The 72,089-nt window shown below is 41.7% G+C and overlaps 2 protein-coding genes across 2 annotated transcripts; both read right to left on the reverse strand.

The window, feature by feature from the left end:
• Nucleotides 1–20,975: 20,975 nt before the first annotated feature.
• On the reverse strand, nucleotides 20,976–24,610 carry LOC131307358 (receptor-like protein kinase HSL1). The gene is made up of 2 exons (XM_058333829.1): nucleotides 21,871–24,610; nucleotides 20,976–21,748 (listed from the first exon to the last, which is right to left on the reverse strand). The coding sequence occupies exons 1-2, from the start codon at nucleotides 24,485–24,487 to the stop codon at nucleotides 21,306–21,308; spliced, it is 3,060 nt and encodes a 1,019-aa protein (XP_058189812.1). The 5' UTR covers nucleotides 24,488–24,610; the 3' UTR covers nucleotides 20,976–21,305.
• Nucleotides 24,611–64,836: 40,226 nt separating this feature from the next.
• LOC131307359 (uncharacterized) lies at nucleotides 64,837–66,478 on the reverse strand. Its single transcript, XM_058333830.1, has 4 exons — nucleotides 66,218–66,478; nucleotides 66,006–66,122; nucleotides 65,156–65,392; nucleotides 64,837–65,062 (listed from the first exon to the last, which is right to left on the reverse strand). Exons 1-4 carry the CDS (start codon nucleotides 66,257–66,259, stop codon nucleotides 65,033–65,035), a joined length of 426 nt encoding a protein of 141 aa, XP_058189813.1. The 5' UTR covers nucleotides 66,260–66,478; the 3' UTR covers nucleotides 64,837–65,032.
• Nucleotides 66,479–72,089: the final 5,611 nt, after the last annotated feature.

Raw genomic sequence — 72,089 nt, forward strand, 5'->3', positions numbered from 1 at the left:
ACTCGAAGAAGGGGGTTGTTGGACTACAGTAGTAGTTTGGTTGAGAGGTTCTCCAGTCTCTTCGCTCCTGGGACGTTTGTCCCGATGAGCATCGGTAGCCTCAACTGGACTATCTTCCCGAGGAGAAGATGATGATCTTGCAGATCCCCCCCTATTGCGACGTGAACGCGGGGGAGGGGCGCCAGTTGATGCTACCCTATTGGTAGCACCTCGTCCCCGTGAGGAGACAGTGAGTAACGAACTGAGGTTGATGGGTTGGTGTGTCATCGTACCTGAGGTTGGAGGTGATCGAGAATATCCGGATGAGGACGACTGACTGGTAATTTGGTGAAGAACGGGTTGTTGTTCGGCAATGAGTTGCCTGCGGCGTGATCTCCTGAGTACCACACGTGTTTGAGGTATACCGTCAGGAATAACAATATCACCTGACTGGCCGGCAAGAGTGACGCCACCAGCTTGAAGCCTTGAACTGTGTGGTTGGGGAACAGTGGATGTAGACGCGGCACTAGTGCTGGGATGGGCGAGTCTTCTGTCAATGACCCCTCTATACGAAGGCTCGTATCCCAGCAGTATATCAGCGTCTCGACCCCGACCAGCTGTTCGGGTACCTGGTTCTCCTGTATATTTTAGTATCCTGTTAATGTCCCCTGCTCGGACGTAGCTCGGCTCACGTCTAGGACGTTTGTTAACGTTTTCAGCTGCAAGTTTCAAATTGAAAAACCAAATTTAGTTCATAAGAAAGCTACGAGAAAGCAGTAAATGAAGAAATTGCAAAAGATAAAAAGCAAGAGCATACGTGGATAACCCCATATGTGGGGGCAATGGAGCCCTATCACTTGGCCATCTTCCCCTAAGGGCTCGAATGCTCCAGTCACATAGAGGAAGTCGATCTCGTGGTCACGAGCAGAATCTGGCAGATTGAGCACGAAGCGCTTTTCTGCCCTTCTAACTTTGAAATAGTAGGTATTATAGTCAGGGTTTAGTACAATACTGTACCACCACTGAATATCCCAAATTCCTAACTGGGTCCCTAGAATCCTATTCAAAGCTATTACACCCATTATCAGCCTAAAGACATTTGTTGATACTTGCATGGGGGTGAGTCGATACCAGTTTAGGATCTGACGGAGTAGTGGGTGAAGAGGAAATCGGACCCCACCTTCGACGATGGCCACGATAGGGATGCACATTCTATCCCAGGAGCCACCATCCCTATCTGCTCCTAAAGGGGCGAGTTCGAGCCCCACATTATCAGGGATACTATACTCAGACCTAAATGCCGCCATGGCAGTTGGGGTTTCACAGAGTTTCCTAAACTTACTGGGTCTAGGAGGGGTATCACGTTCATCCGCCATGGATATACTCGAAGAAAACGTAAATGAAAGAATGGGCGTGATTGAAACCCTAGAAGTGACCACAATCTGAGAATGAAATCTCAGATGAAAACCTAAGCAGAAGAAATGGAGTTGGAACGAGAGTCTTACAAACGATACCGTGATGAATTCTTGGAGTGCAATCGAATTTGCAGATGGCGGCAATGGCAGATAGCGGGATGCTTTCGCCTGGTTTTTAGAGAGACTGAAAGTTCGAGTTCTGGGTAAAAGACCAGACGGAGCCCTCTCAGGGGTTTAAGGGTGAGAGACGGAGACGAAACGTCTCCTCTCACACCGTTACAGGAAAAAGTAACGGAAAGCAGAAACCGTTCTGACGCCGTTTCATAGAACGTCAGTTCGAAGTTAATGCTAGGCATACGAAAACGTGCCACGTGGAGTCGTTTACCCCGAAATGGTATAATGACATAGGCGCCAAAAGGCATCAATGAAGTATTGAAATTATGACTGCACGGGATCAAAAGAGTTTGGTCTAGATAGAATTCTGTTTCTAAGCTTCATATATTACCCCCGAACAGTGGTAAATACATGAAGCTGGGGAGCAATTGTAGGGAGGTATTCCCGAGCAGATACATTTAGTTACCAAACACGTGATGTTTGGGAACACGTGGTAAATACGACTGGACTTATCGCCGAGTAGTTCGGTGAACAGCGATATGGACCAGTGATATGAGAAGTCATGGCTATAAATAGACTGTTCGGTTATGATACAGCCGAACAGATGATGTAAAGAACCTAGCACGTGATACGAGTGATCACGGGTTGAAAGCAATGCAATCGATATCCGAATAAATGGTACGTGGGACCATAGTTTGAATATAGACAGGACAGTCATCATGCTAAACAAGTGTTCGGCAATATGGACCAGTGACATGAGAAGTCAATGGTCCAGGAAGGTTGTACGGGCTCAAGGACCAGTTACATGTGAGGTAACTGGTCCAAGCCGTCTGTTCGGCTATGAGACGGCCGAACAAAGATGGAACTCCAATCGAGAGTAGGAGCGGAGAGAATACTCTGGGAGATTCCAGAATAGTCATGTCTCATATAGGGATAAAGATCCCAAGAATATAGGATCTGAGAAAGATACCCAACGAGTATGGGATGTTCGGCTCTTAAAGGAAAAGAATCCTAAAAGGACTCTTTTCCATAAACTGATAAAGGAAACGAGACTCCTTGATATCCTGGGTTTCCTATACGAGTTAGGAATCCTATGGCAATAAGGATGCTTGGACAGCAAGCATCCATAAATCTATAAATATGAGGAAAACCTAGAGGTGAGAGGTACGCAATACGTTGCATTATTATTGCTTTCCTACTGATAATTAGGGCTGAGTTTTCTAGTACGTGATACTAACAAAGGCATCGGAGGGCCTTTGCCACGAGAGGCAAAGGTGCACTCACCCCCTGTCTATTTTGCAGATTAGGGTTCAGACGTCGAGCTAGGGTTCCGGTGAAGAGGCACGAATAAGCCGTTGCAATCCAGTTGATCCGAAGCGTCAATTGTTTTCATCCCCCTACAATTTTGATTTGGTTTGCCATCCTTATATTGTCGATTTTGTCAACAGTTTGAAAATTAATTTAGTTTGGCTTACGCGCTTGGTGGAACTTAAATTTTTAAAACGACTTCGGCAATTGCGCTACTCAAAGTATCTTATTTTGTGGTATGGCCGAATTCAATTTTTGACCAAGATTTTGGAGTGGAGTGATGTGCTCATGGTAATAGCTCTTGATGACATATTTGATGTTCGAAATCCACGTTTGGCAGAAAATGTTTGAACTTGGCATTTTTTTTTCTTTCTTTTTCTCTTTTGATGGTCTGGTATAGCCACCTGTCTCTAGCTCAAAGTTGTTGTATGACTCGTTCTACGGCGCTTTGAGTGAGAGATGGGGAGAAAAGTAGTACCCGTGCAATCGCGTGAAGATTTGGTGGATTTAATTTTACTTGTCAATTTTTGGACTTGGCTAACATAGCAAGTTGGTACTAATGTCGTTTGTCTCCAAGTAGGTAGTTGGTTCTAAAGTTTTTTGCAGGAGTAAACCTTGGAAGAAGTTCCGATGACGAAAGGAGACAATGGCGCAAAACCCTCAAACTTGGTCGAGGTATAGGGTGGTTGACATTCCACCACGTCGGTACTTTCGTTCTATCCCTCTCTTTACTTTTCTGTCCTTTTGCATTGAGGACACTGCATATTTCAAGTTGGGGGGGATGGTTTATGCTTTTAGTTTATTTTCTCGGTTTTGCATAGCAAATTTTAAAATTTTTTGTGCAATTTTCCCTTGTAATTTAGTGATTTCAAGTGCTAGATACTTAGATTATGCTCAAGTTTCCTAATAATGGCAAGAGTCGTGCACCCTGTCGAATTTGATTATGTGTTGAATCCATGTGCATGCATATATATGAACTTTGTTGAACAAATTGAGCTCCAAGGTGTGTCAAGTAGTATGCATCGCTTAGAGTTGAAGTTCGTTTTAAAGCATCCCATGCGTGTTTGTCTCTTTCCGCACTTGCGTAAATAATATCCGTTTGTTCATACTTGAGTAGTTTAGATATCTTTTATGCATCATATTGGAGTTGATTGGCGTATGTAGGAAATGATACAAGGCAATTTTTGCATGATAAAACCTCAAATGTGTCCCCTTGTTCCAAATTGTTGAACCGTAGTCCGAGTCTCCGTTTTTGTTCAAACTTAGGTAACCGGATGTTTGGAGGGTTGTATGAAATTGTGTTTCAATGATCTAAGGAGGTTTGGGGTGGTGTGAATGTGACAGAAGTGGTTGGGATGCAAAAGGGCGAAGAATTGATATGTGATTCCCTATCTCTCCTCTCCCACTTCAAAAGCTAAAGCCCCAAATTCTCATCTCCCTCTCCAAAGCTCTTGGAATTGGCCCATAAATCTCTCTCACTACAAATCTCACCTCAAATGACACTATTCCTTAAAGAAAAATCAAGAAAATGCTATGAAAGAGCAAAATCGGATTCAAAAAAGAGTTGACTACTATGATGAGAGGATTGGTTAGACCTCCGGGCTAGCATATATTTTGGATGAGAAAGAGTCCGATGAGGAGGGGGAGCTCGAGACTCAATACTGTGAGGAGCCGGATGAGGAGGACGACTAAGTGTGGTGGAGTCGGTGGTTATAGTTCTAGTAGGACATAATTAGTAGTTTTTCTTTATTTTTCACAACTTTGTTTGGTGTTTGGCCGACATGTGGCCGTGGTTGGGTAGTTTAGGGGATGGTAGTAGCCAAGGGTAGTGAAACCAAGCAGAAATTTTATGGCCGCTACCCTTTTTGTTTCCCTTTTCTTGGCACCAAGGTCATTATAAGCTACTAAAGTCCTTAGTTGATCTTAATGTATGCTAGTCTAACTCCTTTTGATGCATGATCGATATTTAATGCTAATTTAGTGTGGAATTTCCCTTAGCTTAGTTTGTTTGTGAATAATTGCTTAGCTCTCTTTGTCGGCGCTCTTTTGATTAGCACGCATAGCTTTTTGTCTCTTGCTATTGCGATTCTTGCTAGCGCTTATCATGGGATGTTCTAGTATATTGCTTTGTGCAAGTTCATATCAAAGTACGCTCTTTTGAGTCCTGGAATTGAAATTCAAGGTGGATGTGTGTTGCATGGCCGTTGGCATAATTTGTTCACCTTAGTTCATTGTATGCGTGTGCGTGGGTTGCATGTGATTGAGTTCGAAGGGGTGTTAATTGTGGACTCTTGCCATATCCTAAGTTGAGCATAGTTTCGTATCTTGTTTCGGGGGAAGATTGCATAGCATTAACTACATACTTTTTGTTTAAGTTTGCTAGGGACTAGCAAAGTCCAAGTTGGGGGGTATGATAAGCCCTCGATAGTGTAAATAAATGGGCTTATCGATCCCTATTTTGTCACTCTCACGTGCGTAACTTGCTTTATTTAGATGATATTGCACGGAGGTAGTGTTTTTGTGAGTTATAGGTAAAATTGTGGAAATAAGACGTTTTGAACGCTAAGGAGGACAACCCGAAAGCATCCAAAGAGCCAAGACCATGTGGCATCCCGCCACCGAGTCCCAAGGAGCATGTAAAGAAGGGTCGAAGGCTATTCGGGGCATCAAAGTGGCCGTTGGAAAGAAGAAAACAATTTGGAAGTTTTCTGCCAGCAATGTACCGGTACCGCGGATCTGTGATACCTGTACAACTCGGGCAGATTTGGTTCAAAATGCTGAGAAACAAGACTTGTACCGGTACCGAGATTTCGTGGTACCGGTACAACCTGGAAAAAATCTGCGTTTTTGTACCCGACTGCACTTTGACTTGGGGGTATTTTGGACCTTTGTAACCCGACTTTGAGGGCCTATAAATACTTTCTAACCTCATTTTAGTAGGTTATCTTTCAATTTCACTTCTTTCTCTACCTCCCTCCTCTCCTTAGCTCTCACTCTCTCTTCCAAGGAGGTTGATTTCTAGGGTTTGGAGGCTTGTGTTCTTCATTAAAGTTGTAAGTTAACTCAAGATCTTTCTTAATCTAGTTTGTATTTTCATTTTTGTGAATGTTTTCGTATCTCTCCTCATTTCCCTTCATGTTTACACCCACTAAGGGTGAGTAGTGTTCAAGGCTTGGTCATGGGGTAATTTCTACCCCATGATTTAGGTAGTTTAATGGCTTCTCTCATTTCTTGTGCTTAATGTGGTTTGTGAATGGATTAAGTTAATTTTTATGTAACAAAACCTAGGGTTGTTAACCTCTTTGATTACGTGTAGGCAAGGACTTGATCTCTTGCCACATATAATGCTTGGAGCTATGTCACTCTAAGTGTTTGCAAAAATGCCTCAAAGAACTTGTTAAGCTCTAATCTTTGGTCTAAACCTAGAAATGTTAACTTCTTTGATTGGGTGTAGACAAGTCTTTTGGCACACCCAATGCTTAGAACCATGGCTCTCTTTGTGTTCGATAAAATGCCTAAACGAGTTTTCATCCATTTCCAAACCCCGTTGTATGAGTTAAACTTGATTTTCATGGTTAAATCTTCCGAGTGGGATCAAATGACAATGACTCTCATTTGAGTTATCGAAGAGAAGCATTGAACGGCCTAAGTTATGGGCGGAATGAACCCCTAGACCTTGCCGCTTTTAATTTCTAGTCAATCTTCGTTTTCAATTACGTTAGGAGGTAGAGAGAATTTCACCACTCAAAAGTTGGCCGTCTCAACGCCAAATCTAAAGGTTGGCGGTCCTAATGCTAAAAACCCTTCGTAAAGCAAACCTTCCAGCCTAGCTCCATTGGCTCCCTGTGGATTCGACCTCGGACTTCCGAGTTTATTATGCTACAACTGACCAAGCCCTACGCTTGGGGCGCTCTTTACTACGACACACTTTGGTCGTGCAAGCAGCACACGGCCTTTCATCAGCTGCTGTTTTCTTGTTTAAACTGTCTGAACCAAAGCTATCTTTTATAAGGCCTGTTCTTGTTGTTGAGGAACCAGTCATCAGGGTCTTCAGAATAAGACCATATCTACAAGCCATGTTCCGTTTTATAAACAAGGTTTTCTTGACTATCTCAAGCGATTAAACGTACTAAAAGTTGTTTTACGCCCATGGCTTGATGAAGTGGTACTGTCCTAAGGTGATCCAATGACTAAGAATCTTCGGATGCCTCTCAAAAAAAAAATGTTGCACATAATATTCTGAGAGTTGATGACAGTCTGATAACAGAACAGATACCCCGCACGGCGTATTGTAAAGCCGTGCACGGCATTACAGTATGACGTGAAGGAGATCACAATGGTCCAAACAGTTTGTCCAGAAGCTTCCCTTTTCTTTTATGCATTGCATCATCTTTATCACCTCTGTACGGATAGCGCCATATACACGTCAATGTGATATATTTTCCATGTCCCTTCCCCTCTTACTTGTTTATTAAAGAGCTCTATTTTCCAAAAAAAATTTGAAATTTCTCTTTTGAAAATGTTTTGTAGAGATCGGTTTCACCGGGCGAGTGGGGTGCTTTTCAACAAAATCTTCCCCATTCGTAACATAGCTCCCGGACCCAAAGTCTCGACGTTTTTCACTAGACCAAAAGCCTTTTTCAAACGAGTCATCAGTTTCTCGGATCATCCATCTCAAAAATTCGGGTGGCGACTCTCTCGGGCGCGCGCCGGTTGGGGAGCCCACATTCACCTAACTTTTGTTAAATGCGAACGAGTTATTTACAAAACCATGAGTTATAACTTTCTGAAATGATATTGAATATTTGAGTTAGACAGTTGCTACAAAAATCAAATGGTGTTACATGGATCACCTTGTTGCTCCGTTGAATTGTTCTTGTCAGGGCGGATCAAAAAAGAAGGAACTGTTCTTGTCAGAAATAATATCTGATAGCGATAGTAACCATAATGTCCCTCAAATCCTACCACCATTGTGAGCAACTGTAGATCATATGACTAAAAACAGCATCCCATCAAAAAAACTTCAAAAAACAGCAGAATAGGTTTTAAATACTTCAAAAGACCGTTTATATTTACCATCTCAGGGGCACTCCCCACAACCCTTGTACATTAGTGAGTGCGCCACATTAAATGCTAAATGCAAAAGGTCAAAAGCAGAGGGTGGACATAGCGTTACAGAACATCATACCCATATTTCTATACGGGATTATCAAACTCATGCAATTGATCATGAATGGGAATATTTTTTTTTTGTTCTTCATGTCATTTTGCCAGATAGAACGGAACACATATGGCATGTTGCAGTGCCACCTTTATCCCAATGAGTATGGGGACTCATCCAAGCCATGCTCACATTGTGCATTCTTCATGGGCTTGCAGAGGAAACATGGGGTAAAAGTTCAAGAAGGCCAGCAATTTGATATACGCGCAATAGTTGAGGAGTTTAAGCAAGATGTAAACATGTACATGTTCTGGAAACCGGGTATGGATATTCATGTTTCTCATGTTCGTAGGAAGCAAATTCCTGCATATGTATTTCCGGATGGATATAAAAGTTCACGACCATCAAGCCACCCAAACCAGCAGGCAAAAAGAACTTCTGAAGAAGATGCTGAAGGCTGCAGGTCGCAATCTGCGGAAAAACAGCTCAAAAGGAAAAAGGATTCTGAATTAGTGGATGTAGAGAAAGATATACCAGCGAAGCGGGTTTCTATCAGCCCGCAGAGGGTAGGGTCCGTTTCTCCAGCAATTGTTATAAGTACATCTAGCGGAACATCTCAGGCCAGATGCTCTGTGGAGGTTAAATTAGAGCCTTCACCAAAGATCAAGATGGATTATAATGAGGCTGGATGTACACGGAGGGTTTTGAATCTGGAAGAGGGTCCTGTTGATGGTGTGGGAGAGCTAATGAAACCATGTAAATAGTTGTCGCAAGGGGAAAAATGTGCCCGGCGGGTCCTTCAGTGTGTGGTTCTTGCTGTCGTTTGCGGGGCTGTTGAAGACGTACTCAATACGAAAGAAAGAACAAAAAAGGAAAAGGAAGATGCTCTGAGTGTCACACCCTCGATTTTTAACATAATTAAATAAAGCTTTTCATAAATAAAATGCTCAAAATATATAATATAACAACCCAAAGAGTTCATAGTTCCCATAACTTCAATTTACAGTCCAACACTTCAGATTTTAAGAGATTACATTGGCGGCACACCAGCCCAAAATAGCATTTGGTTGAGATACATAAATGTTAAGAGCTGAGCAACATTCTTAGTCAAAAGGAATATGAAATTAAGTTACATATACATCTTTGACAAAAAGGAGATTTTAACTAACTCCTCCATGTTAGCTTTCAAAAAAGTAAGTTAGTCAGTCCATGCACGCAAACACTCCATGCTACAGCCCCTACGGAGTAACTGAAAATGAAAAGTTGAGCTACACTAGCCCAATGGATAAATCGGCGCTACGTTTATATGAAAATGAGTAAAGTATAATGAATGAATGAGGACACAACTCTTTAAGTCACCAACAAGAAGGTTTAAACCGAATAAGGAGTTTAACGCCCAATCGATACCATTTCTGCCCAAATTCCATCTTTTACATATGACTTTACGAACTTAACAAAACGACCCAACACATGGCTTCGCTACTCGTCTATTTCTACTTCTATCAAAGTACCACTACATCAAGCATTTTGAATGTATCATACATCTCATTTCTGTATTCCTTGTCATATGATTTTAATCCGAGCATTTGGGACCTCACACTATCCCCTACTAAGCATTTGGGACCTCGGACTATCCCCATTTCATCATACACAATTTCATGTTCAGGCCTATTGACCTCACACCACCGGCGTATACCAACAAGTACTAAACACATAATATAAGTTCAATGTATCAAACCTGAAGGACTACTTATCCCAAGCCATCACCCATTTCATTCGTAATTCTCACTATTAGTCGTTTGCTATACACAACTTGTCTTCAAATCACATTTCTCTTGGCACAAATCCATTATCGTTGTCATACAATAAGTTACTCCCTCCGCCCCTAAATGTTTGGCACTTTTGGGAGTTCTCACTTTTAAGGAAGAAATATTATTGTATTATGCAAAAATCAAGTGTCCCATCTTACCCTTTTAGTGTACTTTGAATAGTACTTAAAAATTTGAATTTGAACTTTTGTGCCCAAAAGAAAAGGGTAACATGGGAAGTTTACTATATTTTGCTTTTGACTTTTCAAAATGGACAAATTATATGGGACAATAAAAAGCATGAAAGTTCCAAACATTTAGGGATGGAGAGAGTAGTATATAGTCCAATCATTCATCCATTTCAATCATAATTCCCATTATTAACCCCTCATCGTTCATAAAGTGTTACTAGTTCACAGAATAATTGTAAAGACCCGTAAATTTCCGTTATATGTTTTAATAATTTATAAATGAATAAGTGTTGGATTATTGAGAATATTAAAGTTGGGGGGTCAAAGTGTGAGAAGTTAAAAGCCATGGGTGTTCGTGTGATTAGTGCATGTGTGTGCCGTGTATACCAGGAGAAATCCTTTTCTTCTTTTTCCATTTTCATCTCTCGGCTCTCTCTCCATTTCTCTCTCACTCAACCACTCAAACCCACAACAATTTACTTCACCTCCATCGCCTACTTGCATATTCGAGCTCGTATTGTGTTGAATCGAGCCCTGTTTGGTGTATTTTGCTTGGTTTGGGATTCCGGAAGCTAGGGCTTGCTCCATCTCTTCGATTTTGGTTCGGATACTCGAGGTAGGAAATTCTACCTCTCTTTGTATGTTGTTTGAGTGTTTTTATGCATTATTCCAGCTTGTATTGGTTGTCGTTGAGTTTGAATAAAAATCTGTTGTGACTGTGAAAATCGTCTGTTTTTCCTTGATTCCTACCGGTAGGCCCGTCCTTTCTACCGGTAGAACGTTGTTGTGTTGCCAGAAAATTAGCTTCCTACTGGTAGAACTTTTCTCCTACCGGTAGCTTGTCTCAAAGTTTTCCTCGTGCAAAATGGTGGCCTTTCTGATCAGTTTTTGTACCGGTAGGATTTGTTCCCTACCGGTAGGATTATAAAAAATTTCTTGGAACCTACCGGTACAAATTTTTCCTCTACCGGTAGAATTTCCGTGAACCTAAACCTTGTTCCTCCTGCTTATGGATTGTACCGGTAGACCACTGTTCCCTACCGGTAGACCACCTGACAAAAACCAAAATTTCTTGTGTCGTTGCAGCCTTTTCTTCCAAAAGCCTTGAGCCATTCTATGCGCCTATGTATTCTTTTATATTCATATAATAAGAAAATCAACTAGCCTAGTTGTCCTCTTGTGAAAGATGATATGTTTATATATATGTACATTTATTGGAATCGTTCCAAAATTGGTAGAACTAAGGAGGGATAAATATGAGCCTTTTGCACGACACTTGTACGAACGGTATACTTGAGAACATGAATGACGCGCGAACATTCAGGGCCCATCGACGGGTGGGTGCCTGGCAGGGGATATCAGGGTCCCATAATTAGCCTGGCAGGAGCTAATGCTCAAAATAATCACTCAAGGCCCAACCTTCAAGGTGGGTGCTTGGCAGGGGATATCAGGGTCCCAAAATTAGCCTGGCAGGAGCTTCGGCTCAGACACCCAAACGACACGACATGTTGAGACATAAATTGAAAGGGTATGGTTTATGGGTTGAATAAAAGAAAAAATTGGAGATTTTGGGACACTTGTTCATGAAAATTGTGCTTCCTCCGTTGTCTTGTGATATTTTATCATTCGTTCATTCGTCTCGCTCATTTGCATATAGAGTTTGCGTAGACTTTTCTACTGGGCTAGTGTAGCTCAAGCCTTATATTATTTTCAGGTGCTAACCCGGGACCATAGCTTGCATTGCTTGGCGTGCTTGGAGTGTGGACATTATTTTTTGAAAGCTAACCGAAGGAGTTACTTATTCATCTTTGTAAACTTATTTTGAAAGATGTATTTGTAACTTAAATTGTAATTCTTTTGACTCGGGATATTGTAACCACTAATTCTCTTTCGAACTTCGCTACTTATGTTAAATCTGGGGCCGTTGAGCCGATATTGTAACATTTTGGAACCGTGTGAACTTGGAAGTATTTGCTTTGGGAATGAGAACACAGTGATCTTTTGGGTACCGTACGGATATTTGTGAGTATTTTTATTATGTAAATCATTTATTATGTTTAAAATCGAGGACGTGACAACTTAGTATCAGAGCATAGGTTTAGAACACCTAGAGACCATGGGGAGACGTTTTGTCTCATGGGTTCAAAATGTCGCGCCTTCTAACATAATTTGTGCATGCTTGTGTGACTAACATTCATGTGATTACTTGGCATTGCATTTTCGTTATCGTAGAGTTATTAACCCGTGTTAGGAAGTTGAGGGCTTCGACCTCATAGTAATAATGTTGTGGTTAATGGTTTCTTTTCTTATATCGTGTAGTAAGATGCCTCCGAAGACCCGTGTCAAACGAGTTGGGGCTGGAACCCGGGGTGGTCGAGGCCGTGGTCGTGGCCGTGGGGTACCTCTTGAGGACGAGGTTAGTCAGCATGGGGAGAACCCAGGTGGGAACCCGGGGGCTGGGGCCGGTCGAGGTGCAGGTGTACCTCCTGCTCAGAACCAATTCGCTAGGGACCTCGTCGCAGCACTTACAGCTGCAAATCTTTTAAACCAAGCACCTAGAGAGAATGTCGAGGATCGAGCCATGGTGGCAATGCGAGAGTTTAGCCGTAGGAATCCACCGGTGTTTGATGGAACCAGTAGCGACCCTTTGGTGGCTGACCATTGGCTAGCTCAAATTCGTAAGCTTTTTAGAGCTCTCAATATCACCGAAGATAACATCAGGGTAGGTATCGTAGCGGTGCAACTAGTTGGGGAGGCCGGTGAATGGTGGGAATCCGTCCTTGAAAGCAGGAAAGACGCAAAGAGAGCGGCAAGGACCGCGGCTCAAGTAGATGAGCCAGACGTTGAGAATTTGACATGGGCTGAATTTGAGGCGTTATTTGAGGAGCAGTATTTTCCAGAAACTAGCCGTGAGCAATTGAGGGACCAATTCGAAAAGTTAGAGCAAGGAAGCATGACCGTGTCGGAGTACGCACAAAAATTCCAATCTTTATCTCGCTTTGCGCCAGAGTTGGTGGCGACGGAAGAGAGGAAATGTAGACGCTTTGAGAAAGGACTGCACAACACTGTAAGGAGGATGGTAATGGTACAACGCAAGACTAAATACGCCGAGGTAGTTGAGTGTGCGAGAAGTATTGAGATACCGAAAGAAGCACAAAGGAATAGGGGAGTTTGGGAACCACGACAACCAACCGTGAACACGAGTTCTTCATCGGGGAGCTTTGGAAGCCAAGGGAGGAAAATGACAAGGGAACCATCTCAGACACCGCAGGGTAGTTCGTCAAACTTTAGGTCGCCTTCTTCTTCTTTGGGGGCTCGGGGTGTTCTGTCTAGACCTTCGCCTGTGTGCTTCAAGTGTAATCAACCTGGACACGTTCGTCCTCAGTGTCCATGCCTCGGGGAAACTTGTTACATCTGTGGTAAAACGGATCATTTCGCAAGGAGTTGTCCTCAGGGGTCGGGAGCGCGCAGTGAGTCAGGTTCTGTGCAGCAACCAAGAACGGGGCATAATGTGGGCCAGCCGTTTAGGGGTACTCAGAGGCAGCAGCAGCCTTACTTTCGTCAGACTACGTCAGCTCAGAGTTCCGGGGTTGATAAGGGAGCGAGTTCTTCCGCGCCTGCTCAGGGTTCTGGTCAGAGAGGGGGTTTTATGCAGGGTCAGGGTACCCAGGGGCGAGTTTTCAACATCACTTCTGCTATCCCACCTACCACTTCTCAGGCTTCGGAAACTTCTGTTGTGAGGGGTACTTTTCTTTTGTTCAACTCATTTGCTAAAGTACTCTTTGATTCTAGAGCATCGCATTCTTTCATTGCTGCATCATTTGTGTGTACTTTGGAATTGGAATCGGAAACTATTAGTCCTCCTTTGTTTGTCGAAACACCTCTAGGGGGTAGAACACCTCTTGACCGTATTTGTCGAGATTGTGAGTTGGTTATCCGTGATTGTCGTTTCATGTTCGACTTCATCGTTTTAGGAATGTCGGGGTTTGATCTTATCTTGGGAATGGATTGGCTATCCAAATTTCATGCTACCATCGATTGTTTTAAGCGTCGAGTTCGTATTTGTCCACCCGAAGGTCCTTGTTTTGAATTCTTTGGGGAGCGTCGAGAACCATTGGAACCTTATTTATGTGGGCCTCGTGAGCTAGGGTCGGTTTATTCATTGTTGGCGAGTTTGACGTTAGATGAGGATGCCTTCATGCGTGGAGAGTTACCCTTAGTGGTTTGCGACTTTCCGGATGTATTCCCGGAAGAGTTACCTGGTTTACCTCCCGAGTGAGAGATTGAGTTCACCATTGATCTACTTCCCGGTACCGCTCCTATCTCCGTACCTCCGTATCGTTTCGCACCCGCCGAATTGAGAGAGCTAAAGACTCAGTTACAAGAACTGGAGAACCTAGGATTCATTCGTCCAAGTACGTCTCCGTGGGGAGCACCAGCTCTTTTCGCGAAAAAGAAGGATGGTTCACTTCGTTTGTGTATCGACTATCGTAAGCTAAACCGAGTCACCATTAAGAACAAGTATCCTATGCCTAGAATCGATGATTTGTTTGACCAACTTCGGGGTGCCACTTGTTTTTCTAAAATCGACTTGACGTCCGGTTATCACCAATTGAGGGTTCGTAGAGAAGATATCCCTAAGACTGCTTTCCACACTCGTTATGGCCATTACGAGTTCGTTGTTATGCCTTTCGGACTAACGAACCCTCCAGCTACATTCATGGACTTGATGAATCGTATTTTCCATGCTAATCTTGATCGCTTCGTCGTCGTCTTTGTGGATGATATTTTGATCTATTCGCCTACGGAGGAGGAACACCAAGCCCATCTCACCATCGTTCTTGAACTTTTGAGAGAGCACCAGCTATATGCTAAACTTAGTAAGTGTGAGTTTTGGTTACCCGAAGTTAAATTCTTAGGCCACGTGGTTTCGAAGGGTGGAGTGTTTGTTGATCCCGGAAAGATAGAGTCGATTATGAATTGGCAGCGACCAAAGAACGTATTCGAGATTCGAAGCTTCTTGGGTTTGGCAGGGTACTACCGCCGTTTCGTTTTAGACTTCTCTCGTTTAGCGGCACCAATGACTAGATTGACACGTAAGGGGACCCGATTCGTTTGGAGTGACTCGTGTGAGACAGCCTTTGAGAAGTTAAAGAAGCGATTGACTACCGCGCCGGTTTTGATTGTGCCCGATCGTGGAGTTGGCTACTCTGTGTATTGTGACGCGTCTAAGGAAGGGTTGGGATGCATGTTGATGCAGGCGGGACGAGTGGTAGCATATGGGTCACGACAGTTGAAAACACATGAGCGGAATTACCCGACACACGATCTAGAACTTGCAGCCGTCGTATTTGCTTTGAAAAGTTGGCGTCATTACTTGTACGGTGAGAAGTTTGAAGTCTTTTCCGATCATAAAAGTTTGAAATACTTATTCTCTCAAAAGGAACTTAACCTTCGTCAACGCCGTTGGATGGAGCATTTGGAGGATTATGACTTCGAATTACAATACCACCCGGGGAAAGCGAACGTTGTGGCTGACGCATTGAGTAGAAAACCGACACATCTAGCGAGCCTAGCGATTCATGAGTGGAAAGCAATGAACGATTTGGGCTCCTATGCCATACACTTTGAGGAAGTTCGGGAAGGGGTCACGTTATGCAACTTGACGGTGCAATCGACTTTATCGACAAGAGTGATTGAGGCCCAGCAACATGATGAGGAAGCGGAGGAACTCCGTACTAGATTCCTTAGTGGAAACGCTCAAGAAGGGTGGATGATTCACGCCGACTGAAGCTTGCGCTATCAAGGAAAGTTTTTCATACCCATTTCGTGTCGGGAAGAAATCTTACGAGAGTTTCATCATTCTCCGTTAGCCGTTCACCCGGGAGGAACGAAAATGTATCATGATTTGCGTAGACAATTTTGGTGGTCCGGAATGAAGAGGGACGTTGTGATTTTCGTGTCCAAGTGTCTCGCGTGCCAACAAGTGAAAGCCGAACATCAACGACCCGCGGGGGAGTTGCAACCATTACCAGTGGCCGAGTGGAAGTGGGAGCATGTGACCATGGATTTCGTTACGGGTTTACCGAGATCGCCAAGGGGGCATGATGCTATTTGGGTAGTTGTGGACCGTTTGACTAAAACCGCTCATTTCCTACCCATTCAGGTCACCGATTCTGTTGATGCGCTTAGCCGTTTGTATATTCGAGAGATCATTCGACTTCATGGGATTCCCGTGTCCATCGTGTCCGATCGAGATCCGAGATTTACCGCACGTTTTTGGCAGAGTTTACAAGCTGCTTTGGGCACTAATCTTCTATTTAGTACCGCGTATCATCCTCAAACCGATGGGCAATCCGAGAGAACGATTCAGATTTTGGAAGACATGCTTCGGGCTTGTGTGATGGATTTCCGGGGTAGTTGGGAGGACCACTTACCATTAGTTGAGTTCGCATACAACAATAGCTATCAATCTAGTATCGAAATGGCACCGTATGAGGCTTTGTATGGAAGACCGTGTCGATCGCTTGTGTGTTGGACCGAATTGGGAGAGGCTACGCTTGTAGGACCGGATATGGTTAAGGAGACCTCCGAGAGCTTGAAAGTAATTCGTCAACGCCTTAAAGAAGCTCAAGAGAGAACGACCGAACAAGTGAAGGTGATTCGCCAAAGATTGTTAACCGTGCAAAGCCGACAAAAGAATTATGCCGATTGTCGTCGTCGCCCGTTGTCATTTGAAGAAGGGGATCATGTATTCCTCAAAGTATCGCCGCGTAGAGGTTTATCTCGTTTTGAGAAAAAGGGAAAGCTATCGCCGCGTTATATCGGACCGTTCGACATTATTGAGAAAATTGGGGAGGTTGCGTATCGTTTGGCTTTGCCACCGAGGCTATCGGGTGTTCATGACGTGTTTCATGTGTCTATGTTGAGGAAATACGAACCGGATCCGTCGCATGTGTTGGAGCGGTCCGAACTCGAGTTAGAGGCCGATGCGTCTTATGGGGAAGAACCGGTCCGTATCCTAGATTCGCGCGATCAAGTGTTGAGGGGTAAGACGATACCGTTAGTACGAGTTTTATGGAGAAGTCAGGGTAGTGCGGATCAAACTTGGGAACGAAAAGATGAGGTTAGAGAAAAGTATCCGCATTTATTTCCGGAGTAACCCAATGTGAGTACTCGAGATTGAAGTATTTTGATACTTAATTGTTGCATAATATTATTGGTTATACCTGCTGCACGTTTGAATGATGCATGACTTAGTGAGCATGGTTTATTAAATTTCGATGACGAAATTTCTTTAAGGAGGGTAGGATGTAGAGACCCGTAAATTTCCGTTATATGTTTTAATAATTTATAAATGAATAAGTGTTGGATTATTGAGAATATTAAAGTTGGGGGGGTCAAAGTGTGAGAAGTTAAAAGCCATGGGTGTTCGTGTGATTAGTGCATGTGTGTGCCGTGTATACCAGGAGAAATCCTTTTCTTCTTTTTCCATTTTCATCTCTCGGCTCTCTCTCCATTTCTCTCTCACTCAACCACTCAAACCCACAACAATTTACTTCACCTCCATCGCCTACTTGCATATTCGAGCTCGTATTGTGTTGAATCGAGCCCGGTTTGGTGTATTTTGCTTGGTTTGGAATTCCGGAAGCTAGGGCTTGCTCCATCTCTTCGATTTTGGTTCGGATACTAGAGGTAGGAAATTCTACCTCTCTTTGTATGTTGTTTGAGTGTTTTTATGCATTATTCGAGCTTGTATTGGTTGTCGTTGAGTTTGAATAAAAATCTGTTGTGACTGTGAGAATCGTCTGTTTTTCCTTGATTCCTACCGGTAGGCCCGTCCTTTCTACCGGTAGAACGTTGTTGTGTTGCCAGAAAATTAGCTTCCTACCGGTAGAACTTTTCTCTTACCGGTAGCTTGTCTGATCAGTTTTTGTACCGGTAGAATTATAAAAAATTTCTTGGAACCTACCGGTACAAATTTTTCCTCTACCGGTAGAATTTCCGTGAACCTAAACCTTGCTCCTCCTGCTTATGGATTGTACCGGTAGACCACCTGACAAAAACCAAAATTTCTTGTGTCGTTGCAGCCTTTTCTTCCAAAAGCCTTGAGCCATTCTATGGGCCTATGTATTCTTTTATATTCATATAATAAGAAAATCAACTAGCCTAGTTGTCCTCTTGTGAAAGATGATATGTTTATATATATGTACATTTATTGGAATCGTTCCAAAATTGGTAGAACTAAGGAGGGATAAATATGAGCCTTTTGCACGACACTTGTACGAACGGTATACTTGAGAACATGAACGACGCGCGAACATTTAGGGCCCATCGATGGGTGGGTGCCTGACAGGAGATATCAGGGTCCCATAATTAACCTGGCAGGAGCTAATGCTCAAAATAATCACTCAAGGCCCAACCTTCAAGGTGGGTGCTTGGCAGGGGATATCAGGGACCCAAAATTAGCCTGGCAGAAGCTTCGGCTCAGACACCCAAACGACACGACATGTTGAGACATAAATTGAAAGGGTATGGTTTATGGGTTGAATAAAAGAAAAAATTGGAGATTTTGGGACACTTGTTCATGAAAATTGTGCTTCCTCCGTTGTCTTGTGATCTTTTATCATTCGTTCATTCGTCTCGCTCATTTGCATATAGAGTTTGCGTAGACTTTTCTACTGGGCTAGTGTAGCTCAAGCCTTATATTATTTTCAGGTGCTAACCCGGGACCATAGCTTGCATTGCTTGGCGTGCTTGGAGTGTGGACATTATTTTTTGAAAGCTAACCGAAGGAGTTACTTATTCATCTTTGTAAACTTATTTTGAAAGATGTATTTGTAACTTAAATTGTAATTCTTTTGACTCGGGATATTGTAACCACTAATTCTCTTTCGAACTTCGCTACTTATGTTAAATCTGGGGCCGTTGAGCCGATATTGTAACATTTTGGAACCGTGTGAACTTGGAAGTATTTGCTTTGGGAATGAGAACACAGTGATCTTTTGGGTGCCGTACGGATATTTGTGAGTATTTTTATTATGTAAATCATTTATAATTATGTTTAAAATCGAGGACGTGACAATAATCAATACAAGTTCGCAAACGCTATCAATTTTAACAAGTTGCACAAAAACCAAGTGTTTCGAGTTTCAGACTGATTTCAAGCCCATTTTGTTCCACGAAACCTCAGAATCCGAAAACAAGTATTCATAAAAAGTTGTAGAGGATTGAATCAGCTGTCCAAAGCAATTTGAATCGAGTCTAACGGACATCGCATGTAAGAGTTATGCCCAAAATACGAACTGCTGTCTGGGAACAGACATCCAGATCTGGAATACAGATTGGATAATGGACGTTTCTGGGCATAATTTATAAGTATGAATATCTGTTAATATTTTTCCTAGATAGTAGACTCAAACACGGAACTTTTGGCGCAAGAATCAACCAAAACGGAGCTTTGTAGAGTCCTAGGGAATTTCTGTAAGATCTGTAAAAAAAACTTGAACCAGTCCGGCTAGGTGCAGAAAAGTGACGAAAATAAGGGATTTTCGAGGCCAAACTTCAAACAATCAATAAGAGTAAGATCAACCACAATATCCACACATCACACTAACTCAAAGACACATAAAAGTAGTAAGACAAAGCCAAAGCTTCAAATCCAAACCCTAGCTTCAAGCCTTCCAATAAACCTCCTCCAAGCAAGATTAACAACCTCAATGACTAGAAATCAACCATTGGTGAAGGATATGTGAAGGATCTTCAAGGGTTTGAGGTGTGTGAGCAAGATTTTAGTGAGAGAGTGGGTGAAAGCTTAGGAGAGAGAGAGAGAGAGAGAGAGAGAGAGAGAGAGCATTAACTAATTTTTCTCAATCACCAATTCCTTGCACATTGGGCCCCAAAATACCACAACTTAAGTCACTTTTCATATTTGAAAGCATAATTCCACATAAAATTTATCAAATAAAGGAAATTTAAATTTACGGGTCTCTACACAGAGCCTTGGGATTATCTATTGGAATGGAACTTGGGGGTTAAACTTGGCAGCTATTTTGCTCATTGGTTCGTAGTGGAAAGTTTTCTACCTTTCTGTAATATTATGGAATACTTGGACTGATTTTAGTCACTTGTTTAGTCGAGGTGAGTTGGGAGTTGTTAGGATACCCTAACGTCTTGTTCGGCCTGTTAGGAAACCCTAATGTCTGTTTGGCCCTGTGACTTTTAGTAAACGTTTGTGACATAGGTGTACTTGTGCTTTTATGATACAATTTTATGTACTCTCTCTCTCTCTCTCTCTCTCTCTCTCTCTCTATTGGCATCCACCGGTAGACCAACTCGTGCTTGTGTGGGCGAACACAAAATTGATGCAACTGTGGTATCACCAAGAATTTGTTCTTGTTCAGATGAGTAGTAATCATGTGGAGGAAATTGTTTTATTTCCAGATGCAGCAAAAATTGCCCAGATAGTTATACGGTTTTTGCAATTTGAGTACATGAGACACTAGTTTGACTTGCATATGAATGACGAGAGGAAACAGAAGTGCTTTGGACACAGATTTTCGAACATTGATTCAGACACATCTGTGTAGGAGCCACATGATGTGTGAGACCACACAAAATGCTTTGGACATAGATTTTTCGATGCTCTCCTGTCGCCTAACTAGGGGCTTTGTTGGGGGGCTCAGTATTGATCTTTATATAATTGGTCATTTTGGAGGGCTCATAAGTGAGATGCAAATTTTCAAAATTTCACAGAGAAATGATCAGATCAAAGCTGCCTTAAAAGATGGAGGTGTATTAATTAGTACAATCAATTTTTTCCCGTCCATATCGTTGATTTTAAGTGTGAGGTTATTGTGTGGCTATAATCATTTGACCAACCAAATTGTTTATATGACAATTGTCTTCTTTAGTCTCTGAAAGTGAACAATTTGGACCATTGATGTGTGTTCGCAATGTATCACCAAGTGTAACTAGAGACACAATCCAATCCTAATGAGAGAAGGGCAGAAAAGATTGCTTAGATGGTCAAGTCTCATCTCCAGAACATCATTTCCCCTTGGGGATTTGCAAGTCTAAACAATTCAGTCCCTCAAAGGCATAATGAAGCTGTACTTTGGAGATTGTTATTGTTGTTGGAACAGTGTAAAACTGGAAAATCTTACTGGTACTAATATGCATCCTGTATCTCTACGACTAACTATAACATGACATTATGCTTAAAAAACAAAAACGATGATTGTCTTCATCCGATGCCAGCAAATTCACGACTTGCCTGGACCGCCTTCTCTCTCTCTCTCGACAACAACAAAATCGAGCATCACACATTTCAGACAACATAATCGCCATCTTCATCTACTACCTTCTTGCTACGCGTGTAGCTAGACAGACACTTGTTGGCACTGGCAAGGAGGGGAGCAGCATCGTACTCGATTCCAACTTTCTTCACTTCACTACCTTCCACAGGACCAATCCGGCGAAGCATCTGCAAAACCTCCTTCATAGAAGGCCGGGACGAAGGTAGTGTGCTTGTGCATATGAGCCCTAGTTTAAAGACAGTGGACTTTTCTTCCAAGTATAATGGCTCCTTGATGTACCCATCCAAGGCATCAATGATGGGATTTCCTTCTCCGTGTTGACGCCACGCCCACTCTGCCAGGCTAGTGTGCTCATCCCCGTCGTTGGCCTCTCTTCCGGTCATAAGTTCTAAGAGTACGACTCCAAAACTGTAAACGTCGATCTTCTCATTCACTTTTCTCGTATAAGCATACTCTGTAATCAAGGAAATAGTTTAGTCAATACCCATTTTTTTAAACTTTTAATAGGGAAATAATAGACGCAAGATAATCTATAGAATGAACCATGAATATATCAGTTAACGCAAGCTCTCTTACCTGGGGCCATGTATCCAAACGATCCAGTGACAGCAGACATGGTGTTAAGCTCGTCACGCTTGGCTAGAATCTTGGCAAGGCCAAAATCAGCCATCCTTGCCTTGAACTCGGAATCCAACAAGATATTGCTCGACTTGACGTCACGATGAACGATCCTCGGTGTGCAATCATGGTGCATGTAACACAAACCCTGCGCAGCTCCAATGGCAATCTCCAACCTTTTAGGCCAATCCAACACGACACGGCGAGCCGGATCAGTCTCTCTCCTCTTCTTCACATGTAGCCACTTATCAAGACTCTGATTCTCCATGTACTCGTACACAAGCAGCTTTGAGTCCTCACTAGAAATGCAACACAACAACTTCACTATATTGCAATGCCTGATTGTACCCAATATATCAACTTCTGCCGAAAACTCTTTCTCTAGCTTGTTGTCCAACTTCCCTTTGGTCCAAATCTTCTTCACAGCAACATAGTCCCCGGAATTATTAACCGCGACTCGATAGATTTTTCCTGACCCTCCACTCCCAATCAAGTTATTCTCCGTCAACCCTGCAAGAATGTTTGCCTTGGTGAAATTAAACTTTTGGAATGAGGTCAATTTCCACGCAGCGAGGTTTCGTTTGAGCTTCTTCCTCCGGTAGTCTCTAACCATGAAAAAGGTCAATAGAGCGGTGAAGAAGAATAGAAGTACCGCGAAAACCAAAATCAACGCGAGAATTTTGGGGGACAAATCGTCCGATCTTCGGGTTTTAGATGAACAAAATCGGACATTTGGAATAGGGGTAGTGGCACAAAGATTGGGATTGTTCAAGAAACTGGTGTCATAAGCCAAGTTATCAAATGCACTTGGGATTTGGCCAGAAAGTTGGTTGGATGACAAGTTCAAAATGTTCAACTTCAACTGGCCTAACTCTGCCGGAATCTGACCGGCAAATCGGTTTTCCGACAAGTCGAGGTTCAAAAGGTTCGGCAAAGTTCCGATCACCGCCGGGATTGGACCGGAGAGTCGGTTCCTTGAAAGATTCAAAGTGTTGAGATTTTCCCACGACATTTTTGTCTTGGGAAAATCTCCGGTTAATGAATTCCCAGCTAGGTTCAAAGTAATCAGCTGCGGGAGATTAGTCAAACCCACCGGAATTTCGCCGGAAAGCTGATTGTTACTTGCCATGAACACAACTAATCTCACCCAAGAGGAAACCGCACTTGGAATATGGCCCGAAAACTTGTTATCACTGATCTCCAATCTTGATAAATTCCCAGCCAATTCACTTGGAAGATTACCCGTAAAGGAATTGTTACTTATCATCAAACTTAACAATTTGAACAACGTGTAGATACCCGCCGGAATTTCGCCGGAAAAGTTGTTGCCGTAGAGCTGAATCGTTCGCACAGTAACGCAATTCGCCAGCGATTTGGGCACTTCTCCGGTGAGATTGTTGGAAAAAGCCACAACTCCGGTCAGTCTCTGGCGAAAACACAAGTTCTCCGGCAAGGCGCCGGTGAACAGATTATCAGAGACTTCAAAAGCTTCAAGATTGGAATGAAGGCCCATTTCAGGTGGTAAGGTGCCATTCAACTGATTCGAGAAAACCCGAAAGTTCTTTAGTGCCGGAAGTAATCCGATGGTCGCCGGAATTTCACCGGAAAATTGATTGAAATATAGATTCAAGAGCTCCAACTGCTGTAACTTCCCAAAATCCTCTGAGATTGAGCCACTCAAAGTGTTATTCGATAAATCGATCTCGATCAAGTTCAATGACTCGATAGGGGTCGGAATTCCACCAGATAATCGATTTTGATACAAATAAACAACACTCAAGTTTTTCAGTTGAAACAGAGCTTTTGGAATTGGACCCTCTAAATCATTATAAGATAAATCCAAGTACTCAAGGCTCGACAAGCCCGAAAAATTTGCGGGTATTTCACCGATTAAATTGGCGAAGGTGATCCACAAGTAAGTCAGTTTCTTCAGGTTTCCAAACTCCGGCGGAATTTTCGCCGGGGTAAGGGGATTGTGAGGCATGCTCAGATACTCTAAATTCGACAGGTTTCCGATTTCGGCCGGAAAACTGCCGTTGAACAGGTTATAGTACAACTTCAAGAACCGCAGCTCCGGCAGCCGGCCGATTGCCGGCGGGACGTCACCGGAGAAGTTGTTGGCGCCGACGTCGATGTACCGGAGGGAGGAGGAGAGGCGGTCGACGTCAGATGGGATGGGGCCCACGAAGTTGTTTTGGGAGAGGTCTAGGTACTGGAGGTTTGAGCAGTTGTAAAGAACTGTGGGGAAATTTCCCGGGAAGTAATTGAAGGAAAGGTCAAGCACGGTTAGGTTTTTTAGGTCGCAAATGGACGGTGGGATTGGTTCTGTGATGTCGTAGTTCGTGAGGTTGAGCCCCGTGACCGTGCCGCCAGTGCATGTGATTTCCGGCCACGAACACGGCGGCAACGAGGTGTTCCACGAGGAGAGCTGCGGCAGGTTTCCCCACTGCTGTTTGATGGTGAGGAGGATTGTTTGGGTTTGGTCTGCCGGGGGTTGCGAAATTACAAGAAAGGGCATGAGAGTGAGGAGGAAGTAGAGGAAGAGGGGTGGGAAGGGTGAGGGTAGTGTGGGCATCTTTGTGGATTTGGGTGTTTTTTCCCAGTTCACCGAGTGTGAAGTGTTGGTTGGGAGGCCAGGGAGTTTATTTCCCGGGAAAATGTGAAGAGGCAAAGGTATTGACTTTCAAATTTGGTTGGCTACATGAGGCGTGTTTGGGTGTATTTATGTGGAGTATTTTGGTTGTGTGTCAGTGTGTGTAGTGTGCCATGAAAGTAACATGCATCTACGTTTTTTCCAATGAAACAAACAATTTTTCCAATTCTTGGTGTCCCACTCTTGGAATTTCCTTTTTATCTCACTTTTAGAACTTTTTGGTCTTTGCTCGTCGTTTGGGTTGTTTCTTTCGAGGATCGTCTTTGCATGCACGCAGTGTTGTCTATTTAGAGTACTTGGTTGGTTTTCGCTGATCGTTGCGGTAAAGGTTTAACGTAGTGGACCACCGTCAATATGTATCGGTTTCAGCTTGCATGCTATTATCGGACTTGCACTTTTAGACTGTTCAGATTGAAATTTTCTCTCTCCTCTCACCCTTCCTCTTTCTCTCTTCAAATTCGAGCCGTCCAAAGTTGCATCGGACGGCTTGAATGTGCCGAGCGGGCACCACGTGATACTCACCCCGCACTGAAAAATTTATCCACGTAGGACATCCGAGGAAAAGATATTAAAACCTAGAAGCCCCCACGAGGTCAAAAACAATTAAGGGAGTCCTGGTATGTAAATTGCTAATCCCCCTGACACACACCCCGGCCCCACCTCTCTTTTCCCGAACTACCCCGCCTCCCTCCCCCTCTCTCTCTCTCTCCTTTCTTTCTTTCCTTACAGCTTCCTTCTTCTTCTTTTTCCCTTTTCTTTTCAGTTTGGTTTTTTTTTTTTCATTTTATTTCCTTTTCTTTCTTTACGGTTTGAATTTTTTTTTCTCTTTAATAATAGGTTCAAGTCTAATTCTAGGCTTTGTAAAGTAATTAAGAGAAAAAAAAGTGTTTCAATTGATCATGTTTATACGACTATTTTATTTATTTTTTTTTGTCCTTTATAGATTAAAAAATATAGTTACGAAATAAATGTTTCAATTTTCAATTCGTTTGAACCAGTGTGAAAATGTTACTTTTCTGATCATTTCATCCTAAATGGTTGTAATAAATTTTTGCCTTCAAGGCCTTTCAATGGACACTCTAAGAGAGTCTTGAAACTAAATAATGAGTCTTAGGGTGTTTGTTGAAAAGCCTTAAACCAAAAAATTCATTATGACCATTTAAAATAAAATAATAAAAAAACGATATTTGATCTGATTTAACTGAATTGAAAATTATAGCACTTAATTGAATTATATTTTTAAATATACAAAGAGTGTATTTATAGAAATTAAATAAATAAGATATAAGTAATTAAATAAAAAATAAATTAAAAAGTAGGGGGGACCCGAGGGCTCTGCTGTTTCCATTGGCACAGTAGCCCCTACGAAGCCCCTAAAACGTTTCCATTTTAGTTTTAAAAAAAATAGAAACCAGCCATTTGCAATCCTATGGAGTAGAAACGTGATTTGAAGCAACATACTACTGAATCAGTTTAGAGGATCTATGCTAAATAATGGTTAACAAATTTATTAAATTGTACTATAGTTAAAAAAAAGTAATCCTAAATATAACATTTGTATTCTGGATTAGTACGTCGTTTGCAAAATACATTTCGTAATTAGTTCCCGAACACTAATTGTAATCTTAATGAATTTTTTTCTTCACGGCCTTTCAACGAGCACCCTAAGACTCATTATTTAGTTTCAGGACTCTCTTAGGGTTAGAGTATTCATTGAAAGGCTTTGGAGCCAAAAATTTATTACGACCATTTAGGATGAAATGATCAGAAAAATAACATCTTTGCACTGATTCAAACGGATTGAAAATTGAAACACTTATTTTCGTAACTATATTTTTTAATCTATAAAGGACAAAAAAAGAAAAATAAAACAGTCGTATAAACATGATCAATTGAAACACTTTTTTTTCTCTCAATTACTTTACAAAGCCTAGAATTAGACTTGAACTTATTATTAAAGAGAAAAAAAATTCAAACTAGAAAAAAAGAAAAAAAAATAAAATGAAAAAAAAATCAAACCGGAAAGAAAAGGAAAAAAAAGAAAGAAAGCAGGAAACTGTAAAGAAAGAAAAGGAAGAGAGAGAGAGAGGCGGGGGTAATTCCGGAAAAGGGGAGGTGGGGCTGGGGGTGTGTTAGGGGGAATAGCAGCTCTCCTCTCTGTCACTCTCTGTCACTCTCTCTAGAGGATGATGAATATTCCCACTTTGAATTCAGTGGGTTTTGTTAGTTGACTTTGACTATTCATGGTCGTTGGTCCAACTTCGAAGAGATGTTTTCGTCATTAGGAGAAATAAACATAAGGCGGGCCATCCCTGGTGTGACATAAACGGCTAGATGAAGTTTGGCGTCCCACAATGCCAACACAAATGAGTTTGGGAGACTGGGTTAAGGAGAGAGCTTCCTTTTTATTTTATTTTAGGTAACTACATTCTTATATAATATACAATATAGAAATATAGATAGATAGATGTGACAATAACATATCCCGTAGGTATTGAGCTCTCCTTCATGTCTTTATCCTCCATACCCCGATTAAACTCTCCTTCCATATCCTTATCCTTCATACTCCACAAAACTCAACTATTTTGGCTCCATCTTGGCCTCCAAAAAAAATCCAAATGGGCCATCTTGTATCTATTGGATTCTAGTATATGTGAGAAAAATCATCTAATAAGAGAAGTTACTAGACAAGATCAAAGTTGTAATTTGCCAAGATAGACCGGTTTGCATGCAGTCGATAGCGGTGGTGCTGTAGTAGATTGAAGGGAAAAAAATTAATCTTAGGGTTAAGTTGGAGATGATGACATTTTCGGTTCAATTTTTAAATGGGTGTGCACTAGAGAGATTCTTTTTTGGGTTCAAATAAAATTACTTAGAGTCTTAGAGGGAATGAATGAAATGGTATTTGTCTTAGTTTTAGATGACTGATGACAAAAAATAAAATAAAAAATGCTAGCTAGTCATATAGGGATGATCAAAAGGAGGGGAGTACCGCATCAAACACATCAAATGCAAGGATTGTGCCTTTGGATCTGGTATTGGCCGGTCACCCATTTTTCAAACTACGGGGCTTGTTTGACCACATAACATTATAGAGGCGCGCTCTCTCTCTCTCTCTCTCTCCCCCCTTTTTTGACACCTAAAATGACACCTAAATTGTGTGAAACTTGTATTAGAGACTCACGCAAATGATCTAAACCGTTCAATTTGTTTAAAACATATTTCTAAGAGTTCCCGTAAAAAATCAACTCATTTGAATATCGGTAAGAGCTTGATCAGTTCATTCAGTCAATTCCTAGCAAGTTTTACAGGATAAAATTGAATGAGTCGATCAAGCTTTTACTGATATCCAAATTAGTTTTTTTATTTTGTGAAAATCCTTAAAAACATGTTTTGAACAACTTGAACGGCTCTAATTATTAGAATGAGGCTCTAATTTATTGGGTGTCATTTTAGGTGTCAAAAAAAGTGAGTGGAACCTGCCCCATATATATATATATATATATATATATATATATATATATATATATATATATATATATATATACACACACACACACACACAAGATTGAGAATCGTATTCACAAGACTGATGATAATTGTGGTCACATGACTGATAATGATAATTGTGGTCGCCTGACTGATAATCGTAGTCAAGTGATTCAATCATATTTGTTACGTAACACATCTTTTACCTCGTACTTTCCGTTTAGACCAATTAGATTTTTTCATGAAAAATCTAAGTAAATTGATTAAAAAGTAACAGTTCGAATCATTAACCGAGCCCTTGAATATATAGGCTCGAAATGCGGTTGGCTGAAATTAAAATTCATAGACTAAAGGGATAGATTATGATATACTATAAAATTTCAATGAATCAAGTACTTAGAAGTTTCTAATATAAAAACTGAAAGGAGAATCTGTAGTTTCTTAACTGCCGTATACGTTATATATGTTTTGAAACCTCAACCGCAACTAATTGTACCACTGATAGTTATTTGGCCCAACTTATATGTAATTATAACTTGTGACATGTTTGGCAATTCTTGCCTATTATGATTATTATTTTGAAATCTTGCTTATTAAAACTTATTTTATGCAAATAATTAAGTAAGTGAACAAAATGGACCCTTCCGATCCGTGTACGTATGTAAGTACAAGATCGAAAATCATGCTTCGCATTGTACAAAAAGGGAGAGCAATTTTGCTTTCTTTGATTAGTTCCTAGCTAATTTTGGAGAACAAAAGTTAACTTCTTTATTGATTTTTCATTCAGCATTTTCTTTGTTAGCTTACATACGTGACCTTTTTGTATTCTTTCCCCTTTTCACTGAGCTCGAAAAATGAATAATGGATCAATTTTCCTTTGTTTTCTTTCTTTGAAAAACAAGACAAAACAAAACAATTACTTCTCCCGAAATTTCTCTCCCACTTACTAATTTCACATCAGTTGTCTTTTCTATCTACTAAGTCTCAAACACAGGCTTAAATTGGCCTATAAGGTTTATGGTTTTCAAAAATTACGTACTGTTTTATGGGATAAGAGATCCGCACAAATATATGCACACTACGAGTTTGTGCTACACTGTCGCGGCTCCATATTTCTAGCCTGTGATGTTAGGTAACCTGAATTATCTCCAATGTAATCATGTTCACGTGTATTCCCTTTGGATGAATGCATGTATTCTCAGTACTTGTGGAAAAGTTATAAAGGCATCTAGAATGGTGAAATATCAAAGACTTGGAAGTCCAATGTGAACCATCTATTTCATTTCTTTTGTGGGCCAAAAAGGGACAAAAGAAGGGTAGTTAATTTAGTGTATGGAGGGGGTGGATTACCTGCTAACTCTATGGGATTCAAATGAGGTTGGCATAGCCATCATTTCCAAGTTTATAATGCTTAGGCGATTGGGCTTGTCCTTGATGCAATCATGTTTCCCATTACTTATGAAGACTAAAAAAGTATGGTAATTAAAAAAGATTGTTGACGGACGCAAGTGGAGTGATAGTCACGTGGTTGGTATTATGCATTTACATGGATTTAATAGGGGTCTAAATCTCACAAATAATAACTAACAATGTTAAATTTCGCCGAGAAAAAAAAATAGTGAAATTTTGGTGCTATTTGTGTTTTTGAGTAGGATTTGGGTAACATAGATTTCAATAGAATAGAGGTTGCAGTGTTCGCGTTGTAAATACTTATCGCGTATAGTAATTGTTTGCTTCCTTTCTGGTATGGACCCAAAAATATTGTACAAAGGCGTTTTCAATCATTACCCTATTTCTTTTTCTAATCATTACTCTATTTTTCCAATTATCACGTGTATTCCCTTTGGGTGAATGCATTTATTCTCAGTACTTGTGGAAATTAGTATAAAGGCATCTAGAATGGTGAAATATCAAAGACTTGGAATTCCAGTGTCAACCATCTATTTCATTTCTTTTGTGGGCCCAAAAGAAAAGGGACAAAATAAGGGTAGTTAATTTGGTGTATGGAGGGGGTAGATTACCTGCTAACCCTTTGGAATTCAAATGAGGTTGGCATAGCCATCATTTCCGAGTTTATAATGGCTAAGCATTTGGGCTTGTCCTTGATGTAATCATGTTTCCCATTACTTACGAGACTTAAAAAGTATGAAAATTAAGAAAGATTGTTCACGCACGACAAGAAAATCGGGATCTAATAACGGTCAAAAGCGTCACTAAAAAACAAAAAAAGCGTTGCTAAAAGCAATACCAACCGTTGGCCAAACCTTTGCAAGATATCCGTTGGTGTAGAGGTATAGCAACGGTTTTGACGAGCGTTGGTACAGATTTTTTTTTAGTAATGGTTTCTTTAGCAACACTTGTAACCGTTGCTAAAGGCAATTTTTTTTAAAAAAAAATCTGGGGTAAAATATGGCATGGCAGCCACGTGGTGCTGACATGGCCCCACCTGTCTCGCCCATGTGGCGCTGACGTGGCGCCCGCATGGCACATGAAAGGCAACACAACAATTTTGCTCCAACCCAGGACCTCGCGTATGCGCGCGCGAGTGCAAACCAGCTGCGCTAGCCCAGAACTTGTGTAATATCAAGGGCCTTCTATATTTATACTATGCAAATTGGCAGGGCTAGCTTATGTCATTAGAGTTTTATCGATTTATTCTTAATCCAAGTTTTTAAATTCGGTTTATACTACACAAACACCTACTCTCTTTTTTTCTTTTCTTTTTTCCAATTGGAACTGTCTATTTTTTACATAGTAAAGAGTACATCCTTCATACGAAAAATGAAATTAATCGGGTATCGTTACATGATCGGGCAGAAAATTTTATTTTACTAATGAAATTTTGCCTCAATAAAGAAGTTTTCTAAACTTGATTAAGCCAAATTTTTATGAGAATGATTTAATCAACAAGGAAAACAAAATCAATGGTCTCAATCATCATAGTTGTGTTGTGGTCGAGTTGCTACTGTACGTTCAAATACAACACAAGACGTAGTTTAATTGTTATCATGAATTACATGAAACGTATATATTTTAAATATAATTACAAATCCGATTGAGTCAAATTTTTACGAGAATGATTTAATCAACATGAAAAAAAACTCAACCGTCTCGATCGTTAGTTCGAATTTGGAAAACTGATCGCATGAAAGAAAATTGGTTTTGGCAGTGTGAAAATCTACTAACGGTTAATGAAAACCGTCGCTATAGTCCGGTTTATAGTTGTAACAGCCCTGATTTTTGGAAGGTAAAAATTTCGTTAAATATTTGAATTTTATTTGAATTACTTATTTTTACTTTCAGTAATCCGTCGTAATTAGATTCTAGTCCTTCGGGGCCAATCGAATTAGATTCCAACCGACTACTTGGAGGAACCGAGCAACCAAACTCACCTAGTTACTAGATGAACCTTTTGCATTTACCCATTGGTCAATAGATGTTAGGGTAATCTTTGTCCATTGGACAATAAGCCTCTCATTAAAATATTTTGATAAGTACAAAGATAAAGTATTTTAATGGTGTATATCCACATGTGCAAAGTACATATATGCATTGTTTATTGGGGATTCTCACACCCTTCTATTATCCATTGGTTATTAACCACAAGGGGAATTATTACTCATTGGGTAATAGCCTTAATCTTCCAACAAAGTACAAGGCTTTGTTTTAATAATCAAGATTTGGATTCCCATGTACTTTTATGCATTAAAATATTGAGGTATATCTAAACCCTAGATTTTCAAAGTACTTTATTGTTATTTTAATAGGGAGAATCCTAGTCTATTATTTAATTGGGGTACTTGGTACCACGTCAATATTTGAATATTGGGCATTTGTACATGTGTATCAATACTCTAGATTTGCAAAAAGTACAATATCTATTAGTTTAATCAAACATGTGCCTAATTAGATTTTTTTAATGGGGTATTTGGATTTGAAAATCTAGTACTTTTGTACTTTTATGTTATTATATGTGTGTATGTATATATATATATATATATATATATATATATATATATATATATATAGTGTACTTGAGAGAGATAGAGAGAAATACCGAGAGAGAGAGGGAGAGGGAGAGGGAAGCCGAGAGAGAGAGAGAGAGGGAAAGAGAGAGAGAGGAAGATTGGTTGTACCTTCCATGATCTTCTTCATCCTTTCAAATCCATGGGTAAATATTCTTCCCAGCCTAAATCTACCTCCCAATTGTCCTTCTATTATTGTTTAAGGACCAAATCTTGTACAATTTATCCTTTCTCTCCATCAAATCTTTCAAAATCTTCCATAATCAAATCTTTGGTACAAATCTTAGCCATGCAAGCCTAGGGTTAGGCCTTGATCTTCCAAGATTGCATGACAAGTGTCAAAATTTGAGGTATGGAGAGAGAAGGGGGGGCCGGCCTTGAGAGAGGAGAGAGAGCCAAAGTTTTGGCTATAAATAGAGCCATTCCCATGCCATTACAACTCACACCTTCCATTCTTCAACTTCTCTCTCTAAAAATCCTTTGTTCTTGCTTTGTTCTTCTTGTTCTGGAGTTCTTCTTGTGTTCTTCAAGAAACTTATCCAAAGCCGCCACTCGACCACCCTCCGATCCAAAAAGCTTAAATAGTTTCGTCAAGGTCAAGTTTCGAGAGAAACCTTTCTCTTTCAAAGCTACCGGAAGCTCCCGTAGGAAGTTACTCTGTCCGACCGCCGATTACCGTCCGTAAGCCGTTACTACCGCCTAGAAGAACGGTAAATAAATCCTTACTTACTTACTTACTTACTTACTCAAGTATAACGTTGTTGTTTTGAATTTCTAAGAAAGAACGGTTTTCGAAAGTTAAAACGTTACCATGTGAATCGAAGTATTCGTGTGTTTGATATTTCAAGGAGTATGAGTTTGTATACATGAATTGATTGTGTTACTTGTGGTATATTATAGAGTTGGATGATTTTGTTAGAATGTTTCATGCTTACTTTTGTCCTACCGCGGAGTCTTTGCATGTAAACGAGACACGAGAACCGAGAAAGTAGAAACATGGCACCTAGGGTGTGATTAATGAGAGGAAATATTTTCCGAGGAAGGAAATATTTTGAAACTACATTATGACCGATTTTGGTGGCATAATGTGAGTTGGGTGTGTGCGTTCCAATAGGAATCCGTAGCAGCGGAACCATTGTGAGGATGTGTGTGTTCCAATAGGAATCCGTAGCAGCGGAACCATTGTGAGGTTGTGTGCGTTCCCATAGAAACTGTAGGAAGGTATTCCTGAACAGGCCCAAGAAGAGCCCGAACACAGTTCAAAGAAAAGGTCAACGCACTATGGACCAGTGACATGAGAAGTCAATGGTTCAGAGAGGTTGTACGATTCTCAGTGCAGTGACATGAGAAGTCATTGGTCCAAGTAGTCTGTTCGGCGACGAGAAAGCCGAACAGGAGGGGAACTCCTAAAGAAAGGAATGGTCCAAATAATTGATAAAGGACCAATTACATGAGAAGTGGCTGGTCCAGGCTGTCTGCTCGGCTATGATGTGGCCGAACAAGGAGAGAAGTCCTATCAGATGTTGAAGTGGAGGGAACACTTTGGAAGAGTCCAGAAACAGTGGTATTCCGTTTAAAGTGATATCCCGAGAATATAGGATCTGTAAAAGATACCCAACGGGAATGGGATGTTCGGCTAGCTATGGAAAAGAGTCCTAAAAGGACTAAGGTAGCAAACTGATAAAGGAAACGAGAATCCTTGATATCCTAGGTTTCCTTTACGAGATAGGAATCCTAGGGCGACAGGGATGCTTGGGCAGCAAGCATCTGTGAATCTATAAATATGAGGTAAACTTTGAGAAAAAAAGGTACGCAATACATTGCATTATTCGATATTTACCTACTGATAATTAGGGTTCCTTTAGTACGAAATACTAACTTAAGCATCGGAGGGCCTTTGCCACGAGAGGCAAAGGTGCACTCACTCCTTGTCTGTTTTGCAGGTCAAGGGTTTCGTTGACGAACTAGGGTTCCGGTCAAAAGGCACGAGAAGCCGTTACAATCTAGTGCTGATCAAAGCACTACTTGAATTTGTCCACCTACAATTGGCGCCGTTTGTGGGAAATGAAAGAGTTTCCTTTGAAATACGACCATGGTGGAAGTAGATCTAGCAACACCGCACGACCCAAAGGATGTGTTAGAGGGAGGAAGAGATAAATCTCCACCTGGGGCTCCGAGAAAGCCCGAGGGTGGACATAGGAGGACCACGAGTAAGAGCCGCCCCCTTACCGTCCACAATAAAAATAGAGATGGAGAGACGGCTTCTAGATCCACGAGAAGGAGTAAATCTCATCGAAGGGATGAATCGGTCGCACACTCCAGGAGTGTGCACCGTAGCGAAGATGTTCTTGATAAAAAGAGGCAAGAAATTGAGGAGTATGCTCGTTTGATTAAAAAACGAGAACATGAGATTAGAGAACTAGAGAGAATCAGGGAACATTCGGAGGACTCCGGACTGTCTCGAAGAAATTCCAGGGGCAGTGGGTATGCTATGGTACAATTCAGAGAAGCTCCTTCATGAGGAAGAAGGAGCAGGAGCAGAAGCCCAACCCCAAGGTGACATAAAGCTTCTCCACGAAAAGAGAGGAGCAAGACCCGAACACCTGAGCGAAGGAGGGTTTCTCCGAGAAAGAGGAGAAGCAGAGGTCGAAGCTCTACTCCTGAGGAGGAAGGGAGTAGGAAACATCATAGGGATAGGTACGAAAGACCTGATTCCGATTGGGAAAGAACTAGGCCCAACGAAAAGAAAGGACCAGATGATGAAACCATGACTGCACGAGAAGCAGCACGGAAAGCACTCAAGAACATAGCATCCTCCCCTTTTGCAAAAAAGTTACAGGAGGCTAGGTTGCCGACCAGAGTGAAACACGGAACGTTCATCCTCTACGAGACAGATGCTGATCCCGTTGCGCATATACAGCATTACCAGCAGGCGATGTTTATGCATGAAGGAGATGATGCAATTATGTGCAAGATGTTCCCGTCAAGTTTGGGGAAGGTAGCTTTGTCTTGGTTTCACAGGTTGGGTTCACGCTCCATCCGAACATGGGTGCAGTTAGCCGAGGAATTCACTGCATGGTTTTTGACGAGCAGGAAAGCTCCAAAAACTTTTGAGAGCCTTTCCTTTATGAAGCAAGGCGAGGACGAGCCGATCAGGACATATGCAAAAAAGTATTGGGAAACCTTCAACGAGATTGAAGGTTGCAGCGAGGAATACGCGATAGCCACGTTCAAGACGAGTTTACCTGTTCGGGGGGAACTGCGTAAGTTCCTAAATATGAGTCCAATGCAGACATTGGCAAAACTAATGGAGCGAATTGAGCAGCACGCCAGGAACGAGAATGACATTCTACGGGAGGATGGTAAGCTGGCCGCCGAGCAAGTAAAGGGGCCAATAACGAAAGCAGACAAGCCAGAGCCCAAAACTTATCGTGAAAGGAAAGATTATGGGCAGGCAAAGAAAGAGCAGTACAAGGATAAACAAGCTCCGGATCCAAAATCATTCTTCTCAATAAATACGATCTGGAAAGAGCCCATTTACAGAATTCTTTATCGAATAAAGAATCAGCCCTATTTCAAATGGTCTCCAACTCTAGGTGGGAATAAAGATGCAAAACGTGCTACGAATCAGCACTGCAGCTACCATAAGGATTGGGGCCATATGACAGAGGATTGTGAGATGTTTAAATGGCATCTTGATGATCTGGTCTCGCGAGGTTATCTCAAAGAATTTATCCAAGAGGATCTTAAGGATAAAGAAAAAGCAATGGAATTGGATTACGAACAAAATCCAAAGGGAGTAATCCATATGATACATAGATTAGCCGAGCCTTATACGAGAAATGAGGTGAGATTGCATCAGAGACAGATTAAACACGACCAACATGTGATGTAGTTGGGAAAAAAGATGCTTTGGTCATAACCCTACGAGTTGAGGAATATAACATGGAAAGAATATTAGTGGACTCTGGGAGTTGCACCAAAGTGCTATACTACGATGCATTCAAGAAACTGGGATTAACTCAAGAAGATTTGGTACAATCAGTAACCCCTTTGGTCGGATTTGGAGCAGGAGCAGTTTGGCCATTGGGAAAGGTAACTTTGCCTATTCGGGCTGGTACAGTGGTGCTACGAACCGACTTCCTGGTGGTGGATGTACCATCCTCCTATAACGTGATTATAGGGAGAACATGGTTACATAAGATGAGGGCAGTCTCTGCTACTTTCCATCAAATGGTAAAGTTCCCAGGGTCCAATGGGATTGAACAGATCAAGGGTAACCAAAAGGTAGCTCAACAATGTTTGGTATCCATCATAAAAAGAATCCATAACGCTCACCATGTCAACACAGTGGAAATTCCAGATCAGCCGACCATTGAGGATATCAGTAAGGACCCAACCGAGAGGGTAGTTGAGAGTTTGAAGAAAACACAGATCAACGAGATTGATCCAGATAGGTATTTTTTGATTGGGGAATCGCTGTCAGCAGACGAAGAGACTGAATTGATAAGTTTCTTAAAGACTTATGTCGACGTATTTGCCTGGACACCAGAAGAAATGCCTGGGGTAAGTGCAGACGTAATTTGCCACCATTTAAACGTTGATCCTCAGCATAAGCCAATCGTTCAGAAAAAACGGAGGGCAGCCGTGCAGCATGTGGATGCAGTTATCGAAGAGGTCGATCGTTTGTTGGAGGCCAAAGCATTACGTGAAGTCTACTACCCAGAATGGTTATCCAACACCGTTGTGGTGAAGAAAAAGAATGGAAAGTGCCGAGTCTGCGTAGACTTCACAGACCTGAACAAAGCCTGCCCAAAGGATAGCTTTCCACTTCCAAGGATAGACCAGTTGGTTGACGCAACTGCTGGGTACGAGCGAATGAGCTTCCTCGACGCGTATCGGGGATATCATCAAATTGCCATGTTTGGGCCAGATCAAGAGAAGACTTCTTTTATTACACCACGAGGGTTGTACGGCTACAATGTCATGCCCTTTGGATTGAAGAATGCAGGGGCAACATATCAGAGAATTGGCAACCATCATTGCTCGGCAAAACTATGGAGGTTTACATAGATGACATGGTGGTGAAGAGTAAAGCTGGGCAAGGCCATATTGCAGATTTGAAAGAGGCTTTTGAAATCTTGAGGAAATACAAGTTGAAACTCAACGCCTCGAAGTGTGCGTTTGGAGTCGGTTCGAAAAAAATTTTGGGCCACCTTGTAACTCTAAGGGGGATAGAGGCGAATCCCGACCAAATAAAGGCCTTACAGAATCTGCAGAGTCCTCGAACAACGAAAGAAGTCCAACGGTTGACTGGGATGGCAGCGGCTCTTAATCGATTTATTAGCCGGTCAAGTGACAAGTGTAGACCTTTCTTTCAGCTGTTAAAGAAAAGGGAAGGATTCGAATGGGGAGCAGAGTGCGAACAAGCCTTCAAAGACCTAAAAGGATATTTGGCTTCTCCCCCACTTCTTTCGACTCCGGAACCAGGTGAGTCCCTAGTTTTGTACTTAGCCGTTTCTGAGCATGCTGTGAATGCAGTCCTCTTAAGAAATAAGGGATTCGAGAAAATCCCTGTTTATTATGTGAGCAAAACGTTATTGGATGCTGAAACAAGGTATTTGCCCCTCGAGAAATTAATCCTGGCATTAAGGACTGCAACAAGAAAATTGCCACATTATTTCCAGAGCCATAAAGTTGTGGTTTACACTGAGTTCCCATTAAAATCACTGCTACGAAAAGCAGACTTCTCGGGAAGAATCTCAACTTGGTTCGTTGAGTTGAGCCAATATGACATTGAGTATCAGCCACGCACAGCAATCAAAGGTCAAGTGGATGGACCCAATTGTATAGAAAGTCTTTTACAGGACCCTATTTACTTTGTGTGCATCTTGAAATGGTGCAAAAGTTCCTCCATGAAATTCACGAGGGAACTTGTGGAAGCCATGCTGGGGGCCGATCCATAGCCCACCAAGCAATCACCCAAGGATATTGGTGGCCGTACATGCAAGAAGACGCTAAGGTGTACGTTAAAATTTGTGAGAAGTGTCAAAAATTCTCGCCAGTGATTCGAACGCCCGCCGAGGATCTGGTGCCTTTGACAAGTCCCTGGCCGTTTGCTCAATGGGGAATGGACATCGTGGGCCCACTACACAAAGCAACTGGGAATCGAAAATTCCTGCTAGTTGCAACGGACTATTTCACCAAGTGAATTGAGGCAGAACCATTGGCCAAAATCACCGAACCTATGATAGAAAGGTTCGTGTGGAAGAGCATCATTACTCGTTTTGGGGTCCCATACTCATTGATTACAGACAATGGATCCCAGTTTCAGAAGAAGTTCAAAACTTTCTGTGCCCAGTATGGGATAAGAAATTACTACTCGACTCCAGCCTACCCTCAAAGCAACGGACAAGCTGAAGCTTCTAACAAAACAATTCTTGATGGGATTAAGAAGCGTTTGGATAAAGCAAAGGGGAAATGGCCTGATGAATTGCCATTGGTACTTTGGGCATACCGAACAATGCCTAGGAGGTCTACGGGAGAGAGCCCTATTCATTAGCATATGGAACAGAGGCTGTTATTCCATTGGAAATAGGTCTGCCGACCAACAGGACCACTTTGGTTGAAAGTGGGGGAAATGATAGAGCCTTGGAGATTGAATTAGACCTTGCCGAGGAACGACGAGAACGGGCCCTGGTGCACTTGGCCTCATACCAAGAGCAGCTAATCAAAGGCTACAACAAACATGTGCATCCACGAGAGTTTGGTGTTCAAGACCTGGTCTTACGAAAAGTGCTCGGCAACACTAAAGTGGCTAATGAGGGCAAGTTAGGGGCCAATTGGGAAGGCCCATATCGAGTTACTGAGATCATGGGCATTGGGGCTTATCGATTGGCAGACATGGACGGGAACCCAGTGCCAAGACCTTGGAATGTCCATAATCTGAGAAAGTTTTTTATATGAATATGTTTTTCTTTATGCACATCGTGATTGTGTGAGAGTTACGAATAAAACTCTCTTGTGTTCTAGTTTTGTTATTTTCGTTGCAAGGGGTACGAATAACGCCCTCTTGAGTTTTACAGATTACGCATAAAGTCACTTTTTTTAAATGTTGTGCTCTTGGTATTTGTTTTCAAAATACGAACTTCGAGATTAGTTTTCCTCATTCATATTGGGGAGCAGGGGACTTATACATTTAAGTACGTGGAACTTAAACGCAAGTACGAAACACTTGTGAGCTTTTCAAAACTTGTATGCCTTGTTTAAATACGAGAAACTTAAACGCAAGTACGAAACACTTGTGTGAAGTTCTAAGTACGTGAAACTTAACGAATACCAGTATGAAAACACTTGTATGGAATTTGAAGTACGAAACACTTGGCTTGGCATATAAAGCATACGAGCATATGCACAAACTGTTCAAGCATACGAGAATATGCACAAACTTGGAAGCATACGAATATATGCATAAGTACGAGAAACTTACCAGACGCTTAAAACATCTTTGGAAGCATACGAATATATGCATAATGTACGTGAAACTTTAACGATTAAGTACGGAAAACTTACAAACCAAAGAACAGTACGAAATACTTAAAGCGTTTCAACACATTATTCTAACATCACAAACCCACAATTCAAACAAGTGGCAAAACAGATTGTCAAATGAAAGACGATTGAATTTATTCGTCTTCTGTGAGATCTTGAACAGTTGTAGGAGTAGTCATAGGAGCTGCTGGAACAGTCGAGCCTTCCGTGGTATTTTCAGGTTGACCACCACTGACTTCCTTCTGGCCAGGGTTGGTCATGACTTCACCTGGTTCAACATCAGGAACACCTGGTTCAACATCAGGAACATGTTGCTCAGACATATGCACTTCCTGCTCCTCATCTCCTTCCTCGGTAATATCTTCCTCACAACCAGCAGCAGCACTTGGTAGTTCGATGTTGGTCCAGAGGGGAGATGACTCGAGTATCTCAGCTTTGGCAAGGCAAGTTGTCCAGGAGGCCACCCAAACTTGGTCTTGAATCCCAGGCATCTGGTTCGTGTAGCTTTCCATAGCTACTTTGATTCCTTCATTGTAACCCTTTTCAAATGCAGCTTTGGCTTCATTCTGGCTCGCCTCAAGTTCTTTCAGAGTTTGATTAAGACTATCTTCAGCCCCCTTCAGCTGCCCCTTAAGACCATCAGCTACCTCCAGGGCTTGGTTTCTCTCTCTCTCTCGAGCCTAATAATGGTACGTTATAGCTTGGTGTTCTCACTGACAAGTTTGGCACGTTGGGGCTCGAACTGGCTAAGCTTTTGAGCCATGGCCACCATTTTTTGCATCACCTGGAACGTTCAAACCAGTTAGACATAGATACCAAAAGATATGGTGTACAAAGGGAAATTTTACCTTGGCATTATGGGACATAAATGAGCTCAGGAGGTTGTTAGGAGACATTGCTACTTCTTTCTGCATATCTCCAGGCAACAGAAAGGCCTGGGACAATGCAAGAGCAGTACCATCAGTCTCCACACTGTCCCGAGCAGTGATAGCTCGATTCCCATGAGAGAAAGAAGGAGCCCAGATAGGAGCAGAAGACGAAGAGGCTTGTGGGGGCCGCTCCTGAGTTTCCTCCACTCGTTGACGTTTTTCTCGATGGAGGGCTTCAATTTCCTCTGGAGAAAATCCGTGGGGAGCATCGGTTTGAGTCTGGGGGCGACGACCACAACCTTGACCACCCTGGCCCTGAGCAACGTTACGACCCCGACCTGGAATGGTAAGGAGGCTGCCTAAGTCAATTGGCCGGTTCATCTCTGGAGGTGAGAGGGTATAGCCGCTGGAAGACGAGCTGGATGTGGAACTGGAAGCTTCCTCAGCAAGAGGGATTGGTTCGTCAGAGATTGGAGGAGTTTGGGAACGCCTCTCTTCTTGTTCGGGGATTGATCTTGAAGGACCAGCTACTACAAGGTTGTCAGCTGCACGGGTACGCTGATCAATAAAACCCCCGTATGACACTTTGTAGCTGAGTAGTACCTGAGCTGCTCTTGCTCGGCCAGCAAGGTATGTCCCTTCACCGTTGAAAGCAAGTGCTCGTCTGATATCTGCTACGTGCACTTGAGGGGTTATGATATTATATCCTCGATTGATGTTTGATGCTGAAAAATAGCAAAGCACAAATAATTAGAAGCATGAAAAAGGAAGAACATATGAATTAAGAGGAGGGCACTAACGTGGGCTCTCGAATACGCGAGGAGCATGAAAACCAATCACTTGGCCGTCCTCGTTTCTGGGTTCAAAGTTGCCCGTAACGATCAGAAAGTCATCGTCGTCTCCACGAGCAGAGTCAGGGAGTTCAAGGACAAGTTTCTTTCTAGAATCCCTACTTTTTAAGTAATATGTAAGGGCATCCCCGGTTCTGGAGATACTGTATAAATGATGAATGTCATACAAACCTAAAGAGGTCCCTAACATCTGATTTAGGGCATTTATACCCATAACCACTCGAAAGAAATTGGCAGAAACCTGCATAAGGGAAAGCCTATAGTACGCTAGGACCTGACGAAGCAAGGGAGCTAATGGAAACCTAACCCCGCCCTCAACGACGGCTACTACTGGAATATGAAGGGTGTCAAAATCAAAACTTTCACGGATGGCATCCTCAGGAGCCAAAACTGTAGCTACGTTGTCAAGAATCGCATAACGAGATCTGAAACTTGACATGGTTTGAGGAGTATTACAATGCCTCCGAAATCTCCCCATAACCAGACAAGCTATTTGGTTCTTTGAAATATAGAGAAAGGGGAACGATGAAACCCTAAAAAGATTGTAAGCAAATCCACCAAAGAAATGGAAGCGAAAAAGAATGGTGACTTACGGAGTTGGAAGATGAAATCCCTAAAGCAGAAAGGAGGAGGCCTTGAGATGATGAACAGAGCTTCAATGGCGGGTAAAGGCTTGAACCTTCTTTTCTGCAGAGGGAGTCTAAGAGAGAGAATGGGGTTTTGAAAATGGGACGAAAATCCAAAAATACCCTAAAAGTGAGGTGGCGTATGTGAAACGTCACCCCAGACACCGTTTGAGTGTTCTGTTTTCCAAAACACGTCTGTCCGCATTTAATGTAAGCAATACAATGATCGACACGTGCAAAGATTAGGACTAAAAGCCTGTCCCGACCAAACGAAAAGATGTTTTTTTTGCCTTGGCAAAATGATGAAAGATTGCACCAAAATATGAAATAAGGTACAGGAGCAGAATCAATTTGTTCGGTAAAAGAGCTTTACTCGTCATCTAAGTAAAAAATAACGTGTAGGGAGGTATTCCCGAACAGGTGCAAAATGAGCCCGAGCACGGTCAACAAAGGGTCAACGCACTGTGGACTAGTGATATGAGAAGTCAATGGTCCAGAGAGGTTGTACGATTCTCGGTGCAATAACATGAGACGTTATTAGGACCAAATACAAGGAAAATGACATGAGATGCCACTGTTCATAGAAACTTGTTCGGCAAGAGAGAGCCGAACAGGAGGAGAGTTCCTTACAAAGGATATGGTTCGAATTGTTTCCTTAGGACCAGTAACACGTGAGGTAATTGGTCCAGGCCATCTGTTCGGCCATGAGATGGCCGAACAGAGAGAGAAGTACTATTTGAGGGAACATTCTGGAAGGTTCCAGAGTAGTCATGTCCCATAAAGGGATAAAGATCCCAAGAATATAGGATCTGAGAAAGATACCCAACAAGTATGGGATGTTCGGCTCTTAAAGGAAAAGAATCCTAAAAGGACTCTTTTCCATAAACTGATAAAGGAAACGAGACTCCTTGATATCCTGGGTTTCCTATACGAGTTAGGAATCCTATGGTAACATGGATGCTTGGACAGCAAGCATCCATAAATCTATAAATATGAGGTAAACCTAGAGGTGAGAGGTACGCAATACACTGCATTCTATTTGCTTTCCTATTGATAATTAGGGTTTGATTGCTAGTACGTGATACTAACAAAGGCATCGGAGGGCCTTTGCCACGAGAGGCAAAGGTGCACTCACTCCTTGTCTGTTTTGCAGGACAGGGGTTTCATTGACAAATTAGGGTTACGTTCAAGAGACACGTGAAGCCGTTGCATTCCAGTGCTGTTTATAGCACTACTTGAATTTATCCACCTACAATTGGCGCCGTCTGTGGGAAACGAAAGAGTTCCCTTTGAAATACGACCATGGTGGAAGTAGAGCCAGTAACGCCACACGACCCGAAGGATGTGCTAATTGGAGGAGGGGATAAGTCTCCACCCGGGGCTCCGAGAAAGCCCGAAGGAGGACACAGAAGGACCACGAGTAAGGGCCACCCCCTTACTATCCATGGCAACTCCAGAAATAGAGATGGAGAGACGGCATCAAAGTCCACGAGAAGGACTAAATCCCATCGAGGGGATGAATCGATTGCACATTCCAGGAGTGTATACCGTAGCGAAGACGTTCTTGATAAGAAGAGACAAGAAATCGAGGAGTATGCTCGTTTGATCAAAAAACGAGAACATGAGATCAAAGAATTAGAGAAAATCAGAGAACATCCGGAGGACTCTGGACTATCTCGAAGAAATTCTAGAGGTAGTCAATACGCTCTGGTGCAGTATCAAAAGGCTCTTTCACGAGGAAGGAGGAACAGAAGCAGAAGTCTGACCCCGAGGCGACATAAAACTTCTCCACGAAAAGGGAGGAGCAGGATCCGAACACCCGAGCGAAGGAGGATATCTCCAAGAAAGAGGAGAAGCAGAGGTCGGAGTTCTACTCCCGAAGAAGAAGGAAGTAGAAAACATCATAGGGACAGGTACGAGAGACCTGATTCCGATTGGGAACGAATTAGGTCCAAGAAAGGACCGGAGGATGAAGCCATGACTGCACGGGAAGCAGCACGGAAAGCACTGCAGAATATAGCATCTTCCCCTTTTGCAAGAAAGTTACAGGAGGATAGATTGCCGACCAGGGTAAAGCACGGGACATTCATCCTCTACGAGACAGATGCTGATCCCGTGGCCCATATACAGCATTACCAGCAAGTGATGTTTATGCATGAAGGGGATGATGCAATCATGTGCAAGATGTTCCCGTCGAGTTTGGGGAAGGTTGCTCTGTCCTGGTTCCACAAACTGGGCTCGCGCTCCATCCGAACATGGGAGCAATTGGCCGAGGAATTCACTGCACGGTTCTTGACGAGCAGGAAAGCTCCCAAAACCTTTGAGAGTCTTTCTTTTATGAAACAGGGAGAGGACGAGCCGATCAGGACTTATGCAAAGAAGTACTGGGAAACCTTCAACGAAATTGAAGGATGTAGTGAAAAGTACGCAATAGCCACGTTCAAAACGGGTTTACCTGTTCGGGGGGAACTGCGTAAGTCTCTAAACATGAGTCCCGTGCAGACATTGGCAAAATTAATGGAGAGGATTGAGCAGCACGCCAGGAACGAGGATGACATCCTACGAGAGGATGGAAAGTTGGCCGCCGAGCAAGTAAAGGGGCCTATAAAGAAAGCTGACAAGCCAGAGCCCAAAACTTATCGTGAAAGGAAAGATTATGGGCAGGCGAAGAAAGAGCAGTACAAGGATAAACAAGCCCCGGATCCCAAGTCATTCTTTTCAATAAACACGGTCTGGAAAGAGCCCATTTACAGGATTCTTTATCGAATAAAGAATCAACCATACTTCAAATGGCCCCCAACTCTTGGTGGGAATAAAGATGCAAAACGTGCTACGAATCAGCACTGCAGTTACCATAAGGATTGGGGTCACATGACAGAGGACTGTGAGATGTTTAAACGACATCTTGATGATTTGGTCTCACGAGGTTACCTTAAAGAATTTATCCAAGAAGATTCCAAGGATAAAGACAAGGCAATGGAATTGGATTACGAACAGATTCCAAAAGGGGTAATCCATATGATACATGGACTAGCCGAACCTTATACGAGAAATGAGGTGAGATTGCTTCAGAGGCAAGTAAAACATGACCAACATGTAATGCAGTTGGGGAAGAAAAGAGGGCGCGACGAAAGGGCAAGTAACGAGGGCATAGTTTTTACAGATGAAGATCTGGGAGGAGTCCAGGTACCTCACAATGATGCTTTGGTCATAACCCTACGAGTTGGGGAATATGATATGGAAAGAATCCTGGTGGATTCAGGGAGTTGCACTGAAGTGCTGTACTATGATGCATTTAAGAAACTGGGGCTCACACAAGAAGATTTGGTACAATCAGTAACTCCATTGGTCGGATTTGGAGCAGGAGCAGTTTGGCCGTTAGGCAAGGTAACTCTGCCTGTTCGGGCTGGGACAGTGGTGCTACGAACCGACTTCTTAGTGGTGGATGTACCGTCTTCCTATAACGTGATTATAGGAAGGACATGGTTGCACAAGATGAGGGCAGTCTCTTCAACTTTCCATCAGATGGTAAAGTTCCCAGGGTCTAATGGGATTGAGCACATCAAAGGTAACCAAAAGATAGCTCAACAATGTTTGGTATCCATCATTAAAAGAGTCCATAATGCCCACCATATTAATACTGTGGAAACTCCGGATCTGCCGACCATTGAGGATATCGGAAAAGACCCAACCGAGAGGGTGGTTGAGGATTTGAAGAAAACACTGATCAACGAGACTGATCCAGATAGGTATTTTCTAATTGGGGAATCACTGCCAGAAGAGGAAGAGAATGAACTGATTAGTTTTTTGAAAACTTATGTCGATGTATTTGCTTGGACACCAGAGGAGATGCCTGGGGTGAATGCAGATTTTATCTGCCATCATTTGAATATAGATCCACAGCATAAACCGGTCATTCAAAAGAAACGAAGGGCAGCCGTACAGCACGTTGACGCTGTAATTGAAGAAGTGGATCACTTGTTGGAAGCCAAGGCAATAAGGGAAGTTTATTATCCAGAGTGGCTATCAAATACTGTTGTCGTCAAGAAAAAGAACGGAAAATGGCGTGTATGTGTTGACTTCACAGATTTAAACAAGGCGTGTCCTAAAGACAGTTTTCCTCTTCCAAGGATTGACCAGTTGGTTGATGCAACAGCGGGATATGGACGGATGAGTTTTCTCGATGCATATCGGGGATACCATCAAATTGCAATGTTTGGGCCAGATCAGGAGAAGACGTCTTTTATTACACCACGAGGGTTGTACTGTTATAATGTCATGCCTTTTGGATTGAAGAATGCAGGGGCAACGTATCAGAGACTGGCGACCATCATGTTTAGAAAATTGCTCGGCAAAACTATGGAGGTCTACATAGATGACATGGTGGTAAAGAGTAAATCTGGGCAAGGCCATATTGCAGATTTGAGAGAAGCTTTCGAGATTTTGAGGAAATACAAGTTGAAACTCAACGCCTCGAAGTGTGCGTTTGGAGTCGGCTCTGGAAAGTTTTTGGGCCATCTTGTAACTCTAAGGGGAATAGAGGCAAATCCCGACCAGATAAAGGCCTTACAAAATCTGGAAAGTCCTCGGACAACGAAAGAAGTCCAACGATTAACTGGGATGGCACCAGCTCTTAATCGATTTATTAGCCGATCAAGTGACAAGTGCAGACCTTTCTTTCAGCTGTTAAAGAAAAGGGAAGGTTTCGAATGGGGAGCAGAATGTGAACAAGCCTTTCAGGATCTAAAGGGATACTTGGCCTCTCCTCCCCTTCTTTCGACTCCAGAAACAGGTGAGTCTCTAATTTTATACTTAGCTGTTTCTGAGCATGCCGTAAGTGCAGTACTTTTAAGAGATAAGGGATCCGAGCAAATCCCAGTCTATTATGTGAGCAAAACTTTGTTAGATGCCGAAACAAGGTATTTGCCCCTCGAGAAATTGGTCCTAGCACTAAGGACAACAACTAGAAAATTGCCACATTATTTCCAGAGCCATAAAGTTGTGGTTTACACTGAGTTCCCATTAAAATCATTGCTCCGAAAGGCAGATTTCTCGGGAAGGATCTCAACTTGGTCCGTTGAGTTGAGCCAATATGACATCGACTATCAGCCGCGCACAGCAATCAAAGGCCAGGTGTTGGCAGATTTTGTGGCAGAATTCTCACCTGCGGTTGCACCTCTGCCTCCTACGAGAAAGGAGTGTGAAGCAAAGTCTCCTGTAACGAAGAAACAGGCATTAGCCGAACAAGATCCCCTGGAATGGAAGTTGTTTGTTGATGGGTCAGCTTGCAACACCAGTTCAGGAATTGGAGTTGTGCTTTTACCCCCTGAAGGGTCAATGTTAGAATTATCTGTTCGGCTAGGGTTCAATGCATCAAATAATGTGGCAGAGTATGAGGCACTCTTAGCTGGTTTGAGAAGTGCAAAAACCCTAAAAGCTGAACGAGTTAGGGTGTATTCTGATTCACAGCTCATAGTCCATCAACTGTCCGGGCAATATGAAACCCGGAGCGAGAAGATGGCGGCATATGTACAGGTGACCAGAGATCTGCTCGATACCTTCGAAAGGGTGTATATTGAGCAGATAAGTTCTGGAAAGAATGCTCATGCAGATTCACTGGCATGGTTAGCCGCAGCTGTACCATCTGAGTTTAAAAGAAAAATAGCCGTGGAGTATCTGACTGAGCCGAGCATTGGGAAAAGTGTGGAGATGGTCTTGGACGTGAACCAAGGACCAAGTTGGATGGACCCAATAGTGGAGTTTTTACGAGATGAAATACTCCCTTTGGACAAAAAGGAGGCACATAAAATCAGGACCAAATCTGCTCGGTTCTGGTTATCCCCAGAGGGAAAACTATATAGGAAGTCTTTTACAGGACCCTACTTGCTTTGTGTGCATCCTGAGATGGTGCAAAAGTTCCTCCACGAAATTCACGAGGGGACTTGTGGAAGCCATGCTGGTGGTTGGTCCATAGCCCACCGAGCAATCACCCAAGGGTATTGGTGGCCGTACATGCAAGAAGATGCTAAGGTGTACGTAAAAATTTGTGAGAAGTGTCAGAAATTTTCACCAATGATTCGAACACCAGCCGAGGACCTGGTGCCACTGACAAGTCCCTGGCCGTTTGCACAGTGGGGAATGGACATAGTGGGTCCACTACACAAGGCAACTGGGAATCGAAAATTCCTATTAGTTGCAACAGATTACTTCACTAAGTGGATTGAGGCTGAGCCATTGGCCAAGATCACTGAACCTATGATAGAAAGGTTCGTGTGGAAAAGCATCATAACTCGCTTTGGGGTACCTTATTCGTTGATTACAGACAATGGGTCGCAATTTCAGAAGAAATTCAAAACTTTCTGTGCCCAGTATGGGATAAGAAATTATTATTCGACTCCAGCTTACCCTCAAAGCAACGGACAAGCAGAGGCTTCAAACAAAACAATCCTTGATGGGATTAAGAAACGTTTGGATAAAGCAAAGGGGAAATGGCCCGATGAATTGCCATTGGTCCTATGGGCATACCGAACAACGCCTAGGAGGTCTACAGGAGAGACCCCCTATTCATTAGCATATGGAACAGAGGCTGTTATTCCATTAGAAATAGGTCTGCCGACCAACAGGACCACTTTGGTTGAAAGTGGAGGAAATGACAGAGCCTTGGAGATTGAGTTAGACTTTGCCGAGGAACGACGAGAACGGGCCTTGGTGCACTTGGCCTCATACCAAGAGCAGCTCATCAAAAGTTATAACAAGAATGTACACCCACGAGAGTCTGGTGTTGGAGACCTTGTGCTACGAAAAGTGCTCGGCAATACTAAAGTGGCTAATGAGGGAAAGCTAGGGGCAAATTGGGAAGGCCCATATCGAGTTACAGAAATCGCAGGCATTGGGGCTTATCGATTGGCAGACTTGGATGGGAACCCAGTGCCAAGACCTTGGAATGTCCATAATCTAAGAAAGTTTTTTATATAATTTTTCTTTATGCACATCGTGATTGTGTGGGAGTTACGAATAAAACTCTCTTGTGTTCTAGTTTTGTTATTTTTACAAGGGATACGAGTAACACCCTCTTGGGTTTTACAGTTTATGAATGAAGTTACGTTTTTTGCTTAAGACTGCTGTTTTCTTGGTATTTGTTTTAAATACGAATCACGACATTGATTTCCCTCATTCATATTGGGGAGCAGGGTATAGGATATCCATTTAAGTACGTGATACTTGAACACAAGTTCGAAACACTTGTGTGAACTTCGAACAAGTACGAAATACTTGAGAAATTGTTCTAAGTACGTGATACTTTAAAGTACGTGACACTTGTGAGAACGCAAGTACGAAATACTTGAGAATTGTTCTAAGTACGAGAAACAATTGTATGAAATTGAAGTACGAGAAACTTGGACAGATATGCATAAACTTTAAACAGGTATATGTTAGCCACGAGATATTCAAAGTACGAGAACCCTTACGGTGCATACGAATACATGCATAAAAGCATACGAGTATATGCACCAACAGTCCACAGCATACGAAAATATGCACAAACTTGGAAGCATACGAATATATGCATAAAAGTACGTGAAACTTTTAAACTTTAAACGATTTAAGTACGAAATACTTAAACATCTTAAAACACCCATGACAGAAACATATGGAAAAGGTATCTTGACAGGAATAGTTCAAAAACAGATGTGAAGAACGACAGAGCTCATTCATCTTCTGTGAGATCTTGGACAGCTGCAGGAGTAATTATAGGAGCTACTGGAGCAGCCAGCTCTTCTGTGGGATTTTCATCTCCAAGTTGACCATCACTGACTTCCTTTTGGCCAGGATTGGTCATATCAACTTGAGGCTCCACTTCAGACACAGGTTGCTCAGCAGACACGTTCACCTCCTGCTCATCATTTATCTCCTCAGCAACATCCTCCTCTTGACTAGCAGCACTGGGTAGTTCAATGTTGGTCCACAGAGGAGATGATTCAGGAATCTCAGCTTTGGCAAGGCAAGCTGTCCAAGAGGCCACCCAGACTTGGTCTTGTATCCCAGGCATTTGGCTAGTGTAGCTTTCCGTGGCAATCTTGATTCCTTCATTATATCCTTTCTCAAAAGCAGCCTTGGCTTCAGTCTGGGTCGTCTCAAGCTCCTTCAAAGTTTGAGCAAGACTGTCCTCCGCCCCCTTTAGGTTTCCCTTTAACCCATCTGCCACTGCCAAGGCTTGGTTCCTTTCTTTCTCGAGCCTGATAATGGTACGTTGAAGCTTGGTATTCTCACTTGCAAGCTTGACACATTGAGGCTCAAACTGGCTAAGCTTTTGAGCCATAGCCACCATTTTTTGCATCACCTGGAACGATCAAAATAGTTAAACATGGGTACCAAATGCTATGGTATGCTATGATTTACAAAAGTGAACTTTTTACCTTGGCATTGTGAGACATGAATGAGCTTAGAAGGTTGTCAGGCGAGCTTGCCACCTCCTTCTGCATATCTCCTGGCAGCAGAAAAGCTTGAGACAAGGCAAGAGCAGTGCCTTCTGACTCAACACTGTCCCGAGCAGTGATAGCTCGGCTCCCGTGTGAGAATGGAGGAGCCCAGAGGGGAGCAGGTGATGAGGAGGATGTGGGGGGTCTTTCTTGAGTTTCCTCCACTCGTTGACGTTTTTCACGGTGAAGGGCTTCAATCTCTTCAAGGGAAAATACAGGGGGAGCATCTGTTTGAGTTTGGAGGCGACGACCACGACCTTGAACACTTTGGCCCCGACCACGACCTCTACCAGGAATGGTGAGGAGGCTGCCCAAGTCAATTGGCCGGTTCATCTCTGAAGTTGTGAAGGTACGGCCGCTGGAAGACGAGTTGGATGTGGAACTGGAAGCTTCCTCAGCAAGAGGGATAGGCTCGTCAGAGATTGGAGGAGTTTGGGAACGCCTCTCTTCTTGTTCGGGGACTGGTCTTGAAGGACCAGCTATTGCAGAGATGTCAGCTGCTCGGGTTCTCCGATCAATAAACCCACCGTACGAAGCTTTGTAGCTGAGAAGTACTTGAGCTGCTCTTGCTCGGCCTGCAAGGTATGTCCCTTCGCCGTTGAATGCAAGTGCTCGTTTGATATCAGCTACGTGAACTTGTGGGGTTATGATGTTATAACCACGGTTAATATTTGATGCTGAAACAAAGCATAAGCAATTAGAAGCACGAAAAAGCTTTTCCTATGAAAGAGGACAAAACCAATGAAATTAAGGGAGAGCACTAACGTGGGCTCCCGAATATGTGAGGGGCATGAAAACCAATCACTTGGTCGTCCTCGTCTCTGGGTTCGAAGTTGCCCGTAACGATCAGAAAGTCGTCATCATCCCCTCGAGCAGAGTCAGGGAGTTCGAGAACGAGCTTCTTTCTAGAATCCCTACTCTTTAAATAATACGTAAGGGCGTCCCCAGTTCTGGAAATGCTATATAGATGATGGATATCATACAAGCCTAGAGAAGTCCCTAACATTTGGTTTAGGGTATTTATACCCATAACTACTCGAAAGAAATTAGCAGAAACTTGCATTGGCGAAAGCCTGTAATACGCTAAAACTTGGCGGAGTAGAAGGGCTAAGGGAAACCTAACTCCGCCTTCGACGACGGCTACTACTGGAATATGAAGTGTGTCGAAATCGAAGCTTTCGCGAATGGCATCCTCAGGAGCCAAAACAGTAGCTACATTGTCAGGAATCCCATATCGAGATCTGAAACTCGTCATGGTTTGAGGAGTATTACAGTGTCTACGGAATCTCCCCATTACCAGAAAAACTTTTGGGGTTCTTTGAAGTATAAACAAAGAGGACGATAAAACCCTAAAACGAGATTGTAAACAATCCACTAGAGAAAGGGAGTTGTAAGAAGAAGAAGTGATGACTTACGAGAATAGTCGATGGAATCCCTAAAGAGCAGAAAAGAAGAGGCCTTGAGACAATGAACAGAGCTTCAATGGCGGGGAAGAGCTTGAACCGTTTGTTTCCTGTAGAAGGAGTCTAAGAGAGAGATTGGGGTTTTTTTTTAAAATGGGATGAAAACCCAAAAATACCCTAAAAGTAGGTGGCGTACGTGAAACGTCACCCAGACGCCATTTTGAGCGTTCCGTTTTCCAATAAACACGTCTGTTCGTATTTGATGTAAAAGCAATACGATGATCGACACGTGTAAAAATTAAGGCTAAAAGCCTGTGACGACCACAAGAAAAGATGATCTTTTCTTAGCAACGTGATGAAACAACGCACCAATATATGAAATAGGGTGCAAAAACAAAATAAATTTGTTCGGTAAAAAGCTTTACTCATCATCTGAAGTAAAATATAAACGAGCAAAGCTGGGGAGCAATTGTAGGGAGGTATTCCCGAACAGGTGCAAAATGAGCCCGAGCACGGTCAACAAAGGGTCAACGCACTGTGGACCAGTGATATGAGAAGTCAATGGTCCAGAGAGGTTGTACGATTCTCGGTGCAATAACATGAGACGTTATTAGGACCAAATACAAGGAAAATGACATGAGATGCCACTGTTCATAGAAACTTGTTCGGCAAGAGAGAGCCGAACAGGAGGAGAGTTCCTTACAAAGGATATGGTTCGAATTGTTTCCTTAGGACCAGTAATGTAACGCCCCGAAATTTGGGTACGTTAAATAAAACATTTTATTGAAATAAAAACTGAGTCTGGCTCTTTTATTACAATAAAAACATGAAAAGGAGTACTTTTATTACAAACGGAAGGAAACTAAGGCTCCTAATCTACAGCTCCGCTTGTTCTTCCATCACAGCTAGCTCCTCGGCTCCGAAGGCTTCCAAGGTGTAAAGCTCGCCCTGCTCATCTATGAGATCTGACATATTATACCCGCGTCGCCACCGGTATAATACGCCAGGGTCACCAAAAAGGCAACACCGTGAGCCAAAAAGCTCAATAGAACTATCCAAACCCTCTAACCCTTAACTTATGAACGAAGAACATAATAACAACAATTCCACTTAAATCATGCATATAGTCCATACAAATATTCGATTCTACAATCCTTACTTGACTAACGTTGTGTTCATTACTTGGACTTGTCGTAGACCGTGTTTTTACTTCACTTTCCTTTTTACCCAAAAACTCCTTTTTAACTCACCCAACCTCGGTTCCGCCGCGCCGGTTTCCCGAGTATCCTCACAATGGTTCTGCCGCGCCGGGTTCCCAATGGCACACAACCGCATTGGCTCAGTACCGCGGATAACCAAGCACACACCCAACCTCGGTTCCGCCGCGCCGGGTTCCCGAGTATCCTCACAATGGTTCCACCGCGCCGGGTTCCCATTGGCATACACACACACAACTCACATAATGCACCCAAAACCGGTCATTATGTAGTTTCAAAATATTTCCTCCCTTGGATACACATTTTTATCTTCGTTAACACACCCTAGGTGCCATGTCTCTATTCTCTTGGTTTTCGTGTCACGTTACATACATAGACTCCGTGGTGTAGGACTTTCCACATAACGAGCATTGATAAAATTAAGATGAATACAACAATATTATCCAACTCTTGACCACATAACATGTTTGAATCACAACAACAACATCATTCATCCCACTCATTTTTAAACAAAGATAACCTTATACATAAGCTTTAATGAACAAAGTTACTTTCAAATGAACTTATTTTTGAGTTATGATACAAAACTACTTATACTTAGGGATAGAGATAAGAAGTTACTACCGGGATGGAAGTTAAGGAAATCCTACCTTGCTTCTTGGCGGTAGTAGTTGGCTAAGAAGATTCGGTCGTCGGTTTTGGATTTCGGCGGCGTAACGGCGTCGGTTTGCTTCGAAAGGAAGAGAGTTGATCTTTTCTCTTCCTAGAAACAACTTTCTAACTAACTAAGCTACTTTAAAAGATCTAACGGTGGTTTTGGGAGGTGGTTTGGTGGTTTCTTTCAAGAACACTCAAGAACACAAGAAAAGAAGAACTTTGAAAGCAAGAACTTTTGGAATTTCTAGAGAGAAGTGAGAGCAATGGTTTGAGGTGTGAGTTCAAAGCATGAAATGGCTTCTATTTATAGGCCAAGCTCTCCCTCTCTCACTCCTTGGCCGGCCCCTCTCTCTCTCTCTCTCTAAGTCTCACCTTTCTTTCACATGTCAAGCTTGATTGAAAGGTTGGAAGCTAAATTGGTAGGCTTGCATGGCTAGTTTAGTCTTTGGATGGGATTCTAGGAAGATATGTTGCTATGGAGGAGACATTGGTACAAGATTCATGGCTTAAACAATTGAGTTTTGTACAATGGAGGTTAATGGGGTTAAGATTTGGCTAGGAAAGGAATCACCAAAGATTTGAAGTACTTTGAAAGACTAATGTCACACATCAAATCCATCTTCTTCTTCCTTCCTCTCTCTCTCTCTCTCTCTCTCTCTCTCTCTCTCTCTCTCTCTCGGCCTCTCTCTCCTCTCCTCTCTCTCGGCTTTCTCTCTCTCCTCTCTCCTCTCTCTCTCTCTCTCCCATGTACTAGCTATATATGTATATATATGTATGTACTAACATGTAAGGATACATTTAAACAATAGGTACTTTTGGTACTAAGGGCAATTTAGTCTTAAAGGGTCAAGATTTTCCCCAATAAACAATTATAAAGTACGAGTACTTTAATTAATAAAATAATGTACTTTTGTACTCCCGGGAATCTTAACAAAACATTAGTTTAATGGGTTAAGTACTTTGGTTGAAAGATGAGCCTATTACCCAATGGTTAATAGAATCCCTAATGGTTATTATCCAATGGATAATAAGGTACGGGTACATTAAATATTAAACTATGTTTTGGAAATGACTACATGTCCTTTTGTAAAATCCCATGGTTATATATATATATATATATATGTACTTACCAAATAAAATAAAGAGAATGCTTTTGTCCAATGGGTAAAGATTACCCTAATGGTTATTATCCAATGGTCCAAGGTTACTTGGGTACTTTTATTAGTAAAGTAATTTGAAAAGTACTTTTCAAAATAATTATAAATGTCAATCATAGTACTTTGCTAAAATCCTTCAAAATCCTTTTAATATAAAGAAATGGGTTTCTTTTATCCAATGGATAATAATTCCCCTAACATCTATCGTCCAATGGATAAAGAATAAAACCAAAATAATAAAAGAAAATAATTAAACAATTACTAGTCTAGGGTTCAAAAGGTTCAAAAGGTTCAAGATGGGCAAAATGGTCCATCTTCGGTTAGGGAAACGTAACTAGGTGACTTTCTAGTTTGGTTACTCCATCGAGCCGGTTAGAAGCTAACTAGGCTTGCTAGGTCGGACTAAGTAGTCGAGAAACGATTCTCGAGGGTCCAAAGTGCGATTAGGGTTTCTAGTCGAGAATTACGATGATAAGGCGATCGATTGCTTAGATACAAACCACAAGAAAATCAAATAAGAACATCAACGAGAAATTAAGAAATTTCAATAACAACGAGATTTTTATTGCACGAAAAATCGGAGTTGTTACAAGTAACACGTGAGGTAATTGGTCCAGGCCATCTGTTCGGCCATGAGATGGCCGAACAGAGAGAGAAGTACTATTTGAGGGAACATTCTGGAAGGTTCCAGAGTAGTCATGTCCCATAAAGGGATAAAGATCCCAAGAATATAGGATCTGAGAAAGATACCCAACAAGTATGGGATGTTCGGCTCTTAAAGGAAAAGAATCCTAAAAGGACTCTTTTCCATAAACTGATAAAGGAAACGAGACTCCTTGATATCCTGGGTTTCCTATACGAGTTAGGAATCCTATGGTAACATGGATGCTTGGACAGCAAGCATCCATAAATCTATAAATACGAGGTAAACCTAGATGTGAGAGGTACGCAATACACTGCATTCTATTTGCTTTCCTATTGATAATTAGGGTTTGATTGCTAGTACGTGATACTAACAAAGGCATCGAAGGGCCTTTGCCACGAGGGTCAAAGGTGCACTCACTCCTTGTCTGTTTTGCAGGACAGGGGTTTCATTGACAAATTAGGGTTACGTTCAAGAGGCACGTGAAGCCGTTGCATTCCAGTGCTGTTTATAGCACTACTTGAATTTATCCACCTACATAACGAGTAAGGCTGGGGAGCAATTGTAGGGAGGTATTCCCGAACAGGCCCAAGAAGAGCACGAACACGGTTCGAAGAAAAGGTCAACGCACTATGGACCAGTGACATGAGAAGTCAATGGTCTAGAGAGGTTGTACGATTCTCAATGCAGTGACATGAGAAGTCATTGGTCCAAGTAGTCTGTTCGGCGACGAGAAAGCCGAACAGGAGGGGAACTCCTAAAGAAAGGAATGGTCCAAATAATTGATAAAGGACCAGTTACATGAGAAGTGGCTGGTCCAGGCTGTCTGCTCGGCTATGATGTGGCCGAACAAGGAGAGAAGTCCTATCAGATGTTGAAGTAGAGGGAACACTTTGGAAGAGTCCAGAAACAGTGGTATTCCGTTTAAAATGATATCCCGAGAATATAGGATCTGTAAAAGATACCCAACGGGAATGGGATGTTCGGCTAGCTATGGAAAAGAGTCCTAAAAGGACTAAGGTAGCAAACTGATAAAGGAAACGAGAATCCTTGATATCCTAGGTTTCCTTTACGAGATAGGAATCCTAGGGCGACAGGGATGCTTAGGCAGCAAGCATCTGTGAATCTATAAATACGAGGTAAACTTTGAGGAAAAAGGTACGCAATACATTGCATTATTCGATATTTACCTACTGATAATTAGGGTTCCTTTAGTACGAAATACTAACTTAAGCATCGGAGGGCCTTTGCCACGAGAGGCAAAGGTGCACTCACTCCTTGTTTGTTTTGCAGGTCAAGGGTTTCGTTGACGAACTAGGGTTCCGGTCAAGAGGCACGAGAAGCCGTTACAATCTAGTGCTGATCAAAGCACTACTTGAATTTGTCCACCTACAGGAACCCGGACCGGCGGAACCATGGTGAGGTATGGCTTGGTTATCCGCGGAGATGAGCCAATGCAAGATTTTGTGTGCCAATGGGAACCCAGTACGGCGGAACCATTGTGAGGATACTCGGGAACCCGGAACGGCGGAACCGAGGTTGGGTGTGTTAAACAAATGATTTTGAAAGATGGATTGGTATGTGAAAATGTTGACACGGTCTACGATGAGTCGCGTAGGGGAAACTCAGAAAATCTTGGACACCAACGATAGTTGATTAACGAATATGGATATGTCGTTGTTAGCTGTGTATACATGTATCATGTGGAAATCGATGATTGTATAACCTGTTGTTTGTAAGTTATGGGTTAGCGGGTATGGGATTGTTCTGCTGAGCTTTTGTAGCTCATGGTGTTACCTTTGGTGACCCTGACATATTATATCGATGGCGACGCTGGTATAATGTATCAGACCTTGTAGATATTCTAGACGAACAGTTCACCGTGGAAGCTTTTGGAGCAGAGGAGCTTGCTAGGATGGAGGAGCAAGTGGAGCAGTAGTTAGGAGCCCTAGTTTCCTCCCTGGTTGAATAAATGTACCATTTACTTATGATGTATTTATGATGTAATAATGAGTCAGACTATCTTTATTATGTAATAAATACCTCATTAACGTATCCAAAATTGGAGGCGTTACAATAGTAACGGTTATTGGAAACCGTCGCTATAGTCCAGTTTTTAGTAACGGTTATAGAAAACCGTTGCTATAGTCTTGTAATCTAGTAACGGTTGCATGAAAACCATCGCTATAGTCTTGTTTCTAGTAAGGTTTTGCAAACCGTTGCTACACACCATCTATACCGACGGTTTTTTCAACCGTTACTAAAAAAACCGTTGGGAGATCCCAAATTTCTTGTAGTGACAGGACGCAAGCGGAGTGATAGTCACGTGGTTGGCATTATGTACTTACATGGATTTATCAGGGGACCAAATCTCACTAACATTGTTAACTTTCGCCGAGAAAAAAAGAATAGTGAAATTTTGGTGCTATTTGTGTTTTTAGAGTAGGATTTGGGTAACAGAGATTTCAATCGAATAGAGGTTGCGTTGAAAGTGTTCGTGTTGTAAATACTTATCACGTATAGTAATTGTTTGCTTCCTTTCTGGTATGGACCCAAAAATATTGTACAAAGGCGTTTGCAATAAATGTAGAAGATAATTTTATTTGGAGTAGTTATAAATTTATGATCAATCTAGTAAAACAAAGGGGAATAATTTTGCCACTCCTCAAACTCTTAACAGCACTTCCACTCCCAAAATCAACTCATATTGATTTTGGCACTCCCCTGCTGTTAACAATTTGGAGAGTGGCAAAATCACTTCCCGAAACAAAAAGTACACTATTTATTGCAAAAGGTGAAAATTTGAAATTAATTAGAATCCAAACAAGACCCCAAGAAATTCAGACTTGCCCATATTACAAATTCACAACATAAAGAAAAAAATTATTGTTTGATTTTTTTTCCCTTTTTGGAAGCAGAAAAATAATAAAACATTATTTTATCACGGGTTTTGATTTTGGCGTTCTACTTTTATTCTCAGACCCATTTCAAACGTAAAGTTATTAGTAACTTAATTTACAAAATAGCATGTATACAAAAGTAGAGATCCAAAATCAAATATTATGACGTAAATCATGCCATATTCTAGATGCATAAAGTCCTAATTTGTAAGGACAAGGAGAGTTTTGCGAAAAGTGGAAGTAGACTCGGAAAAGTGGAAGTAGACTTGGAAGTCACAAGAGTCACCAACTTTTTGTTTGTTTTGTTGGTAACGTAAGGTATTCTGGGTTAGTTTGTCCGCACTCCGCACTAATTTCTACAGCCTCTTCCACAGCCGTTTTATATGTTCACGCATGGGGTGAGCTGGCTCCAATAATTATTGACAAAAAAAATCGAATCTGAAATTTTAGGATAAAGCAAACACTCAAGTTTCAGGCCCAAATCACTTGGCCAATCCTGGTGTTGGAGTCACCTACTTTATCGCATAAAAGTCTCACTTAAATAATTTTCACCAAGAAAATACAAGAGGGGTTAATTTGCATACTGTTCAAAGCATGTCCTTGTGGAATATAATACTCCAACTGAAGATGAGAAAACGTTATTGTCAACAAATTAAGAAAGTAATCCCTTTTTTTTTTTGTTCTTTTTGTCTTGTTTGGAAAAGCAGATAAGAACGATGGAATTTTAAGGAAAATATTATATAGGAAAATGGATGAGAAAAGACTGAGAATCAATCACTGAAAGACTCAGTGGGTTGTTGTGAAAATCATAAAATTATTATAAAATAATTAATGGAGGGTTGTGTGGGCACGCCACCCAAAAATGCTCGATTTGTAAAATTGGATGCGGCCCTTTCTCGGAAAAGCACGGCGAAACGCCTCGATTCAGAATCGCCACTCGGGTTTTAGCGGTGAAAACACCCAAGGAACCGAACTCGAAAACGTTTGCCACGTTTGTTTGATTTTGAAAAAGGCGTAGACTGGTCCGTCGTCACCTTCGATATCTGAGGTTCGGGAGCCAGGTTACGAGAGGGGAAGGGTTTTATGGCACCCCTCTCGCCCAATCCGGAAATCGGTCTCTACTCGGGCATTCTTATAAAACTTTTGCATTTTTCTCTCATTTGATCATCCTTTTAGCCAGTTAGGGCGGGGGAGCAGTTAATAGGGATTAAAGCGGTAACAAGTTGCAATTTATGTGACGAAATGCTTTATGGATGATTTAATTGCAATGCTAAATATAGATTGAGAACAAGCACTGAGCTAACTGGATAACTTGAAATACGCTGCCCTGCGGGGGCGTGAGCAGATTCTGTGCCAGCATGCACTGGCTGAGCCACTGCATGCTGTGCGAACATGCGCACGCCACCACACAACTGGCGTACTCCACTTGTTTGTTTGCTCAGTCTTTGTTTTCAACCCTCTGGGCTCTGGAAAGGGACCAGTGCACACCCAGGACAAACCACGCAGTTAAATAAAGCAGAATATATATTTACAGACAGATGAAATAGCTTGAAGCCACGAAAATAGACAAGAAACCCCCCTAAACAGAGTGGGGACATGAAAGAGGCCAAGATTAAGCTAAGATGCAAGGGCCAGCCACTGGATCCTGGGCCAAACTGCCGTACGCCACTTATGGATAGTCGTACGCCACTTTGACCTTAATCCAATGCTTTGCTTTACATCATCTGGGCTCTGGAACATGACCAGAAGGATCACAGAGGCCTTTTAAACAAGCAAAGAGTAGGCAATAACTACTACATCTAAACAGCTCTAAACACATAGAAAGTGGTAAACTGGTTATTTAGCATGCAGGGGTGATTGACAGAAAGATAAAGCGACAGAAACGGTGATCCATGCTCCCCACGCCAGTTGTGCTCGCACCGCCATGACTGGCGTACGGCATAAGGTAACTGGCGTGCGCCACGTATCACCTCATACGATCGTTGTATTTTGCCAATTCAAGGCCAGGACTAGTATTGTTTACTAGCCTGTGCCTTGCTGGCTCCCCTCAGGAGCTGAAAACAGGAAAGGACGTAAATGTGGTATACCTTTTTGGTATTGAGGTTTGGAGGTTGTGTTGAGCTTTAGAGGTTGAAGATGGAGGTTGTATGGTGACTGAACATCAGTGGATGTATGGAAGTAGACTTCTTTCCTTCCTCTTTCAATGGAAGAAGAAGAAGTGCAAGAAGAGAGGAGAAGGGAGCTTTATGCTTCTTAATGAGGCTAACCCCTTGCAAATGAATGCAAGGGGGGTATTTATAGAGGGGAAAGTGATTGAGATCAGTTGGGCTAAAGCCTTGTTTGGCTGGTCAAGGCAAGGTTGGAGCCTCCCATGCATTAAATGCATGGGACTTGCCTTGATGGGGGGTGTAGGAGAGAGAGGGAGCGGGCCTGGACGATACAATCATCAGGGGCTACTGTGGCCGACGTCAGGGTGGCACAAAAGTCCCGTCCATGTGGCTGAATAAAGTTGATTTGACTGGATTTGACTGGCGTGCGCCATACTTGGACCGGCGTGCGCCAGTTATAGCTGAGTCAACGGTCGATGACTGACACGTGGCAGATAACTGGCGTACGCCTGCAAGGCACTGGCGTAGGCCAGTTGGGTTTTGCTGGGGCTGTTTGGCTCTGGTTTGACTGGGTTTGAAATGGGTTTGAAAGGGGTTTGGGGATGCTCAAAGCTCAAACACATCCTCGTCCTTAGACTGTTCTCAACCATAATCATCATTGGAGGAATAAAAGATCGACAAATAACGTTATCTGGACAGTCCAGAATGGGGTGTCTACAGGTTGTTAGGAGAATTAGAGTAATTATTCGATGGTCTTAGGGCACCATTGCATGGTGCCTCAATGCCAATGTTTACCACACATTTTTTCGGTGTTCAAGAATTGTAAACAAGATGTTAACAATTAACTTAATTCTACTAGCTCTATTAACCAGTTTTATACACCCAAAATTTTATACATCAGTGCTAATGTGACCAAAAAATACAAAAATGCATAAGATGGGACAATTATTCACAGTGAGTTTTTATATTTTGAGCGAAGAAAGACTAAACTGGTGCATAAATATACTAATATTCTTTTGTAGGAAATTCTATGCTTGGCGAATAAGTTCGCATGGATTATGCTCTTGTTTTTGGAGATATGAGTGATTGTTGTTAGAAAGAAGCCAAAGCATGATATCTGTGGTGGCCCCGGTTACCTCCTCGGTAACCTGGCCGAGCATCCCAAGCTAGAGCCCCATGGGAGTCCGGTCAGCAAATTGGTTAGAACCTACGGTTCTGGCATGCTGCTCGATTTATCGTTCGGTAGCAAGAATGATTTCGGAGAATGCTATCAACACAAGTTCCTGCTTCGGCGTGTCCGAAGCCCTCTGAGAGAGGCAGTTATGCTAGATGGGTCCCAAAGAGGATCGTGCAGCAAGCATAATTATTGGGATCAGATCTGGTCATGTGCTCCATAACCGTTTTATTCCTTTCGTCATAAATGATGTCACCCGAGACGGTTACCTGAGCGTATCCTCCACGCGCTGGCTTGGGAGCCAAGTAAACCTAGGTCTATAAATACAAGGGGATACTCACCAGGAAAGGTATGCCATTCTCCCCAAAAACCCTAGATCTACACTTTGCCCTGAGATCTAACTTGATCGTCGGAGGGTCACTGGACTTTCCCAACCCTAGTGACTTCTTGCAGGTCAAGAGGTAGGAGAACAGATCAGCGGAGGGAGAAACCTAGTCCAGGTCAAAGTCCCGTCAAATCGAACCCCTACAATATCGATACCAATAAATCATTTTTTCCTACAATTTTTTAAATTCTTAATTACGGGTGTCTACCTTATTTTGGGCTAATGTATTAAATATTCATTGCGAATTACTTGGATTGATGGATCTTTATAATATAGGGTAAGTGTTTAAACGAAGCATGATATAAAATTGCCACATGTATAATAAAAAAAATTCTTAGGGTGTTAACTCAATTGACCACCTAGCCTTGGCTATGGAGCCATGCGCCTATGTTCACACACTTAGTACTAGGCCTTCCAAAATTATGTGGTCGATAAGACTGTTGGTGCACCACATGACAGTGCCCCAAAACCACCAACTCACCAAGTATAGAAATGTGGTGGATTCAGAGAGTCATTATAGAAATCTAAGCATTTTTGTACAATAAAATTATGGAGTTTGATCAGAATATTAATTCAGTAATAGTTCCCTGCGGTGAAGACTGACAAATTATATAAAATATTAACTCAAAATTTGATGATGATAATAATAATAATAATAATAATAACCAGTCTATATCTATCAAAATTCGATAAAAGAAACCCAGGCTCTATCTCTATCAAAAGTATTTTAAGAAGAAAAGATCACGAGAGTCTACCATCTCATTGGATGACCTCCCTTGTTAATTGGGGTTCCTATCAAGATTAGGACCACATTGTATGCAAATGGCCATTCCTGCCCCGTCAATCGTCATGCTTTGTACCTCATTGTATGCAAATGGTCATATAGAGGAAATAAGAGATGCTACCAAGCGGACAAACTTCACTTAGAGTAAGTTCGGACAAACTCCTCGAAAGGATGAAGCTGTTAGGATTAGGCTAGGTTTTTAGGTTTTGGTTGGATGGTTGTTTTGGTTTGGGTTGGTTCCTTACCAACTTATTGGGTTTTTTGGGGGTTTCCCTCCTGGTTTGGGCTCAACCTACTGGGCCTAAATTAGTTTCCTCCATGTGATTAGAAGATGAGAGTCTTGGATGGTTAGGCCGGTGTACCCAAGCCTCCATTGGCTCTGAACTTTGTGTTAATGAAATTTATTTTTGCTGAGAAAAAAAAAACTCCTTGAAAGGATTTTCAGGCTAAATGCAAATTTAAGATGTTTTGAATTGTTTGAGGAAGCAAACACTTTGCCTTGAACATTGAGAAAGAAGTTAGCCGAAACAATTTGTATTTTACTCAAAGTCAATTTTTGCATAATAACCAAAAAGCCCCTAAAAACTTATCCAAGCTCACACTAAATTGGTTCTTCTTAGGCTATCCACAGTGGTATAATCAAAAAAAAATAAACAAAAGTTGACACATCAGCTTTTGATTATTCACTTAAGAGGTTGTTAAGCTTAACAATGTTGAGCTTCACAATGGTTACTTCTAGTCCATAACCAAAATAAAGGTCTACTACAATTTCACTCTCTCTCATTCTCTGTTTTCTGCCATTCATCCATTTACGTTTTTGGGCTTTGGATAACCAAAACTAGCAACAAAATGTATTTTACATTTCATGGCCTTCGTGAATAAGTTTTTACGGAGCATGATCTCAGCCGTTCGTTTCGGCTTTGGACGGTCCGAACGTTAAACTCTTCCTCGAAAAAATTTCATTAAATCTAGACCATCCAAAGCCGAAACGGACACGCAACATTGAGCGTCACCGTGAGGCTCCGTGAATAAGTTTCTCTCTTAAAACATTCATAAAATCCAATTGTCCGGTTAATACAGTTTTCTATTAGCTTTAGAAGAGTTTGGTGGTATCGCAAAACATACTTCACTAACCCAGCTCAATCTTGTGATTTCTTCAAACAAGCAGGAGTACTATTTCTTGTTTTGGCGAATACTATAAGCTCCTAGCATTGTTGCACGATTTCTAGTCACAAAGCATGGATAAAACTAAACTACCCACTTAAGAGCATGTACACCAACAAAATGTATTTTACCTACCCAATAATTCACTTTTTTCATTTTATCGACTCAAATCTCTCTCAACCCCACACCAATTCTCTCTATCATGTCTCTTTATCCTTATAAAATATATTACTAAAAAAGAGAGAGACAGAGAGGGGTAGAGAGAGAATGACACTACAAGAAATAACAGTTTTTGCAACGGTTCACTACCGTCGGAAATGGAGAAATACTGTCGCGAAAAAGGCTTTTGCAACGGTCCTGCGACAGGATTGGACGGTGGCAGTAAGGGGGGTGGCAAATGGGTTTTCATGTCGGGACTATCCCGTCGCGAAGTATTAGCAACAGGAAATTGATCTTTTGCAACGGTAATTTAGCCGACCCAAATAAATTGCAAAAATCAAATTTTGATTGCCACGGTATGTAATACTGTGGCAAATATGATATTACCCATTGCAAAAAACATTATCGTTCTTGCTACTATAGCAACTCCCGTCGCAAAAGTGTATTTTTTTTTTTTAACCGAATTTCATCCATAATATGAACGAGTTTCATCCACTCATTCAAGCTCATATATTGCAAACCTAAACCTCTTCATTGTTGTATTCAAATCATCCATTCATCCGTATTCCAAACCAAGTTGAAAAAAATCATAATTCTCAAATTCCCAATAGCAACACAATTTATCATCTTGTATCGAAATCATCCATTCATCCATATTCAAAACCAAGTTGTACAAAACCCGTAATTCTCAAATTCCTAATAGCAACACAATTCAATATCATCCATCTCTTTCAACCACATAGACAAAAATACTAAAACACCTGGAGTGAATGAAAAATAAAACAAAGCCTCTAAGAGAAAGACTACAAATTGTAAAGAACACACTCAATAATCGTTCATCTCTTTCTTGATCACCTGAAAAGTAAACAGTAAAAAAAATTAAAATCAACTTATAGAAGTAATATATAATTAAATGAAACAATAAAATCAGAGTCGCAACCTATGTACATCACACATATTCCATGCAATATAACGGCCAAGAGCATCTCCAACCGTGTCTACACCTGGACGAGGTCTTTCCAAAAGAACATGGGGTATTATTGCTTTACCAACATATACTTTACAATAGCCTTCACCCAATCGTTCTCCATCTATTTGTATGTCAGGATCTGAACTAATAAGTAGCCCTTCACCCACATCGCACTTTGGAATACGAGACGTTTGCAAGTATACTTCTCGTCCAAACTAGAAAGAATTTAAATTTCAATCAGACTCCAACCTCCAATATAATATGCAGAAGCATTATAAAGCATGAAAGTTGATACTTTTGAACCATCCATATATCAAATACAGAGCTGGCTCAAGACCCTATGAGAGCTAGTTCAGGAATTATTTGTTGAAGTCCCTTGCAGGCAGCACATCGAAACAATGAATACAATTTTGACTCTCTCACGAAAAGCAAACAAGTAGTGAGGGATATAAGTATTTGTTGCTTTGTACCCCATCTTTCTTTCTTTTTTTTTCAATTACCCACATCACCTGTAGGAGAAACAAAAGACTCCAAAGAGACTATCAATACCCTTGTAGTTCAGATATGGATAGAGAGGCGGAAGTGGCCTAAACCAATGCGACAAGTCACGAAACTCAAGTGACCACCTAGAGAACACAAGAAATTGGAAATTTGGCCCCTAACCAAGCCACCAAAGCACCATCCCAACATTTACTACCTACTTTTAAATTTTTACAGACACGAAAATCCCTCTGAGTATAGCATCAATTTTCCGTCATTCTAATACCTTAGACCGGGTTGTGGAGCATGAACTAAAGGAGGATTCATGAAACAAAATGTATAAGATACCTGCTCAATAGGTCCTAGAGAACGTGTCGGTGTTCTATGACCTCGCTCCAACGACGGGGTGTCACCTCCAATAGACTGATCTCTTACAGTTCGATGTCCACTTGCTGTATCCAGAAACTACAAAGTCAATGACAATTTTGTAAGTATATGCATGCATCCTAATTCCACTAAATGTAGCAATTACAAAGTGTACTCTACATAATGTAGTTAACCTCTTTAGCCTCTGAACTCCTGGACTCCATGTACTCAAACATGTGATATTGTAGCTTTTCAAACTGTGAAGTGAAGCATTCAGTTAGGCAAGCTTCAATTCGTTGCTCGATTTCAGCAATTGATGATGGATTGATTGTTTGTGATAGCCCAGAATCCTTTTAATACACCGACGACTGGGGAGCACCCCTTCCGTAGGTCCTACAATAGCCATGATTATCTTTCCCCACAATGGAATGGAAGATCCTGTCTCGTGCCTCTATCGTGCTCCCTGATCCGACGATCGAGGAGCACCCCCTCAGTAGTCATTCGACCGTGACACAATTACGATGATCCAGACCGTTGCTTTTGTTTTTCTTGTTGATTATGCCATTCACGAAAAAAATTGTCTCGATCTGGTTTAGAAAGTATCTTTATTGAGAACAATGTCACTAACAAAGTGGATTTTTGTATCCGATCAAGTGTGTAGCTACCCGCCGATTAACTTCGCTTGTGGTGGAAATGATGTACTCCATAATATGTAAAAGAGGGACGGTTCAGATTGAAGAAAAAGACTTAGGTGGGGGTTGGGTATTGCAATCTAATACTTTAATGCATCGGGATGCATCAAATGTGATTCAATCAAGCGATCACCGATATCCGATGATCTTCAATTTTGGTGATATTGATGGAATTAGTGAGACGTGAAATCCTAATGGGTCAAATCGACCATTATTAAAATAAAACCAACTGGTTAAGCTTAGAACTTATTCGTAGTGCGCGATACGAGGACGCTCAATTATTGTGTGAAAAATCATGAGTATACGTGGTTTGCTTTGATTCAATAATTAAGCAACGGTCAAAAATATTATATCATGAGCATACGTACCAGTGGCAACTCGTTTGTAAAGTTTGTGCGAGCTTGTGTGATCGAGTACTCTTGGGCATAGCATTATCTTTTTCAATGTGTTTTTGAAACTAGATATATCATTTCATATGCAATCTTAGTTTTTTGAAAATGAATCTATTCTTTAAGTTACAATATCATTTTTTAGATTACAGAGATTAAAATATCTTTCCATTTCAATTTTTTTATATAACTGAAATTAAAAAACTATAGTCCATAATATTTTATTACACTTTTATAAAAAGTGAGATCTTAGATTTTGAACCGTGATCTTTATGCCATAAGTTTTTTTTATTCACTAAGTGTGGGGAGGGGAAAAACCCTCGAAACTAAAACTCTGTTTTTTTTTCTTCCTATATTTGCCACGGGGACCGACCCGTTGCTTTTACTTGTTTAGATTGTGACGGATCCTTTTTACCGTGGCAAATGGATATTTTTTCACTACTAATTGCAACAGGAATTTTAGCCGTAGCAAATATAATACCTAGTCAATAAAATTGACCTTTTGCAACAGCAAAACCACCGAAGCAAATTTTCTGGTTGCCAGTGGCCTAGTTTCTTGTAGTGTGAGGGAGTGGTAGGGTGGGGAGAAAGAAAGAACAATATTTTAATAGTTTGCTTGTGAATAGTACCTCGCTAGTTTTACAGAGCATTTTCCTGAAAGGAAAAATACCTCTATGTTTACAGAGACGGGTGCAAGCTGCTTTGGTGGTTTTGATTAGGTAAAATGACTAAAAACGTGGGTTTGCCTACTCTTGTGTACATGCTCTAACTAAAAGCTTTTTTACATGGAATTGATTGGATCCTCGTAAGTGAAGAGTTGTGGGCTCCCCGGTCTGGCGCGATCGAAGAGTCACCATCCGGATTTTTGAGATGGATGATCCGAGAAATCGAGAGTTTGTTTGAGAGAAAAAGACTTTTGATCTAGCGAAAACGTTGAGATTTTGAGTTTGGGAGCCACGTTACGAACGGGGAAGGTTTTGTTGAAAAAACATCCCGCTCGCCCGGTAAAACTGGTCTCTACTTAGCATTTTAAATGGGGGATTTAATATCATTTAAAAAAACTTAACTTTGATTAAAACATGTACGAGAAAGGGACATGGGGTTTAATATATCACATTAATGTGCTTGTGGTGCGAGCTGTGCAGTATGAAATGGATGAACAATATACAGAAAGTGAATAACAGCGTTACAGCAGTCTACCAATATCATGTGAAACGTCGCACGGCGACTCGGATACGTCGCGCAGTGTGACTAAAACACCGTTCGGTGTACATGTCTACGCATTCCAGAATCAGTTCGCTTTTACATGACAAAACAAACATAGGTCCGCAAAACTATTTTTTATATTTTCCGAATCTCTGAACAATGACTTACGAAACCCTTTTGTTCATCTTATCATGTAAAGCATGTTAAAAGTTTTTTGAAATGTTAAAAGATTTAATAAAGTAAAGACAAAAAGACTTTTAACATGAAACTTGATTTTGGAATGTACCCGCACAGAAAAGTAATAAACAGAATAACATAAGAAGGAATATGTACAAGAAATAAAATAATACACGGTGTAATACACTACGTCGTGTGGTGTTATAAAATGCCGCACGATGTAGCGTATTACAGTGTAGAAATTGTTTTTTTTTGTACTTTTTGAATAAAAAGCTCGTTTGAGACCCAAACTCAGTATAGAAAGACCGAGAAGGGACTCGATCGGCTCCCCTCAAAGCTAAACGTGGTTTAGCCCAAGGAATTTGTTTATACCTTTTGATCGAAGCTTGGGTGTGCTTGAAGATGGAGGAATATAAGTTGATTTGGACTTGAAATACTTGAATGGGGATTGAAGGATGTGAGGTTGTTTGGATGCTTTGAGGTGGAGGTCATCCTAAGTCAGTAGTTTACTGAACTTAAGAGGAGAAAAAGAATGGGGGTGTTTTTAGAGAAAGAAAGTGAGAGTCTAGAAAATGGCAGAGTAACTTTATTTGGAGTTGAAGGGGTCCTTCTCAACTAGAGGGGGGGTGTATTTATAGGCAAGAGGGCCAAGGATGATTATTGCACCTGCAGGCGTGACCGACAACTTTCTGCAACTAAACTTTTTCCGAAATGCCGCGCGACATAAAGAGAAATGTTGTGCTGTATATTGAAATCTCGTGCAGCGGAGTGATTTTTTTGGAATTTTCTGAAATGCCGCGTGGCGTTTCTGAAACGCCGCGCGACGCTTTGAAACGCCGCACGGTATTTCGAGACAGCTCAGCACACTGAACTTCGCGGGGGCACCCCGAACACTCCCAAACTCGGATTTGGGCGTGGTTCAAAGAGTTAGAAAGCTTGTCGAGTCCTCTTTCTAACCCAATTGGTTTCACTCAAAGACGTTTTATACATTGAAATGTGTGCCCATTTTACCATCAGTGTGTCATGGAAAAAGTTGTTTTTGACCAAGCAAACGCATTTTTCTCTTTGCAATTGAACTGGGGGCCACCCTACATGTTTAGGAAAGGGGTTTTCTTGAGGTTTAGAGAAGGAGTAGCAAAGGAGCAACAATCCAAGCTTTGAAAGTATATTTTTCTTTATTTCATCATCGGGAAATTTAAAGATTATTCGGAGGCCCAGATTGGGAGTGTCTATAGTAGTCCCTCTTTAACGGAACTTAGGTACCATTGCTTGGCATAAGTGATGTTAAAGATTAGACATCCCAGTCCATCGCTCCAAAGTCTTTAAGTTAAATGCAAGAATGCAATAAAGGTGGTCGCGCTCATGGAGCTGCCTACGTACCCCATTGTAGGGATCAAACCAACGTAGTTCAATCGGAACAATGCAGGTAAAACGAGTCCCGGAGGACAAATTGCAAAAGCAAATAAACTTGAGAAGATTGAGTACCTGTAATTTCAAGTGTCATAAAATTTCTTGATACGAGTCCCGGGGGGCTAAAGCGAGACGAGTCCTCATGGACTAAAAATTGAGACGAGTTCTTAGGGGACTAAAAATTGAGACAAGTCCTCAGGGGACCAAAATTTAGACAAGTCATCGGGGAACTAAAATTGAGACGAGTCCTCAGGTGACTAAACATTGAGACAAGTTCTCAGGGAACTAAAATTGAATCGAGTCCTCAGGGGGACTAAATTTGAGACGAGTCCTCAGGGGACTAAAAATTGAGACAAGTTCTCAGAGAACTAAAATTGAATCGAGTCCTCAGGGGACTAAAATTGAGACGAGTCCTCAAGGGACTAAAAATTGAGGCAAGTTCTCAGGGAACTAAAATTGAATCGAGTCTTCAGGGGACTAAATTTGAGACGAGTCCCTGAGGATGAAAATGTGACGAGTCCCGAATGACAAAAATGCGACGAGTCCCAGAGGACGAAATTGCGATGAGTCCCGAAGGACAAAAATGCAACGAGTCCCGGAGGATGAAAATGCTATGAGTCCTGGAGGACGAGATGCTTGGACGGTGAAGAGACTTGATTTTCTTTTTTCTGAAAATCTTTAATTTTCATGAATTTTGAATTGAATTTTGGAAATAGCTTTAACTTGAATTTGAATAGCTTGAATTTTGAAAAAGACTTGAATTGAATAGCTTGAATTTTGAAAAAGACTTGAATTTGAATAGCTTGAATTTTGAAAGAGACTTGAATTTGAGACTTGAATTTTGAAGAGCTTGAATTTTGAAAGATACTTGAATTGAATAACTTGAATTTTGAAAAAGACTAGAATTGAATAACTTGAATTTTGAAAGAAGCTTGTATTTTGAAAGAGATTTGAATTTTTGAAAGTGGCTTGATCTTGAAGAGCTTGAATTTTGGAAGACACTTGAATTGAATAGCTTGAATTTTGAAAGAGACTAGAATTGAATAGCTTAAATTTTGAAAGAGACTAGAATTGAATAGCTTGAATTGTGAAAGAAGCTTGAGTTTGAATAATCTTGAATTTGATATTTGAATTTTGAAAAGCTTGAATTTTGGAAGAGATTTGAATTGAATAGCTTGAATTTTGAAGAGCTTGAATTTGAGACTTGAATTTTGAAGAGCTTGAATTTGAGATTTGAATTTTGAAAAGCTTGAATTTTTTAAAATGGCTTGAACTTGAAGAGCTTGAATTTGGCGTTCGATTGAGACAATACATGAATGATGATGCAAGTTGATATGTCATGGAATGTCACGTGAGCATGTACAATCAATGCAAGTATGACAAAAGTGAGTCCTGGAGGACGAAGTGCAGATAGAGTGTGAGACAAAGTACAGTCCCAGAGGACGAAGTGCAGATAGAGTGCGAGTCCCGGAGGACGAAGTGCTAGACAAAGGGAAGTCCCAGAGGACAAACCACAGCTCAAGAGACTAAAAGGCTTCTAGGTCGGTTATACCGTAGCTTGAGAGAAACTACAGGCCTAAAAGATCGTGGATTGATCTTGGAATCGACTCTTGAACAATCATTCGAGATTCACCTATGACACCGAACGACAATGATGATGACATTCTTTGAAAAACCGGGGACGTGTCTAAGCACCCTATTTGCTTTACTGTCCTTGGCTAGTGGACCAGTATTCTCAGGAGCTTCTAATTTGGGTTGGATTTTGTGCCGAATTTGAGCTGGGGTTTGCCTTTGGTCAGGGTTTGAGTCTTGGATTTGTTTTTCCCGGTAGACGACATTGAGCCGATGTATCCCAGTGAGTAACGACCCCCAGTCCTGATGGTTTTGACAAGCAGTTGACCAAGCGCAATCCAAGCTATGATTGCAGCCTAACAAGCTTCTCTCAGGGGTGACTTTCACGAGTTTAGGACTGACAAGATCAAGACGAATGGTTCGACCTTTTAGCAAATGGAATGGATTTTGACAGGACTACGTTGACTCAAAATATATGAAGGAGGGAAAGACCATTTATGAATGAAGCGACTTTTGAATAGTGCTTGTGATTGGGCGGAGAGTTTGACTCTTTAAAGAAAACAGGATTCATGTCCCATAATTTACGACAAACCAAGTTTTTGTGATTTTTCCCTTCAAAA

The sequence above is a fragment of the Rhododendron vialii genome, chromosome 11a, assembly GCF_030253575.1.
Source record: "Rhododendron vialii isolate Sample 1 chromosome 11a, ASM3025357v1".
NCBI lineage: Eukaryota > Viridiplantae > Streptophyta > Magnoliopsida > Ericales > Ericaceae > Rhododendron > Rhododendron vialii.

Excerpts from the sequence above, each read along its gene's own strand:
- LOC131307359 (XM_058333830.1), bottom strand. The coding sequence starts at position 66,259 with ATGTTTGAGTACATGGAGTCCAGGAGTTCAGAGGCTAAAGAG. Across the intron at positions 66,123-66,217 it reads GGAGTTCAGAGGCTAAAGAG|TTTCTGGATACAGCAAGTGG; the intron begins GTTAACTACATT and ends TTGACTTTGTAG. Across the intron at positions 65,393-66,005 it reads CTCTAGGACCTATTGAGCAG|TTTGGACGAGAAGTATACTT; the intron begins GTATCTTATACA and ends AATTCTTTCTAG.
- LOC131307358 (XM_058333829.1), bottom strand. The coding sequence starts at position 24,487 with ATGCCCACACTACCCTCACCCTTCCCACCCCTCTTCCTCTACTTCCTC. Across the intron at positions 21,749-21,870 it reads GTTTGGATACATGGCCCCAG|AGTATGCTTATACGAGAAAA; the intron begins GTAAGAGAGCTT and ends CCTTGATTACAG.